The 71,727-nt window shown below is 46.2% G+C and overlaps 1 long non-coding RNA gene across 2 annotated transcripts; it reads left to right on the top strand.

The window, feature by feature from the left end:
• Positions 1-13,371: 13,371 nt before the first annotated feature.
• On the top strand, positions 13,372-51,226 carry LOC309858884. Of its 2 annotated transcripts, XR_014308416.1 has the most exons (6): positions 13,372-13,561; positions 18,112-18,252; positions 46,455-46,566; positions 47,223-47,287; positions 48,266-48,406; positions 51,090-51,226. It is a non-coding gene; the product is annotated as an uncharacterized lncRNA (long non-coding RNA). The 2 variants fall into 2 exon arrangements; XR_014308415.1 differs by lacking the exon at positions 46,455-46,566.
• Positions 51,227-71,727: the final 20,501 nt, after the last annotated feature.

Raw genomic sequence — 71,727 nt, 5'->3', positions numbered from 1 at the left:
GGACGCATCTCTCAAGGCAGGCATTGCAAGAGGTTTTGAGAAGAGATAAATGGTGATCAAACAAGCATAGCAGAAATGCCTTTTCTGAGGGTTAATGAGGTCACATTGTTTTTCATATTTTTGAAGTCTTAGAATACTTGTGGATTTTTATTCTGATGACCAAAAGCAGCTGTTTTTAGTCAACTTTTAAATGAAGTTCTTTTGTAGTTCGTCCATTTCAGAATCAGCCAACTTCTGGGCCCCCAGTGAACCTTCCCCTGTGTGAACACCAGACACTTCCATTATTTGTGGGAGTTAATCTTCAGGTTAATCTCCAAAGACAGATTTTTTTGGAATCACATGTAAGAAAATAAGAATCCCCATCTGGATCTCTGCATCTGAGGCTTGTTTTGAATTCATATATAAATTCTTTATTTCCACACAAATGTGCTATGTTAACCATCTCTGAACATGAATTACATTTTTCCACTGCTGAAATTCTCAAGTAACTCAATGAGTATTTCATTCTTTTCTCCTCCAGGGTCCTCTGGGGACCCTAGATTTGGAAGGAGTTCACTTATAAAACTGTCATCATTCACACCATCTTTTCCCCTACCTTTTATTTTTATTTTTACTGAAATATACATATAGAAAAATCCATGTGTATTAAGTACACATCTTGATCAATTCTGGCAAACTGAACCTACACCCATATAACCAGCGTGCCTCCCAAGAAACAAGACACACCAGTGCCCTGAGAAGCCCACGCTCACACTCCCATCCCATCACTGGCTCTCCCATCTCCCACTAGCTATCCGCCTAACTTATAGCAGCATAGACTTTTCCTTGTCTGTTTCTGTGCTTCATTTACATGAAATCAAACAGTACATTTGCTTAAGTGTTTAGCTTCTTTCTCTTGCCACTTTTGGTAAGAGTTATCTTATTGATACATGTAGTTAAAAATGTTTTTTTTTAAATTTATTTATTTATTCATAAGAGACAGGGAGAAAGAGGGAGAAGCAGGCTCCCTAAGGAGCAGGGAGCCTGATGTGGGGCTTGATCCCAGGACTCCAGGTTCATGACCTGAACCAAAAGCAGATGCCTAATCTACTGAGCCATCCAGGCACCCAAAACTGTTTCTTCTTACTGCTGTGCAGTATTACATCGTAGGGATCTAGCACATTTTATCCATTTCCGTTGATGGATATCTGGGCAGTTTTCTTGTTGATGCTTCTACAGATAGTGCTCGCTCCTGTGAGCATTTTTCTGGATTTCCCTTGGTGAGCAATTTGTATACATCTCTCTTGTATTTACATACATAGGAGATCATCAACGTATTTTATGTTTTCAATTTTATTGATGAAAAACATATCACTGAGAATGTCTGATCCACATAAATCAACCAGAGTGACTCTGTTGAGTTGATATAATTTTTTTTTTCTAAATCATAGAAACTCAGCATTTTAGTAAGCCTGGCTTCCTTCTTGGTTTCACTCAAGATCATTTCATTTCCACCCAGTGCACCATCTGCCTCTTGCTCAGTAGACCTACTCGTGCTCACTGTACTAACGCTTACTCCTCCCTCTTTGCTTGTACTTCTTAGTCATCATACTTCTAGTGATAAATAACAACAGCAACTGTGTATTGAGCACTAACCATGTGAAAAAAGTTGTGATACTTTTTACTTTATTTTATTTGACCCTCACATTATTCTCATGTTATGCAAATATTATTGTCCCAATTGATCTGTAACTTTAAAATTATGATTATTATGATACAAATCTACAAAACCAGGACCGAGAATGATGTAGTTAACCTTCATGGACTCAACCCTCAGATTAAATTTATGTAGAAAGTCTGACAATTTTGCTTCAATTTTTTCCTGTCCTGAAGATTTAGAATGAGACAACTTTCTCAAGTCATGCTACCACTAAGGGAAAGAGCTGATATTAGAGCCCAGAAGATAAAAGACTCTTTATTAGTGTCCCTGTAAACTCTATCCTCCCGCTCATACTTGGTATTATTTCAAGGTCATACCTCCTTCAGATGGCTCTTCCTTGAATGACTCTATCCTGTTTTAGCTTTTCTTTTTCCAAGAATACCAGCCGGTGTTTATTCATTTAGCCAACAAATATTCATTTAGCCAACAAACTTTTTTAGGTACCAGGAACTATGCTAGTTAGAATCTTTCCATGTCATTTGTAATTCTTACTACAGCCTGTGGGGGAGCTCAGCTGAACCAAGGGGAAACCACAGTTTAGAGCCTAAATCCCTTTCTAGTGCTCTATCTAGATCTAGGAGTCCCCCAAGCCAGCACCCATCTCAAGTGCATCTGCTTCTAAAACCAATGCTTTTTTTTTTAAGATTTTATTTATTTGACACAGAGACAGATCACAAGTAGGCAGAGAGTCAGGCAGAGAGAGAGAGAGGGAAGTAGGCTCCCTGCTGAGCAGAAATCCCGATGCAGGGCTCCATCCCAGGACCCTGGGATCATGACCTGAGCTTAAGGCAGAGGCTTGACCCCAATAAGGCACCCAGGCATCCTAAAACCAATGCTTTTAATAACCTCTAAAACGTTCCTTGGGGAAGGAATGTTACTTTTTATTTTTTTTGGTAATGGTAGTCAGTATGCAATGCCAGCTGGGTGTGAGTCCCTCTCCCCAGTGTGTGCCATCTCCCATTACACAAGTGACAATGTCCACGTCCAGAAGGGTGTGTGATGGGTACCGGGTCGAGGGCTACTTTGGGAAGCCAGGGTTGGATTCCGTCTTCACCACACCCAGTGCAGGGCTGCTTCTCTGTAACATGACGCTGCAGGTCTCCAGGCAGGAGGGGACAAGTATGTGATCAGGTCCATTCAACAAAATAAAACCTCTGGTTAATTCTCTGATAAAAACTTTTTCTTCAAGTCCACATCCAGTGACCTCATCATCCCATGTGAACCTGTTCTCAGTCTTCACCCTCCTTCCTTCAGAGTCTCCTTCTGAGTCACCTCTTCCCCTGGCTATTCGGCACCTCAACTCTCCTTGCTTTCTTTCTAACTGCAATCATGCTCTCTCTCCTTCCTAAGTGACTCTTCCCCCTTCCTCCTAAAATACAGCCAGTACTCAAGACTTTGCCTTGAACTCTCTTCTTTTTCTGTTCTCTCTCTGTCAACAATCTCATTTACCACAGGATTTCCTGTTCAGAAGACTCCAGATCCTTTTATTTTTAGCCCTGATTTCCCCTTTGTGATTTCTTTATTTCCTTTTAATTTTTAATTATTTATTTTTATTTTTTATTATGTTATGTTAGATTTAGATCCAGTGCTGGAGGTGCCTGTGGAGTTCAACTCGTGCCAAGCAAATTTTGGCATTTGCTTTCCTCCCCAAACCTGTTCCTCCCTTTAATCCCACTGGTTGGCCATTCTCTCTGTCATGACCCCATGCCTCATTGACCTCTTGCCTGTGTTTTATAAGGGCTCTTCCTGTTCCTCGTTTCTACTTAAACCCAGCCTGGTAACCAAAACCAAAGTCCTCTTCTTAAGGGCACCATGGGTCATTTCACTGTCCCATCCAAATAAGCTTTGAGGGCTCCGTGGTGCCCACCAACTAAAATTGACCCGTCTGTGTCCCCTTTTTATCTAATTTCAACTGATCTTTCAAATCAAATAATATATTTTTTTCTCCTGACATGTCTACACTGTCCCATTTCTGAATCTTTTCCTCCTGCTTTTTCTTTCTTTTAAACCAGGGATAATGGACAGTAGAGGATATGTCCCATCAAAGGAAATCCACTTCAAATGGGGAATGGGACCCACATTTTATTCTAGACAAGAAAAAGACAGTTGATTAGGGACTTTAACTTAAAAAATGTAACTGAAAATTATGTTATAAACATAAGTTTATTTTCATCATAATTAATAAAATTTAGGTTATAAATGGAATTATGTCCTAATTCTTGGAAAGTACAAAGAGCAATTATTGATCAAGTTTTGGGCATGATTTTCTGGCAATTGTAAAATAAAGTGACTCAATCATATTGATTTTGACTTTTGCAACACAAATATAAATGATTTTTTAAAAATTTCAGAAACTTAGTTTTATTTAGAGCACCTTTTAAATTAACTTGATTTTACAAGGACCACATCAGTCCTTTAATTACTTGGGTTCTCTGTACTAGATCCTCATTTATGAGTGTCTTTGCATGCAATTTGAGTGGTTCTTCCCTATCTCTCCTTTCATCGAACTGTATGCAACTCTGCAGAGTTTCCAGTATCTACACTTAGCACTAGGTTACTGTTGATGTTGTAATCATTAAACAATTTGTAAGACTTCCTGTGATGACCTGACACTTTTCCCTTAGGTCTTCTATGGTGTTTACCATGGTCTGAGTGTTTGAGTACACATCTGTTCTACTAGGTTTTCAGTTTCTTGCAGGGCAAGAATAGTGCTTTGTTCTTTTCTGTACCTTTGTCAGATCCATGGAAATGTCTTGTACATAGTAAAAATTTAATAAGTATTTGTTGAATTCTGTTTTCTATTGGTTCCCCAGTAGAACCAAGCTTTGCCTTTTGCTAGATCTCATCATTGGACACAATGCCATCTAGTTTATGGAAAAATGGGCCATTGTATTTTTTTCTATAAATGTACTGTACTAATGAGGAGTTCCATTCCAAATCAAAGAGTCAACATCAGATATAACCAATAGTGATATAGCCAATAGTGTTTCATAAAAAAGAATAACTAAAATATTCTATGATAGCAAGTAAGATGTGTATTCCAAATCTTGTAAAATATTTATTGGTACATGATGTGTAATGGTTATTTTTGCTAAAATATATACATAAAATTAAAAGATATAAATTAGGCTATTTAACATAAGTGTAAAAGTTATCACAAAATCAGTTAAGATTCTAATTGACAACATTCTCTTCTCTGTCCTAGACTTAGAAGGGGCTTTGGAAGATGATTTTAATAACCCAATTCATTTTCAGACCCCTGGGTGGATCAGTTAGTTAAGGGTCTGCCTTCAGCTCAGGTCATGATCCCAAAGTCCTGGAATTGAGCCCTGCATTGGAGTGGGGGGATGTCCCTGTTCAGCAGGGAGCCTGCTTCTCCCTCTTTCACTCTCCCTTCCTTGTGCGTGCTCTCTCTCTCTTTCTCTCTTTTTGCCAAATAAATAAATAAAATCCTTTTCTTAAAAGATTTAAATATATTTTAATATAATAAAATTTTTAATTTTTTTATTTTTTATAAACATATATTTTTATCCCCAGGGGTACAGGTCTGTGAATCACCAGGTTTACACACTTCACAGCACTCACCAAAGCACATACCCTCCCCAATGTTTATAATCCCACCCCATTCTCCTAAACCCCCTCCTCCCAGCAACCCTCAGTTTGTTTTTCGAGATTAAGAGTCACTTATGGTTTGTCTCCCTCCCAATTCCATCTTGTTTCATTGATTCTTCTTCTACCCACTTAAGCCCCCATGTTGCATCACCACTTCCTCATATCAGGGAGATCATATATTAATTTTTAATAATAAAATATATTTTTATTTAAAAATAACTGTATTCTTTTAAAAAATCTTCACTCAAGGAGTACCTGGGTGGCTCAGTTGATTAAGTGTGTACCTTTGGCTCAGGTCATGATCTCAGGGTCCTGGGATCAAGTCTCATGTTGAGCTCCCAGGTCTGCAGGGAGACTGCCTCTCCCTCTGCCCCTAGCCCCTGCTTGTGTTCTCTCTCTCTCGCTCTCTCAAATAAATAAAATGTTTAAAAATTAATTAATTAATTAATTAATCAATCAATTAATTAATTAACTAATTTTTTAAAAAATCTCACTGGAGTATGCCTTAAGCAAATTACTTTACTCCTAAGTAAGTAGAGATTGAGTTTGGGAGAAGCTGACAATTCTGTCAACCTTAGATTTGCCTCATCTTATTTTAGGGGTTATGCAGTACCTCTTTGGGGAAAAGATAATAATTTTGTTTCTACCACTAAGAGCTGAGCTAACATTTTCCCCAGTCACCCTTTTCTTACTCAAAGTGGTTCAGTCAGAGAACAAATAAATTCTACACAACAGCAAAAAGTAGTCATGTCATTCTCTTTGATATTTAGTCACGAGAATACTTCACATACCATTGGAAAACCATTCAAACTATTACCAGGTCACTGGAATGGGCATTTTAAAAGGAATTTCTGGCAGAAGACAATGCCCAGACTTAGCATTTACTGTTATATCAAAATCAATGAATGAATAAGGGTGGCAAAATCTAAGAGTAGTAGGAAATATGTGGCTGTGATTGAGAAGCATTGTGATCTATGAAGTGGGTTGAGATGGTGACCACCAACATTGCTAACATCTAACTAGGAAAAAAAAAATTCCTCCATAACTTGAACAACCTTGCTCTCTCATACAAAGCTTTTATTCCTAAGTAGCAGTGTAGTGTACCTGACCTAATGTGGGTTTTTTCCATATGTTCTGATAAATATACTTTGGGGTCAAACTAAAATAGATAATGTATGCAAAAATGAGTTTTTATACCATTTTTTATACTTCTCTTTCTTTTCAGTATCCAAATCTATCCTTCTGACTTAGAGTTTCTCTTTGTTGCCCTAGCAATGCCTATTAACTCGCAGTCTCCTTAATAAAGAAGGCTGCCTTGTGATGTATTTCTCAATGCCCCCATATAATTCTGACAGCTGGAATTAGATGCTGTTCTCTGTTCCTCTCCAGTCGTAATGTGCTATTTCCTAACCTTTAGCTGGGTCAGGTATTAAAACCTATGACTTCAGGACCATTTATCAAGAAACAGTTGCTCAGTTCAACTCCTATTAAATAATACTTCATTCAGACTTCTTTGGTCTTACCATGAAACTTTTTTCCAACATTTCTTGCCCTGCAAATTCTCATTTGAAACAGTTTATTAGAGAGTGAAGCAACATGCATTTCTGGAAACCATATGTTATCGTATCAGGCTTCTTGGATGACCCTGCCTTTGTGCCCCACCATGGACTCACCCATTCATTTATTTTGTCATCAGCACATTCTTATTATAAGAAAATTTTCGCTACACATGCCTTATATTCATCCAGAATGAATGCCATCCTTTTTGAGAAAAAGAATAAATTTTCAGTCATCCAAAGGCTAAAGGATAATTATTATTTACATACCATCACTATGAGAATTATTAAAGGATGTACTTAAGCAGGAAGAAAAGCATGACCAAAGGAAAAAAATAAGACATACAGGAAGCAATAGTGAGCACAGAGTTTCATCAATGGATTTGTACCTATAACTAACTGTCACCTGCAAACAAATAGCTATTTTTTCGCATTTTTTTAAACATTAAACCAAGATGCTAGACAGCACCAAGGAGATTATATGTGCATATGTTCAATGGGTGATTAAATTTGTGATTCCAGAAAAAAATAACTAGATAAAATATAGCTTCTAAACTGGCAGAGGGAGGTGCCTGGGTGGTTAAATTGGTTAATAGACTGCCTTCAGCTCAGGTCATGATCCTGGAGTATGGGGATCAAGTCCCACACTGGGGTCCCAGCTCCTTGGGGGGTCTGCTTCTCCCTCTGATTTCTCCTTGCTCTTGCTCTCTCGCTCTCTCTCAAATAAATAAATAGATAAATAAATGTTTAAACTGGAAGAGGGAAGAACATGGAATTGAGGAAAAGGTCCATTCAATAAATGTTAGGAAAAGAAAGAAAATGAACAAAGGGAAGAGAAAATACAGAAGAAGATGACAGAAGTAAGCTCAGAGTGTTGGTAGTCAACCTCAGGTCAACACGTCAGTCCCACCGAGAAGGAAGACTCAGTGCAGGTGCTCTGGTGTGTGCCAGGTGTGGCTCTGAGTTCTCTATCCAGAGCAGCTCGTGGACTCTTAAATGACAGACCATGAAGGGGGGACATTTCTTACCCCCATTCTGTAAATGAGGATACTGAAGGGTAGGGAGAGTAGATCTCATGCCAGGTTCAAGGTTGGAGCCAGGATTTGATTCAGGTCAAGTGTTCTTGGGCCTAATACTCTCCACCGGCGTCACTGTTTAATCGGTAATGTTGCCTGGGAAACACAAACTGCAGAATTGTATATTCAGTATGATGCCACTTGTTAAAATGCGAAAATCCGTAAAACAGTGGTCTATACATATGTATAGACCATAAAAATATGTTCTATACATAAATGTATGTTAAAAGTATTGGGAAAACACATTCATCAAAATTCTAGAATGATGCCAGTTTCAAAATAGTGGTTATCTTTGAAGAGAGAAGAGAAGTAGTATATGATCTCAAAGGGCTTCAACTATATCTGTTATGTATTTGTTTCTTGTTTTTGTTTTTTTGTTTTTTGTTTTTGTTTTTTATTTTTTTTGAAAATTCTATTTATTTATTTGACAAAGAGAGATCACAAGTAGGCAGAGAGGCAGGCAGAGAGAAAGGGGAGGAAGCAGGTTCCCTGTGGAGCAGAGAGACCTACATGGGGTTCCATCCCAGGACTCTGGGATCATGACCTGAGCTGAAGGCAGAGGCTTTAACCCACTGAGTCACCCAGGTGCCCCTATATTTGTTTTTAATATATGGTCTGTGGGGTGCCTGTGTAGCTCAGTTGGTTAGCATCCAACTCTTGATTTTACCTCAGGTCATGATCTCAGGGTCCTGGGATTGATTCCCATGTCATTCTCCCTGAGCCTGCCACCCCTCCCCATGTTCTCCCTTCCTCTCTCTTTCTGTATCTAATAAATAAATAAATCTTTAAAAAAATAATATATGGTATGAAGCAAACATGGCAAAAATGTTACACTTTGTTATGGCTGGGTGATGATTCACAAGTGTTTTTGTAATGTGTTCTATTCTTTTTGTATGTTTGGAATATTTCACAATTAACATATTTTCTCTTAAAGCAAAGAAACAGTTCTAGGAAAGAGACTCTTCTCTCTTCTATACTCTAGGAAATTAGTCATTGAATCCTGAATTTTAAATTGTTCTTTTTACATATGGCTCATTCTGTAGAATACAGTGCTACCCACCATTGTGCATGTACAAAACTGTAACAGTGTTGCTGTTTGGGGGAGCAGTGCCTAACAGACCTTTCCTTCACTCGAATTTGGAACCAAATTGTCAAAGACAAAGAAGTCAGACAAATGCAAATCAGACTATCACCATTTGCTACTTACAAGACATCGGAAAATGTGGTAGTGTGTGTGTGGCAAAAGTGGGCTTTTAATACTGAACAGACGTATCCAGCCAAGCCGGTGGCCCTGGAGAATCGTGGACCATTGGAGAGCAGGGCCTGCCCCTGTGAGATTTATGCCAGTGAGAGGCAAGACCAGACTGGAGTTTTCCTGCAGGAGGGAGGAAGCAGCTGAGCTCTCTATACCTAGCTCCTCCCCACGGCCCCTCTGGCCTCAGTTCACGACTGTGGAAGACTGAGGCATGCAAGAGAGGCTGGAACATTCTAAAGAAAATTATCCTAGTGGAAGTCGGAAGATTCAGGAAGAAATCTTCTATAATCCTCCCAAGCCCACTCAAACAAGAGTAAATCCGTCTTCTGTGGCTTCCAGATGCTCAGGATGCTAGGAGTTTTGAGGACATGAGTCATTTATATAATTAAATAATAATCTGATTGGCACATCTGGAAACAGACTCTCAATACGTCCCATCACAGCAGATACTCTTATCAACTAATTAGTTTATGTATGTATTTTCATTCATGAGGGCTTACTCTCATAGGTACTATTCTAAGTGATCTCTATTTCACTCAATTCTAAAAACTATTCTTAAATTTAAATAGAAGCTATTCTAAAAGCAAATATTCATAATATCCTCAGAGGTGTGAAAACAGGCAGAAAAGAGGTTAAGTAGGGGCACTGGGGTGGTTCAGTCATTGAAGCTTCTGCCTTTGGCTCAGGACATAATCCCAGGTTCCTGGGATTGAACCCAAGGTCAGGCTCTCTGCTCAGTGGGGAGTCGTCTTCTCCCTCTCCCTCTGTCCCTTCCCTTGCTTATGTCCCCCTCTGCTTATGCCCCCCTGACTCTCAAATAAATAATTACATTAAAAAGGTAAGGTACTTGCTCAGTGTCATGATAAATGTTAGAACCAGATATAGTCCTGAGTGTGTGACCCTGAAGAATGTGTTCTTTACTTCTTACATTTACCAAAACATACCTAGCCCTCAAAATACCACAGATTAAATTAGTTTCCCCTTTCTCCATACATTGAGTATCAGAAGGTGCTACAATTCCAGGACCCTGGCTGCCTGGGTTGGTGGAGTGTCTGACTCTTGATCTCCAGGTTATGAGTTTAAGCCATGTTGCGGGTACAGATTACTTAATTGGAAAAAAAAAAAAAAGATGCTATATTTGGGCTTGTTTTCTTTTTCCTTTTGACCCCTTCACCCATTTCTCCCACCTCCAACCACAAACTTCTGCCACCCCCCCATCTGTTCTGTCTGTGAGCTCATATTTTTGTTTTTGTTTTGTTTAAGGTTCTACATGTGATTACTAGTATTTGTCTTTGTCTGGCCTGTTTTTCTTAGCATAATGACTTCAAGGGCCACCATGTTGTAAATTGAAAGATTTCATCCTTTATTAGGGCTGAGTAGAATTCCACTGTGTTTATCGACCACAGTTTCCTTATTCATTCATCCACTGATGGCATTTAGGTTGTTTCTTTATTTTCACTGTTGTAAATAATCCCGCAGTGTACACAGGGGTGAATCTACCTTTGTGAGTTAGAGTTTTTATTTCCTTCAGATAAATACTCAGAAAAGGAATTGCTGGCTCCTTTGGTAGTTCTGTTTCTCATTTTTTGGAGGAACTTCTGTACTGTTTTCCATAGTGGCCGCAGCCTTTTATACTCCTAGTAATGTTGCATTAGAGTTTTCCTCTACTCCACATCTTCACCAAAACTTGCTATTTCTTGTGTTTTTGATAATGACCCTTATGACAGGTGTGAAGTTGTGCCTCATTCTGGTTTGATTTGCATTTCCCTGATGATTAATGATGTTCAGCATCTTTTCGTGTCCGTGTAGACCATCTGTATTTCTTCTTCAGGAAAATGTCTATTTGGATCTGCTGCTGTTACATTAGATTACTTGTGGAGTTTTTGGTTCTTTTGTGTGTTTTATTTTGTTTTGCTGTTGAGTTGCATGAGTTCTTTATATTTTAAACATTAACCACTTACTAGATATGTAATTTACAAATATTTTACCTTAGGTTACCATTTTATTTTTTTGATGGTTTCCTTTGTTGTTTGGACGTTTTATAGTTTGATGTAGGCCCACACTTTGCTTCTTTGTTTGTTTTTACTTGGTATCAGCTTAAAAGCACCACTACCAAGACCTATGTGAAAGACCTTTCCAAACCCTGTGTTTTATGCTACAAGTTTTATAGTTCCAGGACTTATATTCAAGTATTTGACCCATTTTGAGTTAAACTTTGGGTATGGTATAAGAGAATGGTGCAGATTCTTTGTTTTGCCTGTGGCTCTCCAATGTTCCCACCACCATTGATGATAGAGACTGTTTCTTCCCCCTTGTTTATTCTTGGCTCTTTTGTCATAAAGGTCCCAGGCCATAGATTTGTGTGTTTATTTCTGGGCTCTCTCCTGTCTTCTGGTGATGTGTGTGTCTGTTTTTATGACAATGACAGATTATTTTGATTCTCAAGCTTTGTCATTAGTCTGAAATGAGCAAGCGCAATGCCTTTAGTGTGTTTCTTCTTTCTCTAGATTGCTCTGGTATTCAGAGTCTTTTGTGGCATCATACAAATTTTTAGATCCTTTTGTTCTCTTTATGTGAAAAATGTCCTTAGAATTTTGATAGAAATTACAACATAGATGGTTTAGGGAAGTATGGACATTTTACCACTATTATTTCTTCTCACCAATGAATATGTGATATGTTTTGGTTTATGTGTGTTGCCTTCAGTTTCTTTTCTTACTGTCTTGTAGTTTTCATTATACAAGATTTTACCTCTTGGTGAAGTGTATTCCTGGTTATTTTATTCTTTTTGATGCAGCTTCAGGTGGGATGATCTTCCTAATTTATTTTCTGATGATTCGTTATTAGTGTATAGAAATGCAGCAGGTTTTGGGGTAGTGATATTGTACCCTGTCCCTTTACTGAATTTAGTCATAGTTTGATTTTTTTTTATAGTTTGAACAATTTTTCACTGGCTTCTTTGAGGTTTTTCTGTATCATCTGCAAATAGTGACCATTTTACTTCTTTCTTTCCAGTTTTGATGCCTTCTGATTATCTTCTTGCATAATTGTTCTGCCTTGGATTTTTAATTATTGTGTTCAGTAAAAGTGGCAAGGAAAGTGAGGTAGTGTTTCTAACTTCAGCGGTCTTAGCGGAAATAGTAGGAGCTAAAACTTTTCAGTATCTGTGTGGTTATCTGTGTGGTTGTCACATATGGCCTTTTTTTTTTTAAAGATTTTATTTATTTATTTGAGAGAGAGAGAGATCACAAGTAGGCAGAGAGGCAGAGAGAGGGGGAAGCATTCTCCCTGCTGAGCAGAGATCCCAATGCGGGGTTTGATCCCAGGATCCTGGGATAATGACCTGAGCTTAAGGCAGAGGCTTTAACCCACTGAGCCACCCAGGTGGCCCATATATGGCCCTTTTGGTTTTGAGGTATGTTACTGGTCTATGTGCTCTGTTAAGAATTTTGATTGCAAACGGATATTAAAGTTTGTCGAATGCTTCCCTGCTTCCCAAGATGATCACATCATTTTTATTCTTTATTTTGTTAATGTGCTATATCACTTTGATCGATGTGCTCCTGTAAACCATCGTTGCATTCCTGCAAGATCCCACTTGATCATAGTATATGATTATCTCAGCATATTGGTGAACTTGGGTTTTTAGTATTTTGTTGAACATTTTTGCATCTATAGTTATCAGGGAAATTGGACTGTAAGATTCTTTTCTTGGGGTATCCTCGTTTATTTTTGTATCAGGGTAATGTTGGCCTCAGCAAGTGGGTTTAGAAGCTTTCTCTTCTGTTTTTTGGAAAAGCGGGCAAAACACTGGTATGAATCCTTCCCTGAATGGTAGAATTTACCATGAAAGGCATTTGATTCTGGAACTTGGTTTTTGGGGAGGTTTTAAATGGCTGATATGATGAGTACTGGTGTTTTATGTAAGTATTCAATCACTAAAGATGAAACTGTTTCCATATCTTGGTGGTGGGATGGATGAAGGGGAACAAGAGTCATGGGGGCCCAGCACTCAGAGGCTCCATTTGCCACTATGGCTGTGCCATTCCTCTCAGATCCTGGCAGAGGAGGAAGGACATGGTGGAAACACGGCACAGTGGTGGTGGCTGGAAGGTGGGGTCTGAGCAGGGTGATGAGACTGATGCATGGCCCTCCTGTCCCACCCATAGGGTATCAGAGCACCTACTGCCTGGCCAACAACAACTCCAGCACTTTCACCACAGTGGAGATGGGAGCTATGGTGAGGCAATTCATGGCCACCGAGCTGGACCCAGAGTCAGCGTACATCTTCAGGCTGATGATCAAGATGAGGCAGGGCTGGGAAAGCCCCTAGAGGCCACCATCATCACCACTGAGAAGCGAGGTAAGGCCAGAGGCCCAGGTCCATTGTCCTGGTGATGTGGGAAGACAGCTGGGCCCAAGGCTTCCTGGGGCAGGGCTTGCAGGGTAGTGAGTCTACATAGCCCGATATTTACCAGAGAGGCATGAATGTCCCTTGAGAGGAGGTTGTGTAACTGGATCAGGGTAGCTCTGAGTCACCATGTTGAAAGGGAGGCTCCCTTAGGCCTGGTATTTTTTTCTCTGATGTTCAAGACCACATGATCAGCTGAGCCAGGGGTTCCAAAACAGGTTTCCTACCAAGCAATCATAGGGAGATGTGTCTTCATGGATGGCGCTTCTGTTCCAAGACTGGTGAGGTGCTTATTGTTCATTGTCTTTGTTAATCTCAACCAAATTCTTGGGGACAAAGTGCTATGAGGCCCAGTTTTATAGAAAACATGGGGCACAGACAGATTCAGTCACTTGCCAGGGATACAGCTGTTGAAGCAGTGATGTGGACTCCCTCCACAGACACTGGGCTCCCTGTTCCCACAGCAATGTGCTGTGGGTTCCCATCTCAGAGAGCCCCTGATATGCCATCCAACCTCATCCTGGTATCTTCCTCAGGGGGTTTCCCTTCCCAGGGCCACCCCTACTCTAGGCCCTTTTTATGCCACCTGAACTTGGAGGGACCACAAGGGTTCCAGCTTAGGTCTGAGTCAGGACAGAGCAGCGACAATCTGGAATGCAGAGCAGGCACTGAACCCCTACTCTGAGGCTGCCAGGAGCCTGCATGGCTTTTAGGGCAGTGTAGTGCCAGCCAGTTTCTGTGCTACCACCAGCCCACATGCATAGTTCCCTTAGAGTTCTGGCTTCAGAATGTGTGTCTCAGGGACTGTATCCCTGTTCTCTCCACATCCAGGGATCAGGCTGTGCTTTGGCCCTGCTGAGGCCACAGGGTAGCATACGCGTGGTAGCTTGACTTGGCCTGTTCCAGGAGTGGTGTTGAGGGGAACGTATGGCTCATTTACTGCCTGTGCTCTTGAACGGAGACCCCCATCCATGCCCCTGGACTATCTTCCTGGACTATGGAACAAAATCTTCCTGGACTTTGGAACAAAATCAAAACAACAAAATGAAAGGATCCAGTTTACATTTGGGCCCATTTACCTGCAGAGGTACTCTTGGTCTGTGGCTTGCTCATCAATGTCAGAGCAGGGCTCTTACTGGAGCACAGGTAGGCTGACAACCAGGCCTGCTGCAGGGTATCTGGAAATGTTGCCGCTCTGGGAGAAACACATTTGCTCACTAATCAAGCGTTATTTGTGCTGTTATGCTGAATCCTGCTCTGACCCACCTGCGTACCATGAGAGGCTGAGTGAAATGCAGTACCTGGAGTGTAGATTATGTTGTCTTCTCTATACATCTGTCCCTAGGGGTTATTCAGCTGGTGGGGAGGGGGTTAGGGAGCAGGTATTTAGGGCTGACATGTCTTGCTTCCGAGGAGCCCCCTGCATTTGAGCAGGAAGGCAGGGGGCTGCAGTCTGATCTGGCACCTGGGCCCATGTTGGTTACCACAGTGGTTGGGTTGAGGGGAGCACAGGGTCTGCCAGCTGGAGTCTGTGGTTCCTCAACTGCCTGTTGACAGCCTGCACCCAGGGCTTGGGGCACTGGAGCAGAGCCAGAGATCCAGGGCCCAGGCAGATGCTCATAGGAAAGGACTGGAGCCAGGGAGGGAAGGAGGCAGGCATGCCCAGCCAGGTCACTGGGGGCTGAAGCCCGGCTCTGTGCTCTGTGCTGCATTGGAGGGTTGGCATGTCGCAGGGCAAAAAGCACACAGTGGCAAGTCTGCCATCACCACAACCTTGAAGTAGAAGGTGTAGTGTGGTGTGCACTCAGGCACCTGGGTGCGATGAGTGTGTCTCCTCTTCCAGTCTCCTTTCAGATTCCTAGGTCAACATCTGGGCGTTAGACAGAGAGCAGCTAGCTAGGGTGTGGGAGTTCTTTCTGAGGAGGCTGGCAGGTGGAATGCTGCTCCGTGACTGAGGTGGGTGGTGGGGCTAGAGACCAAAATAGCCTGCTAAGCACCAAAGCTCGGGTGCTGTGCAAGGGGATTCTTGGAGGCGCCACAAAAGAAGAACCCCATATTCATGCCCCTGCAGAAACCTTGGTTGAGTGCAAGGAGGGAGAAAGTGTAGGAAGGAGTATATTTGCTCTTTCCACCACTATGGGGTCACCTTCTTCCAAAGAGATCCATTGAGGACATGGGACACAGAGGCCGAGCGACCTGGTGGACACCAGGAGAGGGTGTGCTGTGCAACTGGGGGAGAAAGGGCTAGACCTGCCTGACCATGGTGGATGAAAAGGGAGCACTGAACAGGTTTTGCCTTGGGCAAAGCGGTGAGCTGCAGGGCCTCATCATTATCCAGGAAGCCTCCTTAAACACTGTTGCAAATCCTTTACAACCCCGCTGGTTTTCTCCTTGGGAGAAAATTCTAGAAGCAGAAACCTTAGCTCAGAAGACATGAGTGTATTTGGCTTGGAGATACGGAAACTCATGGACACGCCATGCCCTGGCGACCAGGATGCAGGTCTTGTGGCCTCTCTGCTTCCATGTTGATGTCTTGCCTTCTATGTTAGGTGAAAATATATCTCATTAAGTGTGTGTCCACAGGCCTTTTATCCCTAATTTGCCATTAAATGCCTGTGACTATACACAGTAATGTGTCTTGTGGGGTCTTAGTGTCCAATCGTGAAAATTCTCAAACTCAACTGGGCATGGATTTTAATAACTCATGGAAAAGCTGCATTCAAGCCAAGCAAGCATTAGTAAAGGGGGACTGAGTGAGTTGAGGAGCATGAGCCTACCTTTGTGACTCTTGTTTGAAACGTTGCTGGTTCATTAATATTTCTTCTCCCAGATTAGGGAAGCTGTATCTGAAAATATCCATGATCTACAGAAATGTGATGAAGTATTTTTATGTGAACAAATGGGAAAATTTAATTTCTCTCCCTTCCTGAACTCTCCATCATTCAGAAACTCTCAGGGAGAATTCTTTCTTCCAAGGTACTTAGAATTATTGGCGTAAGTTCAGCACAAGTGCCTTTTTCTTGTTAACAGAATACCGCTGGAAACCTTGGTTATTTTACCAAGGGATTGAGTGAAATATCCAATTTGACAGTAATGTGTATAGACTCAGATAATGAACAGACAATTTTCAGGAATTAAGGGTAACTTTGTGGAGCCCCTTGACAATAGTGGCGTCACACCTCAATGACACAGTGCTCAGGAGCCTTGCCACATGAGTAGGGAATGTTACCTGTTGGTAGGTATAGGAACCTCAAGATATTTGGGGGAGAGGAATCGAGAAGAGGAATCCACCCAAATTGACAGGTATTGCAGTCAAGTTTGATGGGAGTATTGCGCTTGGCTTTGGCCTGGACACACTCCTAAAAGTTCACTCTAGAGATTCCTCATGAGAAGTTCCAGCACAGCAGGGTTTCAAAATCTGTATGGAATGGTCCGTCACTATGCCTGGCAGGCTTAGTTAGAATAGATGCTAAGAAACCAAGTGTGCTTGTGGCTGCCTCCTTGCATCTAAGAAACCATCCCAAATCTGTTGAACTGAAATCATTCAGCCATGGGGACTGGCACACGCTGCCACCACTGCCAGGCGTTTCTGTGCCTCACAATGGGTCTCATAAAGCTCTGAATCTGTTTAGTTCACAATCAGGTTTGGGGACCTCACTTTGTAGGGTGGCAGTATTTTTTGATTGGGAAAATCCTATCAGAACTATACCCAAAATCGTCCCAGAATCCTCTAGAATCTGGTTGTTGGAGGGCTTGCCCTTTAGGTAAGTAGCATAGTCTCTGGATAGGAGTGAAGCAACTTCGATCTTCAAGGTATAGGTTACATTCATAGTGGGTGGTGATTAGTTGTTGGTTCTTTTATTTCTTTGAGTTCCAGGGTCCATGAGAGGCATGTCTTAGAAAGGAAAGACCAGAGGCTCATTTCAGCCAAAAAGAGTTGTGAGGAAAGTAAGGAAGCAAGACTAGCAGAGTCACTCACATAGAGTAGAAAAGACATTGAGGAGGCAGAGTATATGCATATCTCCAATAGGAGTTCCGTGTCATTGAAGTTACAGGGTAGAGGAATGAGAATGCATGTCAAAGATGAACGAAGATTCAAGGAGAAGTAAGCAACCCTAGGATGGTCATGCAAAATGAAGTTGAAATAGGGTTTATGCAGATCTTCTGTTCGGTTTATGGGAGCAGCAGAAACTTTATTTAGACTCCTGTCACTAGTTGCATATGGTGATTGACCTCTGGGCCATTTCCTGGCCCACATCCTCCTGCTTGGGTCTGGCAAAGATATCATGGAACTCCTGTTAGCCAGTTGACTGTGCATGTATCATTTGAAGGTCTGCAGCAGCAATGCTAAATCTTTAAATTTCGGGATTCTGTGGTTTTGGCCTTTTTGAGCATGAGCTCTATGCTGGAAGGGAGGGGCATGCTTTCAGTTTTGTGTGACATTGTGTCTTCCTGAGTGCAGGTCCTGAGATCTAAACTAAATGCTCTCCCTGTTTTTACAGGTGGTGTTTCGAACCTCAGGTGACTTGACCTCATTGGCAGCATCCAACACATCTGGCCTCTGTCTCTTCAGTGCAGATTCAAATGCCAAATATACAGGAATGTGACCTCTGTCATCTCCCTGGTGGATGTATATCACAGTCGTAAGTTGTCATGTTTCTCCTGCCAGGGTTGAGGTTCAGGCCTTGACTTGGGTATCTTTTTTGCCAGCATCTGTCCTTCTTCTGAAGGGAAAAATACCCTCTTCTTTTCGATTAACTTGGAGATATACCCTTAACCAGAATGTTTAGAGTTTGCTGCTTGGGGAAGATGACTTAGTGGCACATATGGAGAAGGTTCTGCAAGTCCCTGACCCACACAAAACTTCTGAACTCCAGGTTGCCACTGGTAGCAGAATCCTGAGTTATTGCAGCCTGACCTTGTATAGACATTCTCTCGACGATTGACATTTTGCCCACAGTTGCTTTGTTGGGCCATTCATCTAGAGCAAAGAATCCCGGGCATCTTTACAAATGGATGTCTGAGTGGACTTCCACACACATTTTCTCTCTCTCTCTCTCTCTATCTCTATGTTTCTTTTTGTGGGCAGAGTCGGAGTTGCAGAGGATGAGAGAGACCCTTCAGCAGGCTCCCCATGCCTTCCATAGCCTGACTCAGGGCTCAATCCCATAACCCTGACATCATAACCTGAGCCAAAGCCAGACGTTGGTCCCTTAACTGAGAGAACCTTGCAGGCATTCCTGGACAGGCTTTGTCTTTATGGAAGGGAGTGTAAGAACACCCTTCTGTTCTAAAATCTTCTGAATCGGGGAGTATTTCCACGTCTGCAGTGGTCGTACACCCTCTAAGGCCCAGAGATACATAGCTGTTCTTGGTGGTGGAGAAAAGCCCTTGGCTCCCACGTTCTCATAGACGGGGAGGAAGCCTCACTGCCTGATGCTGACCTGTAGAGGTTTTCCTGCCTGGTCCCAACATGTCTTCCAAAGAACACCCTTGTAGAAGATGAAATTAATTTGCAAGCCCCCAGGTGGCACAATTGGGTAGGCATCTGCCTTTGGCTGAGGTCAGGATCCCTGGATCCTGGGAGATCCTCACTGCCCGATCCCGTCTGTTTTTACTCCCTCGCTAGCTCTGTCACTCTCCAATCAGTGAAGTAAATAGAGATATTTCTAAGTGTGTCATTAATTTGTAAATCCTTTGCACTTTGAGAGGACAATATTAGTAGAATTAAGGACACATGAGAGGTAGATCACAAACCATGTGTTTGTTGAATCTTGTGGCCATTCATCATTGTGATCTACCTACATGGATAGGTTCCTGTTTTCATGAACATCCATCGATCGCCTTGTGTTCTGAGATTCTGAGTTCACCCTCGACTTGATGTTCTCATGGATCCAGGCAGTGTTATTTCCTGTGACCCCACTTGCCTGTTCGGTGAGACTGGCCTTCATGCAAGTACTGCTGGATCAGAGCAGATGTGCTTGATTTCTAGCTATTGGTTACTGGAATAGCGCATTCCACATCCCTCAGAATGGGGCCCTGCTATATGTGTTGGCAGTGTCTGAGTTTGTATCTCAGTGTGACCCCGAGGAATTCCTTGGGAGGTATTTGCCCAGTGATTCTCTGATGGGAGTGTCCGGGGAAGAATTTCCCCCCATTGCATTGGGATCAGTGATTCCTCGGTGTGAGGGTGTCATTGCTGGCTAGAGAAGAAGGGATACCTGAGCCCATTCCTTTGCTCATCAGACCGGGAGGATTTTCCTGTGTGTGAATCCTCCCAGATCCTTCCTGTGTTGGCTCCGTGAGGAATGGGATTCCCATATGTCCTCGGCATTCAGCCACAGCGATGATGCAGGGGGTCCCAGGGGTGCCTGCACCTTTGTTCCCGTGTCAGGGATGAAGCACACTCTGAGATGGTAGCAGGAGCCTCAGGCCTGAGCCCCACCTGAAGCTTCTCCCACCAGGATACTATGCTAGTGGCTCTCCCCGTGTGAGTTCTCTGGTGTTGGGAAAGGGCCCACTTCTGGCTGAAGGCTCTGCCTCAGTGACGGGAGACAAGGGGTTTGTACTGTGTGATTTCTGTGGCAGTGAGCAAGGTGGGCGCTCTGGGTACAGGCGGGGCCCCAGTGATGACACAGATGTCGCTGCTCTGAGTTGTCTGGTGTCTCCAAATGTGAGTTATATCTAACGGCTCTTCCATGTTGACTGCATTTGTTGGGGTTGCCGCCACTGTGGATCCTCGGATGCTGGCTAAGGGTGTGGCTGGACTAAATGCTTTCCCCTGAAGATGACATTCAACTGGTTTCATTCTGTGGGAACGTGCCCATGACCTCAAAGGGATGCATGTTGCTGCGAGCTCTTGTGCAGCAATCCCAGAACATGGCTTCTACCCCGTGTGAGGTCCTGGACATGAAGAAGAGCAGAGCGCTCTGAAGGAAGGGTCTCCTACCTTCGTTCTATCACTGAGGTGCGTCTCCAGTGGTCTTACGGTGTAGAGAGGTGAGCATTGCCCTGGAGTTGTTCCCCCCATGTGTGTCATGTCTCCTTTTCTTGGAAGGGTGAGTTCTCTCGTGTCTCCCAAGGTTAGTGCCCCGACTAAAGGCTCTCCCACATTGGGAAATGGGTGTGCTGCAATCCAGGATGAACGGGCTCTGATGACCCTGGCACCAGGGACACATGGCTGAAAGCTCTTCCACATTATTAGCAAATACAAGGCTTATCTTCCCAGGACACAGCACACCCAGAGTGAGGTAAGGGACGCGAGACCTCTCCGTGCTGTGCTCCAGCATTGGCCAGGTTTCTGTGCAGTGTGAACCCTCTGCTAATGGCCAAAACAGAAGGGGTTGTGGCAGGACTGCACACTCATGTTCCTCCCTTCCTGACTCAATGCACACGTTTCAGCCCCTTCCTTCAGGAATGGTTGCTGCATCTACCCCTGCAAGCCACTTGTAGTCGGGTGCCGTGTTCCTTTCTGGAATTCAGATAGATCTTTCTACATGTCAGACTCACCCCCACATCAACTGCTGATTAAATTTTCGATGTCTCCGTTTCAAAGACTATATACCCGTGAGTCGTGCTGAAGCCAGTGACTTTTCCAGACACTCGGGTGGTGGCTTGACTTGAGGCCCCTTTCAGCCGAGAAATGAAACTCTTCATGTTTCTTGTGGGACAGTCCATATGCTCAGGGTCTTGGATGACAGGGGATTGTGGGGAATGCTTAGCGTAGCCCATGTCCAGCTCTAGTGTGGAAGGCCAGGGTTCATGACCCTGAAGCTTCCCGTTGACTTGCAGAGAAGCAGACCTTTGAGATGCCCCCGTGTGGGTCTCCCTTCATCCTTTATAATAGGGAACGTATTGCCGTGAGCTCCTGGGTCTTGTTCACCAGAAAGAGTCCCGGAACACTAGGTGAAAAAGTACTGAAGTGCTGTGTGGGACTAACAGAACAGAAGGAGAAAAGGAAAGAGGGGGAAGGAGGAAGGAATACAAAGAATGAAAAGATCATGCAGGGAAGGGAGGGAGGGAGGGAGGAAGGGAGGGCGGGCGGCTTGAAAAAGGGAGAAGAGAAACTAGTAGAGAGGCATTAGAAGAAAGAAGGATTTTGAAAGTTGTGAGACAAAGATTTGAGTTAAGAGTTAAGATTTGAGCTTGATGACAAAGGAAAGGGATGGAGTCCTCTACTCAGGAGCAGAAGCTGGTTATAGGGTGTTGGTGATGAGAATCTATGGACCAGATAAACCTGTGCGAGACAAAGAAAGTGAGGGTGGGATGCTGGGGAATTTCAGAAGGGCAACATCAACCACGTCAAGGACTGAAAGAGGGGCCATGTGAGGGTTTGGGTGCAAGAATCACAGAAGGGTCCTGTCCTTGGAGGACACAGAATGTGCAGTGGCTGAGGTGGTTGGAGTTGGAAGAGTTGACAGAAATGGGCCCGTGTTGCAGGGTTGTTTCCACAGGAGCCCTACAAGAGACAGGGCTGATGTAGGAAAGACATTGGCATTCAAGGCCGATGTTCAAGAAAGAAGTCTTGAGACAGCTTTGCTGGCAGGAGGTGATTTTTATTAAAGCACAGGGATACGACCCTTGGATAGAAAGGGCTGCTTGCTGGGATCGTGATGGGAGGCTGACTTTCTGGGATGGCATTGGGGGAGGTCAGGCAAAAGGGAGGTTTTGCAAGAACGTGGCAGGTGGACAGAGGACACCCAGGATACAGTTGGCATTCTTCTTGTGAAGGGAAGGTGATTTTTCCTTCTAGAAAGGCATGAATTGAAAGATGGTGCAGAGCTTCCTGGAGGAATGTTACCTTCCTCCTCTCACAGGTCCTTCTCAAGGGACTTCAGGTTTGAAAAGAAACTCTGTCCTATGGACATTTCCTTCAGCCTCAGCCTCCCTCAGTGTCATGGAGGGGGGGGAGATGTCAGGGCTTCAGGAAACGGAGATCCGGGCCTCTGGTAGGTCGCTAGCCTCTCATTAAGTGAGCCTCTTCCTGCAGAATCATGAGGTCTTTTACAAACTGAAGGAGCCTATGGTCTTGCCGGGTTTTGATCTCCATCTTCTGTGATGAATCTGTTTTTTCCTTTCCTCAGCTTCAGGGCAGTCAGAGCACCTGAGGGATGTTCCCCATATCACATGTTGGGGGGTAGTGTGGTGTGCCAGCTCCTGCTTGGTGCTCAGCTAGCCTTCTCCTCTCTCCTCCTGTTCCCCTGACCACTGCAGAGCGTTGTGTGGTTAAGGTTGTTGAAGGAAGACGGTCTCTTCTTCTGTAACTTCTTCCTGCTTAATAGGGGCGCAGAGCTGTCCCTCCGTGTGGGTCGTTGCTGGTCAGGTACGGGAAGCCCATCTGGGGGAGGCCTCTGCTGTCAGAGTTGTAAAAGGAAGAGGCTGCTGAGTGCAGGGGAGAACTTGTGACTGGATCTTACTGAGCGGAAAGGACCATCTGTCCTCTGGAATTTACTGCAGTGAAGGGTTCCTGGCACCACCTTCAGAGATGTGGCAGGGGGTGGGAGACAACACAAAAGGGTTAGAAGAAGAAAGAGAAGGAGAATCCCCATGAAGAGTCCTCTGATAGTGGGTGAGAACCCTCCCCCAGGCAAAGAGTTGAGCCAGTCCTTAAGGAGAGGGATCCTTAGAAGTGGGGATTTGAGCAGTGGCATCTGGTAGGAACCCAGAGTTCTCTTTGAGATCATGGGGAATGTATGCACAGCATTGTGTCTTTCGATGGGCACAGGCTTCACCTTGTGCAGCAGTTACCACCTCTGAAGCCTTTGTGTTCCGTAGAACTGCTTTGTGCATTGGGATCATTCCCGTATTTCACTGAGAAATCCTGTTTGGGGTGACACGGTGGGCCTTGACTGTGTACTCAGTAAGGACTTCCCCATGCCCCACAACATCCTCCATTCCAAAAGAGGGGCAACAATGGATGCTAGGTGGCCACGTCAGTGGAACGGAGCACCCATGCACTGTTGCATGAAGTGGGGATGGTCGGTGATGGTTTTCATGATGTGCCCAGCCCAAATGTCCAGTGGCCTCTGGTGCTTGGGGAAGCCATGGGCCCAGGTTAGAGCTTCATGGCCACTGCGTCCCAGCTAGGGGCCCTTATCGAATCCCGAGTCTCCTTGAACTGCAGTCAGGCTTTTAAGGGCTCCTTGGGTTTGGAGGGCCATTCTTGGAAGTGCAAGCATTTCAGGTCCATATCAGGTTGGCAGGTCCAGGCTTGGGAAGAAGAGACTTTTCTGTCAATTGCTTCATGGGTGACGAGGACGAGTAAGGCCTGTCAGAGTCCGGATAAATGCTTGTATGATTTGTTGCCAATGAGAACCAACAGGTGGGCACTAGGATCTCTGCTTTGGGGCAGACATGTTTGCTGACAGGCTTTGGCCTCAGCAGTCTGAGTTCGACTGATGACAGCACACCTGGTTCTTCTTACCACCTTTCCCTGAAACTATTGCTGTTGCTAAAGCACCTGTCCTCCTCATTTTCATAGGGGCATCTTCATTCTAGTGGACTTCAGAGCCTTTCCAGAGTTAGGAGCCATGGATGTAGAGTGGTCAGGTCCAGGCCTAAGGGTCACTGTGTTTCCAGTTGGGCTGGTTTTGGGTGTTAGTTCAGGCGTATCTGGAAGCATAAGGTGGTACTTGGTAATATCATGGGCCTGCTGTCATGGTTTGGTGGCCTTTGTTCTCTGGGACGCTCTGGAGCTGATGCCAAGTCCTTAGAGTCAGGGGCCATCCCCGTATGAATTGGGTGGTTGCTTTTCCCAGGAGGGCATTTGGATGCTTAGCTAAAGCCTTTGTTTGCCAGTGTACCTGAATAGGGGCCACCCCTATTGATCTTGGATCAGTAGGACTGGGAGAGAAGAAACCATTGCAAGAAGCCCTTTTGATTGGAGGTCCCGCTGGAAGATCCTTATTAGTAGGAGTCCCAGGTGAGTGGGAGAAAACTAGTCTGGGAGATAAGGGCACCCCAAGTGTACCCTCCACTCTAGGTAGAGAGCAGCGTCCTTCATTGTCCCCAAAAGTCCCTGGAGAACCCTGTGGAGTGGTGTGTGTTCTCTGGCTTTGAGGGGAAAGAGTTCCTCATCCCAGCTGCATCCAGCTGGTCAAGGTGCTTGTTGAGTTCCACAGTCGTGGGGGAATCAATTGCATGGTCCAGTTGCTGAATGAACCCTGAGCCCATAGGGTCCCGGTGTTATGCCCACAGAATAAGGAGCAAGGGGACTGCCTGCCCACGAGCTAATGTGGCCATGTTTCTGAGGGTGAACTCAAGTTGTCTAGCTTAGGTAAGCAACACATTTGGAAAGGCCACCAGAGTTACACTTGAACGTGCACAAAGGTGAGTTCTTGAAACCAACTTTTCCTCTTCAAAAGAACACTCCTTTCCAGAGATAGCCAACTTAGGACTAATGTTCCTTGGAAAGCAAGCCCCGCTTTAACCCACGTGGCCCCCTTATCGACTTAAGCTCAGCAAGACTTGTGATCAATCCAGAGTGATCGCTTAGAATCTGCATCACTGGGCCTTTCCCAAGGAATCTCTAAACGTTGTCTCTTGAGGCCAGAAGCCAAGGAAAGGGCTGGCCTGTGATACCTGTGTATTTGGGTAGGTTCCTTTTCCTGAGGTGCCTGATAGATCCTGGGGTTCCCACTCCTGCCAAGAAGTGACACTCTTTCTTCTCCTGGTGAGGCGGTGGGTAGTCTGGAGGCCAAGGGGTAAGGCCAGCATTCCCAAGAGGCTTTCTGGCCACTGGCTTCCTGAAAGTCAGCTTCAGTCCCTTAAAGCCCTTTGGTCCCATCTGGGTCTCGGCCTAGCTGTCTCTGTAGGACAGTCCACCCAAGCCTTGTTCAGATCAGCCATGTTTCCAGTGATGGCCCCGTTCCAAGGTGAAGAGATTCTCATGGAACATCAGGAGATGCTGAGGGTTGCCATGGGAGAGGAAATGCTTCCTGAGACCTTTTGACTTGGAGGCCTCAGGCAGAGTCCAAAGCGCCATGCTTTCACATGCTTCCAAAGGAATGTTGGGTCCCATTTTGGTACGTCCTAGATGTCTAGCACTGCTGTCCTTGAGGCCCAAGTTTTCCCCGAGGTGCAGCATGGTGCTTGGGGCCCCAGTTCCTCTGGCGTGGTGTCTGGGTGCTCCCGAGTGGGAGCTCAGATGAGGGACAGCCTGTCCTCGCTACACCTCTTGCTGCTGCCAAGCACACAGGCTGAGCCGGGCCCGTTTTGTGGGTCCGCTGCCAGTGTTGAACCCAGCATTGGTCACGGTCCCGTGCGTGGAAGCGACAGGGGAGGTCCCAGGGTGGCACCCTTGGGGAATCCAGCAGGGGTAGGGTTGCTGCCCCTCGAGTCGATCCCAGGGTGGTCAAGGGGCCCTGGCAGTGCCGCTTTGTCCTGCATGTGTCATGCTGTGCAGGGTTTCTGGGGACTGCAGGGGACAGCGGGAGGAGGAGCAGCACCTGCAGCAGACAGGGGAGACGACGGGAAGGCTGCTATCCTGCCCAGTCCCAGGTGGGCCCAGTCTCACCAGACAACGGACTGTTGTGGGCCCAGATGTTTGCCTCGTGCTCCAAGTGTCCATCATTGGCAGGGCCCAGGCAACCAACTCTGGGTGTGGCTGCTGACTCAGAGGGTCCTCTCATCTCATCCTCGGGGCTCCAGTGCCGTCCTCTGGTGGGCTGTCCAGAAGTCGTCTCTTTGGCCTATGGAGGTCAGGCGGAAGAGAGCCATTCCTACAGGCGTGTTTCCCTGTGTGTTCACGCCGAATCCTCCTCTGGGCCCAAATTGGAGTCACAAGTGAGTCCCCAGGGCCGCCCTGGCTCCCTTTGTCGGAGCACCCCAGGAGCCTCTGGTGCCCCGGGGTCATGGGCACACTGTCCTGTGTTGCAGCTGTGGAGACAACGGATGGAGTGGTGTGAGATAGCGAGTGGCATGTGGCATGGGCCAGGTCTTACCAGAGGCCTGTGGGGTTTTACGGGACGTGTCTTCTGAGGTGTTGAGGTGGAGGTTTCCCTGCAGGACCCATGGATGACCTGAAGAAAGGGGAATTTCCTGTGGGCCCCCTGGGGCTGAATGAAGGCTACACTGCCAGTGTCCCTCAGGCCCCTTCCCTGAGCGTCCTCCTCCATGATGACGGGGGTCCTCCTCCTGCAGTGCTGTCCCTACCCAGCCTCTCTGAGAGCCCTGGACGTGCCCTTCTCTATGGGGGGAGCCTTTGCCCACACGAGTGTTGCAGGTGGTGTGGCAGAGACGACGTGCTCCCGACTCCCACGGGAAGTGAGTTTGCACAGTCCACAGGCTGTGGGCAGGTGTTGGGTGAGGTGGGAGCAGGCAGGGTGGCCTTTCCCTGGTGGGTCTCCCCTGCAGACTGAGGGATTGAGGAGAGTCTCTAGAGTATGAAACTCACAAAGCTAAATGGTGCCACGAGGGAATCCATCACCTCCCACGAGGCATTTTGGAGGCTTGGGGGACTGGAGATGTTGGTCAGATCATATGGGAGTGGCCGGCGGACAGGACTCAGCTGGAGAAGGGGCCCGACTCTGTGCCCACAGGGATGCAGCGCTGGTAGGGGTGAGCTGTCCTGCTCCTGTGAGCCCAGGGGCCTGTCTTATTTGCTCATTTGTCACATGCCCGAAGTGGGAGATGAGGCCACCCCACCACTGTCTCTTCCTGACGAGTGTTGTCCAGGAGCAGGCCGTCTGCTGACTTTTGCAGGGTGGGAGGGCAAGGCTTGGGTTGTGCAGAGGGTGGGGCTCCATGGGGAGCGTGGAGCCCTTTGCCAGAAAAGAACCGTGCCTAGGCTGCCTGGGGTCCAGTCCCTCCAGGAAGCCAGGGCCCTCCCTCCAAGATCAGCAGCTCCTGGACTACAGCGCCCAACCACCACAGGGAGTTGCACGGATCAGGTGGAGGTACCCGGTGGGATGTTCTCAGGGCTTCCTAGTGCCTGCAGGGACTGAGACCTTCCTCTCCTCTCCTCTTTGTGGTCAGAGGCTAGGGCAGCACTCGGGTCTTGTGCGGTTTCCCAAGGTACCCACAACAAGAACGGGGCAAAGAGGGAGAGCGTGTGTCGGCCCCTTTTCCTGCCCGACTCACCCTGTTCCTGAGTCCTCCTCTTCTTCTGCTTCCCTTGTTGTTTGTGTGAATTCTACCAAAGGGAAGCTTCTTGAGAGCTTAGAGCAAGAGCAGAACTGGGCATGAGCGCAGACTCCCCGTCAGCAGAGAACCCAGTGGGAACACCCAGGCCCAGCCTCCCTTCCCAAGGCCCCTCCAGCTGGGTGAGCCATGCCCTGTAGACTCCCAGCCCTCCTCCCTGCTCTGCGGTCCAGGGCTGCTTCCCAGAGTCCGCGGTGAGAGGTGAGGGTGATGGGAGAAAAGAGGTGAGGAGGGCTGCCTGGGGATTTCATGCAGCAGTTCCGATGCAAAGCCTGAGTGCCTGCCGGAGACGAGGGCCTCCAGGGTGGGCGTCGTCAAAGCAGGGAAAGGGGAAGAGCTGGGAGGAGGTGCTTATGGACAGAGGAGAGAGGAAGCCCAAGAGATGGAGGTGGAAGTGAATTACAGGCACAGGGTGGCTCCTTCCGTCGGAATCATCGTCTTCCGTGGAATTCTTGTCTAGGTCAGAGAGCAGGGAGGATGCTGGGGTGGCTGTGAGAGAGGACAGAGGGGAGTTAGTGCAGCTGACATCCCATGGCCTGCCGCTCTGGGGATGCTGGGCTCTGCCCTCAGTGGGGTGTGACCCTAGCTCTGAGTCCTCCCTGGCCTTGGTCGCTTGATCTCCGCAGGGTACAGGGGGGTCTCTGGTTGCCCACCTGCTCTTCCCACCTCCGATTCTCTCCAAGACCCGGAAGCCCAGCTGTGTGATCCTTTCCCCCCTCGAGGCCGTCACTGTCCCTAAGACTGCCTCTGCGGGACTTTGTCTTCCTCCGTCCTTGCTTCTGTCCCTCCCTGCTCTCCTTCATCCTCCTCCTCCTCCTCCACCTCCTTGCCTAGAGATGCTCCATCTCTTTCCCCCTGCCAAGCTCCACCAGTCCTATTGTTGTCCAGGAGGGGACAACCAAGTAAAGAGAGGAGATATCCTGGGTCCCCCAGAGTCAATCCCCCGATCCCTCTCTGCTGGGAGCAGCTGTCATGGGTCTGGGATTGCTGGGGAAGTGCAGGGAGAGATGGCCCACCACCTCTCCACAGCCCATGTCTGCCCAGGGACTGAGATGACCTTCCCTGGGACATGTTTCAGGGAATGCAATGCCCTGTGTTTCCTTAAGAGTTACGGAGGTTGCATGGAGACGGGAGCACGGGATACTGTGCAGGTGCCCTCAGCTGTTCAGGGCAGCCCTGGAAAATGTCCTGCAGTGCAGTCACTGAAAAACAGGATTCCTGCCAGTGCTCCTGCTGAGGCTTGCCGGAAATGGATGGGGTAGCGGTGTGTGTAGGGCCCTGGGCAGGCCTGAGGAACATTTGCCATTTGGGCATGCCTAGGGAGTGGAGAGCATGGCCAGGGCTGTGTGCTGGCGAGGTGGGTTTGTGAGAGGAACCGTGACTCCCTGGCCCTGCTCCCAAGAGGCTCTGTGCTATGCCTCGACGCCAGCTGGTGAGAGGTAGAGTGGACCTCTACCTCTAGTAGAGGTCCACAGCAAGTGTGTGAAGCAGGTCCAGTAGCCCCTTCACACAGGCCCAGGGGACCGTGGCCCATGACAGGTAGTCTCCAGGGTAGCTGCATGGGGGCGTCCTGCCCTTGGGAACACGTCCACAGGTCAGACTCGGCTGGAGTGTGAAGGCTGGCAGAAGCTACGATTTATGGGCATCTGTGTAGTGAACTCAGGGGAAGTACGCTTTGGGTACTGCAGCTTTGGGTGTCCCCTTGAAGATACAGCACCTTGGAGAGAACCGGGATGGTTTGGTAGTGGAGGTTATGAGGGAGAGAATTTAGACCTGTCTTCCACCTCCTGGCTCAGACCAGAACGTAGTGTCATGGTTCACTTGCCCAGAAGAGTGCGGTTGGGGCCGCAAAGCCTGAGCATGACCATGTCTGGGCCCGTGCCAAGCAAGATGCAGAATCTCTTGTGTACCATTCCCAAGAGGCCATGAGCAGAGAGACCAAGCTTTGACATGTGGCAGCAGCCAAGGGAGGCATGAGCAGCTTTGATGGGAAAGATCCTTCAAGGAGCTGCACAAGGAGTCGAGAGGTGATGACAAACCCAGCCTACCTAAAGGCCCATGGACACCTCATCTGTTCTTTTCATCCCCAAACCGTGAAATGAGCAAATCATGCCTGTGCCAGATCATCCCTTTTCTTGGTGGTTTTTGACCCACCTTCTTCATTCTCTGGAGTGGCAGGGGCAACCTCATGTTCCCGGGAGCCCTGTCCCAGCGTTCCCCTCCTCAGTGCCATTCCCTACCTGAAGAGACTTCGTCCTCAATGGTGGAGTCGTCGATGCTCTCTACAAGTAGATCTGTAGGAATTGAAAGAGGAGCAAAGCCGTTAGGAGAGAAACCCCCTCACCCCTTCATCCCAGGTACATTGAGATGTCTCTGGGCCATGCAGCATCTGCCTGACCCTTTTGCTGTGCTGTCAGACGTTCACAGGGCTGGCGGAGCTGGAGCCCTTGGAGGAGACAGGGATTGGAGTTTCATGCCTTTTAATGAGGCCAGGATGCTGCAGCAGTCACCTCAGTGTCAGTTCTGCATTCCCATGACCGCTGTCCCCTCCCAGTGCAACCATCAGAAACTCCAGTCTTTATGGGACTCTTCACGTGTGGCTAGTGGGAGTGAGCAACTGGATGTTTTCGTCCCTTGATGATTTCCATATACTGCACTGAGATAAGAAATGACTGTACGATGGATACTAGACAGACTCTTTCCTGGATCTCTCAGCACTCGAAACCAACCAGGCGCGAGAGACAGGCCTGCTCTCCTGCATATTGCTTGGGCAACCGTGGCTGGCCTGACAGGGACATTGATCAAGGAAAGACGTTCCTGGGATCACACACACCCAGCAGGCACTGCTGGAAGTCTTTGGACCCGAAGAGATTAAGGTGAAGCTCCAGTTCCTAGAATAAATGGGGAACAGACTCCGTGCAGCACTGAGAAAAAGCATACAATGTGATGTTCTTGGGACAGAGGAGCTGGGAACCACAAAGGAGCACAACGAGCCACGACATTTCTGAATATGAAGAAGTCGGTGGTGGGTCTCTAGAAGCTGACCTTCCAATACCATGGATGACTCCCCTGAGCCAACAGGAGGGTGCTGGCATACAAAGAGGCAGGGACACCTGGGAGTGGAAGAGAAATGCCCATGGAAATGCGCTCATCTTGGCATCACGATGCTTGACAAGAGGACTGCCCAGAAAAAGCATCCTCTTCTGAAACAGCAAACAGAGTGAAAAGGCAGCCCACAGATTGGAGACACCCTTGGAAATCCTTACTTTAGAAGAGGTGTGTTCACTGGCAAAAAGGAAAAATAAGAAAGAAAGCCAACCAAACAAAAGAAGACTGGGATTTCACCAAATAAAAGAATTGAGAAAAAGACTGGAATAGTCTGTGCTGCAAAGGGAATAAATGACTCGGCCAGTCAAACAGCCATCGTCGGAAAAGATGCTCAACATAAGGCATTGTGAGGGCAATGCAAATCCAAAGGACGCTGAACTGTGGCATTGTCAGTTAGGGTAGTGAGGACCCAAACCAGGAATTTAAACCAAGGACCCATGTTGGAAGGAGGCAGAAAATTGGAGACTTTGTATGCAATTCGTGGAATGCAGACTGGTGCAATTACCTTAGAAAAGCCCGTTGAGTGTCCTTGGAGAGCAGTGAAAGCTACTCCCGTGGATCCTGCACGTGCGAGTGAGGAAAAGAGATGTCGGAAAATCAGATTCTGTTCCAATAGGCGTTTCTCATGAGAGAAAGTCCTGTTGGCTGCCAAAGAACCCTGAAACCCTGATTTGGCTCTGTTTCCATTCCCAGGCACTGAACTCCCTTGAGTTGTCTATTGGCCCAAACCTTCAGAATCTAACAGGGCCCTCTTGCACGGACAGATGGCCAGTGAAATGGGCAGTGATTGTCCTGTCACACCTGTTGAGGTTTGAGGTTCTGTTTGGCCACCCTGCAATGCACAGACCACCCTTCGTTCCTGCATGGACGGGGCTCAGGTGCCCCCAGTGATGCTCAGTCCCTGAAGACGACCTTATTCCCCCTTGGATAGGACATCTTTTGGGCCCACCTCCGAGAGCCCCAGCGAGGACCAGTGGTGGGTGTGGGATTTCCCTGGGAGAAGGCCAGTTGCATTCCTAGACACAGTATCTGCAGGGAAATGGTAGATTTCCATGGAGAAACACGGAGTGAATTGGCCCCATCTGTTCCCTGGCCACTGCCCCTTTGTGCGGGTCGTCCCCAAATGGGCTGTTGCATGCGGCTGCCCCAGAAGGTGCCTGCAGAAGGGAGGAAGTGTGCCCTAGCACGCAGTGCTTCCGATGAGGTTGGGAAGACGCATCATGGGGCCTCTGATGCAGAGATGTGTGTGTGTGAGTGCAGTGTCAAGAGGGAGGTGATGTGACCATTCTTGCCCGAGACCTACCTTGGCGGGAGAGCCCCATGGACACTGACTCAGTAACAGGGACACACTTGTGTCTTTGAGGCACAGTCTAGCCCTTCCTAGTTAGTGACGGGATTTGTTTTCTGGGGGAATTGACGTGTATTGGCAAGGAAAGAACACCTCTTTCAATTGTAGGTGTTGAAGAGTTTTCCCATGAATGGACGTTCATGACGTGACAGTGATGGGAAATGTCCCTGAAAACGTGGACACCATTAATCGCCATTTTGAGGGGACAAGACACGTTCGAGAACACAGGATTCACCCACCTGACACACACACCGACCCTGAGAATCACAGCACATGGATTCTCATGGAAACAGACCTCGTGCCCAGCACCTGATCCTACAGCACCCAAGAGCAGCATGGTAGCATCCGGGGGCAGGGTTACGAGGCCTCGGGTCTCGGTCCAGAACATGACCCTTAGTCTCATTGCAATAGGATCTGGATTCTGGGTGGCTCTCAAGATGGAGCCTGCAAGGAATCCCCACCTTGCCCATTGTCCAGGTTGCTCCAAAGCAATGAGTGACTCTAGAGGACAGCATACTTAACACTCTCCCTTTCCTGCAGGGCCACCTGCAACTTCAGAAAAGAAAATATGATGAACATCAAGTCCTGCCTCGTCCTGTGTGCACAGCTCTTTTGTTCTTTTAGTGATGGGCAGGGTCATGGGCAGTGATATGGAATCCACCTAGAGTTCTCATGCCCTGGGCCCATTGGGTGGTATGGTGGTGTCAGTGGCACACGTGAAAAAGCTCATGACCCTGTGGACTGTAACTGAACCTGCTGTTTCCTGCAGGGTTTTTGGAATGGGATTTCCCTGACTAAGGGTCGTTCCGTCAAGAATCTGCCCACCAAGGACATTGTATGTGATGAGGTGTTCGGATCTGATTGTGAGTATCAGAGAAACAAGGGGTGCTGGACCTCACCTGAAGAAAAGCTAACTTACCACCTTGGTGAACGATGGGGCCTCTCCCTCTGTGCTGTCCACATCAAAGGCCATCGTGCAGGCTAGCCAGGGGATCTAGGTGGATACACACAGAGAGTGTCGGGACCACAATAAAAATCTTCGGGAATCGCTCTGGGAGCTTTGCTTGGGGTGCACGTGTGGACAAGTGTGTGGAGGTGGGGAGCTCATCACTATGGACTGAGCTGCAGTGGGCCCTTCCTGGATGGAGGATGAAAGGTCCTAGAGAGGGGCAGGGACGTGAATAGAAACCCTGCCTCCTGTTGGAGCTACAAGGCCTAGAGTAGCTGTGAAATAGTCCATCTCCAAGGCACACCTACTGCCTGCCCCCAAACCTGCACCACCCAAAGAGCAGCGCAGTAGTTTCCGGGGACAGGGCCATGAGACCACGGGTCTTTCTCCAGAAAATCTCTTTCTGTTACTCTGACCCTTCTTCTCAGTCCCGCCAGACCTGAAATCAGGGTGGTTCTCATCATGGAGCCTGCGAGGAAGCCCCCAGCTTTGCCCTTTTCCAGGTTGTTGTAAACAAGGGAGTGACTCTAGAGTACAGATTACTTACAGCCATCCCCTTCCAGCAGGGACACCTGTAATTTCAGAAAAGAAAACAGTATGAACATCAAATCAGGCTTTGTCCTGTTTGCATGGCTCTTTTGTTCTCTGGGGGATGGGAGGAAGCCAGATGGGGAAGTGTGCTAGAGGCCCGTGAGCCCAAAAGTATGACGAGAGCAAAATGAGTCCTCCACAGATGCTCCCAGTCTTCCTAGAGGTCCCACGTTCCTGGTCCCACTGGACACAATGGGTGGTGAGGATAAATAGCTGCTACCCATACCAAAGCTCCCTGCCCTCCAGATGGTAGGTGATCCTGCTGTGGTTCTCCCTGCACCCCTGCAATGCCTTCCAGGTTAGGTAGCATTTGGTAACAGATTCTCCCTCAAACTTTTCCCTACCCTGTCAATTGTGCATGCTGAGATTTGTTTTTTTAATGTGACCTTGATTAAAAAAGCCAGAAGACTTTTGTGTCTCCCCCAAAGAAAGGCTAACGTACCACTCTGGTGAAAAATGGGGCGTCTTCCTCTGTCATTCCTGCCGAAAGTTCCCCCGCCTGTATATCCAGCCAAGCTAGGGAGAGATCCACAGAACGGTCAGTCCACTGGTGGGGCTTGGCAGGAAGAGCTCAGGGAGTGTTGCTTGGAGTGGGCGTGCCCAGGAGAGTATGGCGACGTTGGGTTGCGTGGGTATGGACTGAGCAAGCTGCTGCTGCATCAAGAGAGGTCAGGGCAAGGAGCAAGAATGGAGGGAAAAATATTGACTCTGAACTTGAGCTACAGGGAATGGAATCAGGGTGACCTCTTCAAGCCAAAAGAGGATGAACACTAAGAGACACGGTCTGTTGTACTGACAGGCAAGTTCCTCCAGCCAGTGACTGTGTTGTGGTCATTGTCACGACCGCTTCTTGGCCGCTCCCACCTATCTCTCACCTCTTCTAGGAGATTGTATTTCTGCAGAAGAACACTGTGTGGCAGGGTTGCTTTCAATGCAAGCACAAGTACCCTAGAGGTTTCTATTTGTCCCTGAGTCACGCGGGGTCTGGAAAACCAAAGACCTAGGATTTCTACGTACTGACATATGACCCTTCCAACAGAGTTCCCATCCACAAAGTGCCGATTCTTCCCAGTCTTCCTTTCCTGTGGCATGTGGGTGTGTCCTTGGAGTGTGCAGGATACAGTTTCCCAGGACCCAGCTCCCCCAGTCAGAAACTGGCAAGTTCACGAGTGAGAGGAGGAAAGGCAAGGGAAGGGCACTCTCTAACCTGGCCATGAAGCAGATTGTCAGGAAGTCGGATCAGGCCCCAAGCTAATGATGAAGCTTTCCTGGCCATTGACATTTGCCAGTGAGCATTCAAGGTGGGAGCGTTTTTGTAAGGCTGGTGGTGATGTTTGGGTTGACTAAAGTAGCTTCTGATTCCTTTGTGTTTTGACCCTGTCTGAGAAACGTCCCAAGCTAGAACAGATGTGGGCCCAGATGTGGGCCCCTTCCTTTCTCCCCATCCGTGTCTGAAGAAAGGGAATCCTGAGCAGTCCTCCAGGTGGAGCTGTGGTCAGCGAGGAATGTGGTGTCCTCCAGGCGGGGGGGGGGGGGGGGTGCGCAGCGGGGATGAAGGAAGTTTGGCTTTGAATCTTTGACCCGTGCCCTCAAGTCCATTTAGTGGGATATGTCTTCTGATGAAATGCACGCACTCCACACACCCACATGCCTGGTCCCATCACATCGACCCACACGAAAACAAGCCCCAACCCTCCAACGCACCAAGCACACCGCCCGAATGACCTACTGGTTTGCAGGGACTGTAGCACAGGGTCCTGGTTTTCTGCAGGACACTCTGTTTGTTCAGTCCGCCACAGCCTCCATTCCGGGAGGAACTCAGAATGGGGGAAGCTCTCCAGACCAAAGGAGGAGAGAAAGCCCTACCTTGCTCTTCAACTAGATCTGTCCCCCTAAAGGGAGTGATGGGGGAATACCCATATGGGACATATCCGGTCGCCGCCTCCTGTAGTTGGAGAAAGGGAAACCCAGTGAGGATCCCAGCACCCTGTGCACACCGTGTGCACACATCTCTGTGCCCTTGGTGTGTGTCGTAAGCAAGATAGATGGGATGCGGTCATTGCGTCTATGATCCAGAGGAGGAGGAAATGACCTCCTGAAAAGGCTCTGGCTTGTTATGTCAAAACTCCCCCGTCCATTTTCTTCAGCAACTCATTCCAAAGCCATTTTCCATAGACAGAATGACCTGGTGGAAAATGCTCATGATCATCCATTGCCTAAGCAATGGTGGTGATGTTTTCTCAGTGCCCGTCTTGATCCAGTGTCCATTAATGGTATAAACTCACAGCAGGCTCTCAGCACCAAGGATATTGTCTCTCCCCTCTGGCATGTCCATGCTCAGATGTTCATGGAAAGAGAAATCAAACACTGGTTGTTCCTCAGAAGCACAAAATGACTTTACTGAGGTGACTGAACGGCTCAGACATTGAAGTTTCTTTCTTCAGCTCAGGATCTGATCCTAGGGTCCTGGGATGGAGGCCCACATTGGGCACCCTGCTCGAAAGGGGTGCCTGCTTCTTCCTCTGCCTCTGCTACTCCCCCTGCTTGCGCTCTCATGCGCTCTCTGTCTCTCTATGTCTCTCTTTCCTTCTCTGTCTTTCTGTCTTTCAAATAAAATCTTGAGGAACAATGAATTTTCCTGTGGGAGAGTTGGAGTTTCTTCCTCGGCCCTCAAAATGGGTAGCTCTTCCATCAGGTCCTTGCAGGGAGCTAGGAGGTTACAGAGGTACCGTGAGGACACTGGTGAGGCTCCTCAGGAAGTAGGCAGGGAGTTTGGATGGATGAGGACAGGAGGCGAGTGTGTGCGTGCGGGCACGTAGGAGGCCATACTGCTGCCGGGCCTTGTCCTTGGTGCAGAGGGGAAGGGACGGGAGAGGAGCAGGTAGGAAACTTGAAGAGGGTTTTTGTCTTTCTAGCTAAAGCGAGCCCAATCAAAGCCAAATAGCCAGTCCAATACATGTGAAGCCTAACCTGGCTTCTGTGTGAGGACCAAGTCCCATAACCTCTCCTGACTGACGTGCCACTAAGGGGTCCCACACTGCTTCTTTGGACATCAGCCCTGGGACCAAGATCCCCATCTGCTGCGACTATATGCATCACGTCTCTGTAAGATTTGGCATGGCATAAAAAGCAGCCTTGCTTGCTGGGCTTCATTCAACCGTCAGGAAAGGAGCCTAGTAGTTTGCTTCACTCATCCTTTCTTTGTCTTCAGAAAATCCTATGTGTGACGCTGGAGAGCACGGACATCGTAGCTTCCGTAAACAGCCAGCACCGTTGATGAGTGTGATAGATTCCTTCCACTATTCTTGAGCTGTCCCGTGTGTGTGTGTGTGTGTGTGTGTGTGTGTGTGTGTGTGTGTGTGTGTGTTTCCCCTGAAGACAGTGGCTGTCCGAACCCTCCCAGGTGTTCTGACCGGTGGGAAGTTGTTTACATAGAGGAGTCTTGGAGTGTGTGCTGATAGGCTGTAGGCCTGCTTTGCAGGAGATTTGCCCCAGGGGTGTTGGGTCCAAAGCTTCCACCGAAGCTTGACCTTGATTTCCTATTGACCAGTGGTGTGTGAGTGTGTGCTTTGAGAATTTGATCCTTCCTGAGGTGTAGGGAAATCTTACCAAGTACAGTCAGTTCCCTCCGTGATGCTTTTCTGCCATTGGTCGATCGTGTGTACACACTGAGACCAACTATGACTGATGTTGCCCTGTTCTGCCCTCCATGGGTCCACACGCTTTCCAGCCATGTGGGCTTGAGCATGAGGATATGGCTTTTCTCTGTGCACTTGACTCCAGGGACCAGGCTGTAATCTTTAACGTGGGCTTCTAAGCTTGCCCTGGCTTCTGTGTCCATGGAAGACAGTGTGTCCTGTTGGGTCCTGTCAGGGACCATCATAGAATCTAGGTATTTGTCTGTGTGCATGGATGCTGGTGGCCCTCTGCTAGCTAGCACCCATGGTACATCATGACCCCCTGGTTGAGGGACTAACACAGGTGCATAGACCAGAGCAACTTTCAGATTGGAACCTGTGCTTTAATCCTGGCTTTCCAAGTAGGAGGTCAAGGGTTTGGATCCTTCCTCTCCGTACCATGCCCATATCAGGAAAGCAAAGGGAAACGTCCTCCAGGTACAGCTGTGGTTAGTAGGGGAAGGAGTATGTAAAGTGTGCCAGGGTTATGAGAATGTTTTGGAAGGGTGACACTGTGATTGTGATGGAAGTGTGAGAAAGATCTCCTGGGAAGGGCACACAATCGTGTTCACAAGCATACAGCATGGGGACACACACACACACACACACGCAAACACCCACACACCCACGCACACAGGGCCTTCATCCCACGTGCACACAGATCACCCATTCCCTATGTACGAGTTCTTCCAGGCCTTGTTGAACGTGGTGACCGTGCCTCACTGGACAGTCTCGGTCAGTATCCCCCAACCCCTGTTCCTTGTTGGAACCCAGAATCAGGGGGCAGGCTTCTTTGTACTCTAGATTTCCTCCCAGAGCCCAATGCTCTTGAATATGTACAGCTGTCATTGCTCCCAGCGTCTATCTGCAGTTGGGGAAACGGAAACACAGTGAGGATCCCAGCATCCTGTCCGCTGTTGGGCCAGCTCTTTGGTTTGGGGAGGACTTCAGGCAGTTCATTGGATGAGGTCCCGTGGTTGAGTCCATGTGCCCCCACCCAAGTTCAAGAGGACCGTTTGAATGATGCTGGAGCATCATTCAATCTCCGAAGTCCATTCTGATCAACAGACAGAACGTTCTCTTTCAATGAGAAACCTTTTCTGCTGAAGAAGATGTTTGATCCCATGGAGTTTGTAACTGAGGCTGTCCTGTGTCATCACCCTTTTTGGGTCCACTGAGCGTTAAGAGGTCAGACCCAGCATTCCTCCACGAGAGGAGACTGCTGCCCCCTTGCCCTGGGAGGTAAAGTGCCAGATGTTCCTCAAACTCCATTGATGGAAGAAATCAAGGAAGCACCATTTCTGTCTCTGAGAGAGGTGAGCTTACCTCAGGGAGAGTTGGAGGACCTTCCTCTGTCCAGCCCCTAGGAAGGTCCTTGGACTGGCCCTCCACAGGGTCTAGGAGAACAGAGAGGAGCTGTCAGGACATTGGCTGTGCTACTCAGGAATGACTCGGGGAATTAAATCTGCTGGATGTGGATGCGGGGCCAGAGGGAATGGACATGAAGGGTGACCAAGCAAGGCCTGACTTTCCAGTGGGCCAACAGTGGCATACACAGTGTTGGACACGGTACGCAGTGGTGGACACAGAAACACAGAGGAGGGGAGCAGGATGGAAAAGGAAAACGGGGCCTTGGCTTTCCAACGGAGGGGACATCATCAGTGGGAACTCATCAGCGTCTGTCTGGGAAACACTCAAGGCACCCTGGGTTTCAGGGCGCAGTCCCCTGAGCCCTCCTGCCCACTGTGAAGCCAAGCCAGCTTGCCACTTCTTCAGCTGGTCATGGGGCCTGTTCAGCTGTCTTCTGTGCACCTCTGCTGTGTGACCCTATTGGTCCTCTATCGTGCCTTGGAGAAGTGGGTTTTTTGGTGATGGAATCTAAATACTGGGGATGGTTGTACTTGTTAGTACGTGTCGGTTCAGTGACACTGCTGACATCCGTGATGCTTTGTAGACTGCACTGCCATCTTCAGGGAAAACATTGCCATCCTATCTCATGGCACCTCTGTAGCCATGACAACATGACCGGCCCTCCCATGCAATGTCCCTTCCACTTTCTTGGTCTAAGAATGTCCCTACTCGAGTGTCTTCAAAGCCTGGGATTGTGTAGTGTACCTCTTTTTTTGTGTGCTTGCTTTCAAAATGTGTGTTAGGTTTCCAGGGTCCATCTGTTTCATAAAATATTGGAAACCTTTGTTTCTTCTTACACCTGAATTGCACTCCATGATGTGTATGGATGCCATGGAATGTGTTCTTTCCTCCCATGATAAATTTGGGGGCAGTGTCTTTCTGGGGCTATTGGGAACCCAGCTGTGTGAGACAATAGTGCACAGATTTCTGTCTGTTTCCAGAATGAGAAGACATCACTGAATGCATTGGCCCCATTTGTAGAATGGTAACCACATGGAATGTGCTGGGTACTTGAGTTCCCCAAATGCGGTGAGGTCATTTTGTTTCCTTGAAGGTGTGTAGCACACCCGTGTTAAGATGTGGCTAATGGGTGGAAGTGGAGAGGGGACATCGTAAAACCTCCTGTCGTATTCTGGTCCATTTTTCTTTTCAGCGTTCCTGGCGGAAAACATAGTCTCTTCCTACCTACACATCTAAGAACCATGTTTCCTGGAAAGACCGATAGGGACCTGTGTGTTCCAGAAAGACCTAAGATCCATCCCTTCAGCTAGTAGACACTTTTTTCCTGTGTCCCTTGGATCCAGTTTAAAGGAGAATCTCATCGTGTCTTGTGAACTTAAAAGGGGATGGACGGACAGCATAGAGGGAAATGGCTACCAGTGAAATCAGAGGACAAGGTGTCTCAGCAGTTTTCAAAGCTTCAGTTATGTCTGTGCTACTGAATGAAATAATGCATCTCCAGTCAACTTAATGAGTCAATCCCCAAGGTACCTTCCTCGGTGTCCTTGATGGTGTACACTTCATAGGGGGATTGGACATCCTTTCCTTCTAGTCCATCTGTCAGCTGCCTCTACTCACCAGCTACCCAGCAGGCATTCCTCCCTCCAGGTGGTACTTAGGAAGAGGTCGCCGTGTGCCGTGCTCTGAATTCTGCCCCCTCCCTCACCCACAGGTTCTCTGGGCAATGGCTTATATTGAAGAGAGACAGGACAGAAACACAACAGAGCGCCGTGAGCACACCTGAGGGCCTGGGTTCACATCCCATTGAGCAGCCACACCTACCTGAGAGTGTTCCCCAGAACCCTCTGTGCCCCCTGTCCCTGCCCTTTGGCCTAGACGTTAGTGTGCCATCACGGTGTCCCAAGTGATTGAGTCCAAGGAGTGCCTGGGCCCTAGGGGAGGATGGGATGCTTCCCAGCCGCTTGGCAGGTGTTGAGAAACAGACTGCCTACAGACTCAGCTAGATGGCTGGCTGTGGGTGAAGCCGCACAAGGGACTTGGGATGGCTCCACTGCAGGGGAGGATGGAAGCCCCCTCATTATCCTTTCCATGAGAATGATGCTTGACAGCCAACAGAGAATCTGTGTGCCTTTGTCCGGTCCTCCCCACAGCAGCACCGATAGGAGTAGCGACAGGCTGGCAACCCCACTGGACAGTGGAGGGCCCTGAAATGTAGGGTGGTGAAAGGACCGTCCAGAGTTGCCACTGTGATGAGGGATGGATCTGAGACAGGAATGTCATCGTTTCCCTGTTGCTGGAGATCCCCGAGCCCCTGACACCAACCCACGGCCCCTGAGCAAACACCCTGAAGCCCTAAACCAAGAGCTTCCCTCACAATCTCAAATCCCTCTGTGCCAGTGTTTCTGTAGGGGGAGCAAGGGCCATGAGACTAGCCTCAGTCCTCACTCACCTCTGTGTTTGGGACCCTGACATCAACTATATGGCGGATTCTGCCCAGTGGAGCCCTAGTGAAGGACAAGGAATGTGTAGCATGGGCCATGTTCCCTCACCTCTCTTCAAGGTCAGCACAGTCGCCCAAGGCCGTCCTGAAGGACAGTTGCAGCCCACGGCTCCTGGGGTTCTGCTTGGCTCCCAAGCTGATTCAGACTCCCAACGGTCACATAGGACCTAGCCGAGAACTCGCTTGCCTTCCACTCCCAAAGGTCACACTTTGATCCCGCCGAGAACGCGCTTGCCTTGAGCTCACCAATGCCGAGGAGCAGTCGATGGTACGAACGGACATGGAGATGGCCATGTGGGCTGGGGGTGGTTGGTTTCAGGAAGGAGACGGATGATGCTGAGTGACCCGCTCTTGCCCTGCAGACTGCTCTGAGGAGCCTGGATGGAAGTGAGGCTACCCTGGCTGCTGTGAGTCCCTCCCTACTCTCTCATTTTTTCCAGCATCCTCTGTCTACTCTCAGGTCTCTTGATTCCCTCTGGAGACTTTAGGTTTAGAAGACAGTCTCCTGTCTCCCTCCCTAGGCTGATACTGGAGAACCCAGCCCAGGATTACCTTTGAGACCAGCAGACAGTCCACCATGCAGCTGCCATGTGTTCTGTCCACCCACCCGGTGGCACAGCCCGTTCCTGTCCACTCCCAAGCATCAAGCAGACGGCCCGTGAAACCCTTCACATCAACCCATGAGACCACCCCGCTATCTTCCAGTATATCTCCTTCTAAAAACAGCTGTATTTTGACCGCTGACCGTTCCCCTCCGATTTTGTCATGTCCATCGGGAAGACATGACCGGCAATTCATTCCCCTCAAGTGTGGTGCCTGTGTCGCACCAAGATTCTCCTGATCCAGGGACAGCAGTGTGGCGTGTGACCTGTGTGTTGTCCCTGTAGGACTGTGTCCGAAATGGGTATTCAGAAAGAATATGGTTTTCTGAACGTAGAAGTGCTTTAAGGATGGCAGCTTCCCCACGAAATCCCAATGAAATCACCCAGACAAACGAACAAACACAGGCATCGAACCGGGAGGAGGAATCAGAGGGTGGAGAGGAAAAGCCAAAGAGAAGAAGCCTGTCTCTGTAAAAGGGAGGCAGCCAGGTTGAGAAGAGAATTGAGAAAATCGATAGGCACATACCTGTACAACAGCAGTTAAGATTCCCCATCGTGGGGACCTCTACAGCTGTTCACCAAACCGTCACGGCCTCGGCTCACAGAGTGACAGTTGAAACAGAAGGTTGGATGCATGTCATTGGGTCACCGTGGCAATGGCTCATGACAGAGCTCTCAGGGTGAAGGCATCCCTGCACACTGTGGGGTCATGGAGGGAAGTAGGTTGGTGAGGGGTCGGTCTATAGATGATGGGCATTGAGGAAGGTACTTGCTATGGTCAGCACTGAGTGGTGGAGAGAAGTGATGAGTCCCTGAGTTGTACTGCAGAATGCAATACTGCGCTGTACGTTAACTACCTGCATTTTTGGACATTCAAAAAAGGATACTCCTGAGGGCACCTAGGAGACTGAAATGTTCATTTTACTATCTGCTACTCTGGAAAACTCCTCTATTTATACGAGATTGTTTCACAAAGTCTCTCCAGGAGTTCTTGGGTGGCTCAGTGGGTTAAGTATTGGCCATCGGCTCAGATCCTGCTCTTGGAGTCCGGGATCAAACCTAGCATCTGGCAGAGTGCTGCTCCCTCTGCCCTTCCCCCAAGTCCTGCCTGCTGTGTCGAATAAGAATCCTGCGTTTGCACTACTTGGTATTTACCCCATAGACACAGATGGAGTGAAAAGAAAATTTACCCTGTAGACACAATGTTTATAGCAACCGTGGCCACAGTCGCCAAACTGTGGAAAGAACCAGGATGCTCCCTTTCAACAGACAAATGGATAAGGAAGATGTGGTTCATATATACTATGGAGTGGGATGCCTCCATCAGAAAGGATTTCTACCCAACTTTTGTAGCAACATGGACGGGAATGGAAGGGGTTATGCTGAGTGAAATAAGTCAAGCAGAGGTAATCCATTATCACAGGGTTTCACTTCTTTGTGGAGCATATCAAATAACATGGAGGACATGGGGAGATGGAGAGGAAAAGGGAGTTGAGGGAAATTGGAAGGGGGGTGAACCATGAGAGACTATGGACTCTGAAAAACAACCTGAGGGTTTTGAAGGGGCGGGTGGTGGGAGGTTGGGGGAGCCAGGTGGTGGGTATTAAGGAGGGCACATATTGCATGGAGCACCGGGTGTGGTGCAAAAACAATGAATACTGTTTCGCTGAAAAGAGAAAATAGGTAAATACTTTAAAAGATAGGAAAATACGTAAAGGGCTTCCTGAGGGGCTCCCCTCCCCAGGAAGGCCCTGTGTGCCTTCTAGGATCCCCTGGGAGCCAAGGGTGACAGTTTCTAGTATTGTCTTTGGGGCGTACTGCCTGAGCCATGAGCTAAGGGTACAAACACATGTCTGTCATTTTTCAGTGAGCTTCATTAATGTGGATTGCAAGGTGCCCTTTTTGCAGGGGACAGAGAGATACCCTTTGAAAACCCTGGATTTTCCGTGCACATTCGATTTCAGAGGCTCTTAGTGCATGGACCTCCTTTTTGCCTGCCCCTTATCCTCCATTTCCGGTCTGCTGGGAAGATCACCCTTTGTGGACAGCGGGTCGTCTCCAGCACCAGATGGCATCTCCGGGGCCTGCATACATGGCATGCACATGTGGTGTCCCTGCATGGACACAGGGGATGAGGCAGCTGACAGCTGGGTAGGACCCTCTTGTCTGCCAAGGTCAGTCTGTGCACCCTGGAGTGTTTGGACCCCAAACCTCTCTGCTGGTTTCACCCCTTGAAATCGGGAGCTGGGCATGCAGGGGGCCACATCCACTGTAAGTCCCTGCGGGCCTGGTCACTGCCGTGTGGTCTCTTGGAAAGTGACCATCAAGAACTCCTTGGCAATGACCCAGGGGATGTAGGCATTTACAGGCCACAAATAGAATGTGATTTCTTTACAACAGCTTCTACCTGGGGCACCTGGGTTTCTCAGTCGCTTCAGCAGTTGCCTTCACCTCAGGTCCAGGCCCTGGGATCCAGCCCGAGTTGAGCTCCCTGCTCAGGGAAGAAGCGCCTGCTTCTCCCTCTGCCTCGGCCTGTGGCTCGGCCTGCTTGGGAGCGTGCTCTCTCTCTGCCAAAGAAGTGAGTAACATCGTTACAATATAAATCAACAAGTTAATAGAAATGATACATAAATGAATATATTTTATGAGTTCTACAACATAGTACAATGGGAGGGGGAACAAAACCAAACTAGTAACAGCATGTATTTACACAGGACAATACAATCGTCATGCTACTTCAGGTAACACAATTATACCCTTTGACCCAATTGATATCTAAATAGATCATTTTTCTGGCACAGTTTTGGAAACCTTTCTTAAGGATGTTATGAAAATATGTACTTTTAAGAAGTTAAGTTTTGAGTAATACCCAGTCATCTCTGTCCTTCTGGCAAATGTCAGATAACAATTAATTGGAGTTTACGACTTGGTGAGGGTTTCCTTGGTGGTGGTGGTGTGAAGACAAGTCTAGCTATTTAGAGTATCTTAGAGACTACGATGGAGGAAATTGGATGGATTTATGATGTTCTGTCAAAATAGACTTTTTTTTAAGGATTTTACTTATTTATTTGACAGAAATCACAAGTAAGCAGAGGCAGGCAGAGAGAGAGGAGGAAGCAGGGTCTCTGCACAGCAGAGAGCCCAATGTGGGGCTCAGTCCCAAGACCCTGGGATCATGACCTGAACTGAAGGCAGAGGCTTTCACCCACTGAGCCACCCAGGCACCCCCAAAACATACATTTTATTTCCGACAGCCAGGGATGGTTCTTTGGAGAGAAATTTTCCAAAAAGACTGAATAGGAAACCCATCGATTTCCGGAATCTGAACTAAGGTGAGGTGAACTTTGGCCTTTGAATGTTTTCTCTGATGTTTGCCATCACCTGACGATGTGTAAATAGCCTACCGTGGCCCTTTGCCTTGGTACATCTTTGTGTCAGTCAAGTAGTGGGTGCTGGAAAAGAAAAGAAACAAAATGGGACACTTCTGTTTTGGATAATTAGGGACGGTCCTCTGGGAGACAGATTGGAGGGAAATTAGGTGTGCTCCCGATTTGGAGCAGGGAGTACAGGTTCATGAGTGAAAAGCACAGGCACGTGTTTTGCAAGGACGACGATGAGTGCTGGCAGCTAACAGGCGCTGCGTTGTTCTCTTTCAGTCCAGAGTAGAGGTGTGTGTACCAGGTGGTGGGGGATCTGCCACTGAGCAGGTCCATGGGCCGGACGTCAAAAGTTCACGGTGCTTGGACCTTTGACACAGGAGATATGCCCAGGGTTTTTTTCCTGATTGTCCTTCACACTCTAGTTTCAGTGTGGCTCTCTTAGCAAAGCTTCCATCATCACGAATCTTCCTTGAGAATTCTCGTCCATCTCTTTTCTGCCATCCTTTTACCAGGAAAACATCAATGATCCGAGTGTTATTTCCTACCATCCCTTCTCACTGTCTGGGTGGCTGGCATCCTGCTTCAGGTCCCTTCTGCCCCTGGAAGGTGGCAGTTTCCTAGTTCCTGAATCATCCAAGCTAGTTGAGTCTTCAGATTGCATCTCACTAAGAAGGCTTGAGGATGACCCATCTCGATGGGACTTAGGGTCTCATGTCTGGGTAGTCCTGATGGCTGACTTCCATTCTTGGAGGAACACTGATCTTGACATTTTCAGTAATACTGCCAGGAGAAACACAAGGTAGAAGCCACTGGACAAGGACAATTTAAAATACTCAAGAGTCCAAACAGTGCATTTCTTGCTCCAATGCTGGGGTGCTTCCCCATCTGTTCTCACAGAGAGATTCTAGAGGAATGGCAAGACCCATGCCATTGTGTTCTGGCGCCTGTGTTCTTCCTCTGGAAGAGAGCCTGCTGTCCCCCTTGACCCTCAGCGCAGAGGGGCCGGGTGGGTCTGCTGCTGTGTTGGGTGGATGAAAGTCCCCGGTCAGGGAAGGAGGAGGATGCCGCTCCACACACACCCTCTGGGGATGCCCGTGGCTTTGCCTGCAGAAGCTCAGTGCGGTTCCAAGAGAGGGGGGTGGTTCCCGACCCCCTGATCCCTGTCTTTTTCCATCTGTAGGTGTGAAGAAATACCGGCCCTTTGGGGTCATCCTGGCGGCCTCCAAGAGCATCGGTCTGAGCCCATCTAGCGCACCGTGGAGGTGTTTGTGAGGGAGACCGGTGTGCTCTAGGTGCCCCTGCCCTCTGGGAGTCCTGGCCTGCCTATCTCAGGGGCCGAGCAGCATGTCCCTGTTGAGGAGCCTGGTTCTGGGGAACCGTGGGAAGGGGAGACTGTGGGTTCCAGGTCCCTTCGGGGAGCGAGGAGATCTGTGGAGGGCTGGGCCAACCCAACAGACAGAGAGATGCTTCCAGTCTTGCCCTCAGAACTGAGGAATTATCACCCCTGGAGGCATCCTCCTGCTTCCCAGGATGTGATGCTGGAGAGAGGCAGGGAAGGCTTCCTGGGGAATCCAGGCATGTGTGGACCTTGGCCTCTGCCGTGAAGTCTGTGCTTGGTGGCCCATGGTGCCAGGAGGGCCCGTCGTGACCCGATATCCACGTCAGCCTGACTTGCTGGTCACAGCCCCTTCTCAGGTCTGAGAAAGCCCCGTGGCTCACTGTTTATAGCCCTTTGTGATACGATGAAGCCCCTGAGTTTGTTGTCCAAGCTGCCCCTTCTTTGGCAGCTCCCAGAGGGATGTCACATCCCATGGAGCACCATGTGGGCTCGTCTCTGAGCCAAGGGCTTGTCCCTTCTCCCCTCCTCTGCTGGGGCTCCTGCTCTGGTCAGCTGGGGCAGTTAGAGTGTCATGCCTCTGGCCAGCCATGGTGGGCATTCCCTCTGCAGGCAGAGTCCCAGGTTGGCAGGAGAAGTGGGCGTGGTTGCTGGGACAGCCCTCCAAAATGGGTCAGGTGAGCTTTCAGACTCTGGGGCGGTGAAGGGTTCCTAACATCACAGTAGCAAGCGGGCCAGACCGTAGGCGGGTTTTTCTGGACTCATCAGACAACCTGTGCAAGACGTGAGGAGTGAAATGCGCTGCCTGGAGTGGAGGTTGTATTGGCGTCTGGGACTTCTGTCCCCAAGGGATATTCAGGCCAGTGGGGTGGGGGCCAAGGGGCAGCTTATTTGGGGCCAATGTGCCTTGCTTCCAAGGAACTCCCTGTGTTTGAGCAGGAAGGTGGGCTCCACAGTTGGATCTGGCACCTGGGCCCACGTTGGTCACCATGGTGGTTGGGTTGAGAGGAGCACAGGGCCGGCCAACTGGAGTCTGCAGCCCCTCAACTGCCTTTTGACAGCCTGCACCCAGGGCCTGGGGCACCTGGGGCAGAGCCAGAGTCCCAGGGCCCAGGCAGATGCTTATAGGAAAGGACTGGAGCTAGGGAAGGACGGAGGGAGGCAGGCAGGGCCAGGCAGCCACGGCAGCAAGCCAGGTCACCGGGGTGCCCAAGCCTGGCTTCATGCTCTGTGCTATATTGAAGGGTTTGCATTTATCAGGGCAAAATGTGCACAGCGTGAAGTCTGCCATAGACACGACCCTGAAGTGGAAGGGTGTTGGGGAAGGGGAAGGTAGTTGTTATTGTTGTTGGTTTTTTTTTTTTTTTCTTTTTGAGTTCCAGTGTCCACAAGAGGCACGTCTTAGCAAGGAAAGACAAGAGGCCCATTTCAGCCCCATGGAACTCCTGACAGCCTAATCTCTAAGCATGTATTAGGGGAAAGTCTTCCAGCAGCTATGCTAAAACTTTGACAGATGGCGGGCCCTCTGGTTTGGGCCTCCTTGAGCCTTCACTCCCTACTGGGAGGGATAGGCCTACTTTCGGTCCTGGGTGACTCCGTGTCTCCCTACGTGTGGGTCCTGAGACCTCGACTGAATGCTCTCCTTGTTTTTACAGGTGGTGCTTCGAGGCTCAGGGGACGTGGCCTCCTGGGCAGCATCCAAAGCGTCTGGCCTCCGTCTCTTCAGTGCCAATGGAAGTGCAGCACATCCAAGATTGTGACCGCTGTCATCTCCCTGGTGCACATGCATCGCAGTGGTAAGTTGTCTTGGTTCTGAACCTCTCCCTTGGGTTGAGGTTCAGGCCTTGAACTGGATGTCTTTCTTGCCGGCTTCTGTCTTTCTTCCAGAGGAAAAGATAGCCTCTTATTGTTGATTAACTTAGAGATATACCCTTAACCAGAATGTCTAGAGTTGGCTGCGGGGGGAAATTACTTCTTGGCACATATGGAGAATGTTCTGCAAATCTCTGCCTTATATAAAACTTCTGAACTCCAGGCTACCCCTGGTAGCAGAGTCCCGAGCCCTTTTGATTGGAGGTCCCGCCGGAAGATCCTCATTAGTAGGAGTCGCTGGTGAGTGGGAGAAAACTTGTCCGGGAGATAAGGGCACCCCAAGTGCACCCTCCACTCCAGGTGGAGAGCAGAGTCCTTCAGGGTCCCCATAAGACCCCAGAGAACACTGTGGAGTGGTGTGTTTTCTCTGGCTTTGAGGGAAAGAGTTTCTCATCCCAGCCCCATCCAGCTGGTCAAGGTGCTCGTTGAGTTCCACAGCTGTGGGGGAATCAATCACATGGTCCAGTTGCTGAATGAAACCTGAGCCCATGGGGTCCCGGGTATATGCCCGCAGAATAAGGAGCAAGGGGACTGCCCGCGCACGAGCTAATGTGGCCATGTTTCTGAGTGTGACCTTTAGTTGTCTAGCTTAGGTAAGCAACACATTTGGAAAGGCCACCAGAGTTAGACGTGAACGTCCACAAAGGTGGGTTCTTGAAACCAACTCTTCCTCTTCAAAAGAGCACTTCCTTCCAGAGATAGCACTCGGGGCTCATGTTCCTTGGAAAGCACCCTGGGATTGACTCAAGGGGCAGCAATCCTACCCCTGCTGGACTCCCCAAGGGTGCTGCCCCGAAACCGCCCCTGTCGCTTTCACGCACAGGACCGTGCCCAATGCTGGGCTCAACACTGGCAACAGCCCCAGAAAATGGGCCCCGCTCAGCCTGTGTGTTTGGCAGCAGCAAGAGGTATAGCGAGGAGAGGCTGTCCCTCATCTGAGCTCTGACTCGGGAGCACCCAGACACCACGCCAGAGGAACTGGGGCCCCAAGCACCATGCTGCACCTCGGGGAAAACTTGGGCCTCAAGGACAGCAATGCTAGACATCTAGGACGTACCAAAATGGGACCCAACATTCCTTCGGAAGCATGTGAAAGCATGGCACGTTTGACTCTGCCTGAGCCCTCCAAGTCAAAAGGTCTCAGGAAGCATTTCCTGAGCCCTGATAGTCGACATGATTATTCTGAGCACTCACATTTTGTTAGCTGCTATTGTATTTTTTGTGTTTGTAATAACGTGTGGCTGGAGCTTTGACAATTCTCTAGGGCCTTCATTGCTCAGTTAACTCATTTGGGCAATGGAAGAGGGAAGAGGCTGTACTAGCTAGCCACCAAGGCCCTTTCCTGGCTCTGACATTCCCCATGTCCCCAGTTATTATTTATTATGTATTCATTTGTTATTTGTTACGTATAAGCATGACAGTATCCTGAAGGCATCGAAGGCTATGTGATGGTGGAAGGTCTGGGACAAAATAAGAAGAGTGAGGTGAGCTGGAGCTGAGAGGAGTGGGCACGCAGGATACACAGGAAATGTCACCCCTTTGGAGAGTTTGTGAGGGAATGGTCTGGAATGAAAGGCTCACCAGCCATAATGAAGGAAATTCTGTCATCACCCCTCCCTGAACACCCCCTCCTCCCCTCATTTTCCATTCCCCATTTGCCATTGTTGTTGGCATCTATGAAGATGAAGAGGTTCCTGCTCTCTTCCTGGCCTTATAGACCTACAGGATGGTAGTGCAGGAAAGAGGTTTTCTGTTTTGGCCTTATTTGAAAAATGAAAAAAAAAAAAAACTTTGAGTCTGAGAATGTGACTGACAAAGATCATGCAGTTTGTTGGTGGTAGAACCATGGTTAAAAGTCAGGTGTGCAGGGGTGCCTGGGTGGCTCAGTGGGTTAAGCCTCTGCCTTCGGCTCAGGTCACAATCTCAGGGTCCTTGGATCGAGTCCTGCATCGGCCTCTCTGTTCAGCAGAGAGCCTGCTCCCTCTTTCTCTGCCTGCCTCTCTGCCTAGCTGTGATCCCTCTCTCTGTCAAATAAAGAAATAAAATATTAAAAAAAAAAAAGGTCAGGTGTGCAAATTCCCAGGCCAGGGCTCATTTTGTCACTATTAATTGAGTCAAAGATAGTTTCTTATTAAAAGACCTTTTGAAAGTTGTAAGAAACAAACATTAAACATTTATTTTTTATTTTGCCTTCAACACCCCATCTCTTTTTTCCAGGGGTTTCTTGGATTTTCTGACCTCAGGGGATTAATAGTGTTCACAGGAAAACAGATTAACAATGTGGCTTGAGATTTTTAATTTTAAATTTTTCCCACATCAGTTCTGAAAAAGCCAGAGTGTTTCCTCCTTTAGGTTACTGTTAAATGTTAAACTCATCTCATGTTTTTAATTTTTCTGTGTCACAGAACCTAAATTGGTAATAAATCAATAAGAAACAAATGTTTACATTCATTCAGTGAAAAGTATCATGTCTAAGCTCAACATCTATCGGAGCCACACATGGACACGTAAGTATCTTGTATATGGAGCTATGTAGGCAGGTAAATCCAGGAACTGCAAGGCAGGCCAAGTCTCTTCTAACTTCCTTCTTCCTTCCTTCTTCCTCAGCTCTCCCTCCTCCACTAAGAGCAGAAAATGAACACATCCCAGGTGAGCTTTTTTTTTGTTTCTTTCCACTTTGTTTTAAAATGAGTTTTCTAAAATTTGAAAGGATTCATATTTTTAAAACAAAAAAAATAGAAGGGCTCCTGAGTGGCTCAGTGGGTTAAAGCCCCTGCCTTTGGCTCAGGTCATGATCCCTGGGTCCTTGGGATCGAGCCCCACATTGGGCTCTCTGCTCAGCAGGGAGCCTGCTTCCCTCTCTCTCTGTGCCTGCCTCTCTGCCTACTTGTAATCTCAGTATGTCCAATGAATAAAAATCTTAAAATAACCCAAAAAGACAGAAATAGGCAAGAATTACTTGAAGGGAAGTATATCAAGTCTATCAAGCAAATTCAAAGAACAGTTGGTAGAATGAGAAGCAAGACCCTTAATTTCACAGGGTTGTGCAAGTTGTAAAACTTCCTTTGATTTTTCTAATAACGACACTGAAATTGCCTATAATCATTTCTGATAGACACAGCACTGTGCTAGAAGTGTATGGATGCTTTTCAGGGGACCAAACAATAAGGTTTGAGTAGACAGCTCTCTCATGGTCCTGCTTGATCCAGGAATATGACTTCAAAGATCTGGTGGAATGGAGGGACCACGTGTCCTCCAGATGACTCTCCCTAAGTGTTTGTGTCAGCTTGTTCACATCTCTAGCTTGAATAGCCGACTGTTGTGGCTTTAGTTTTTGCTTTTCTCATTCATATTTCAACTTCATGAATGCATTCTTGCTTCTTCGACATTCACCTGAGTCAGCTCTGGAAAAGGCTACCAAATTGTAGTTAAATCCAGTTTTTGTCTTTGTCTTACTTGACTATCTTGCAGCATAATCCTCAGTCTCTGTTGTCTCTGACACCTGCCTGCTAGCTTTCCTTTCTTAACTCTGATACATCCCCTTACTGTTGCTCACAAAGTTCTCTTTCCCTTTTGCCCCAGACATTGCCTCTCCTTGGGTTTGTTGCCCAACCATCCTTGGATCACTGCTTTTCTTCAGTCTGTGTTTTTTCCTGACTGGTCTCTCTCTCTTTTTAAAAAAATACTTTTGAATTAGTAATAACATGATTAAAAGGTTAAGTGATGTTCCCTCTAGTAAGGGTGACATTTTTCATCTCAACTGAGACACTTCCACTGAGAATGAAAGAGGTTCCATAAAGTTATAATGGGACAACTGGCTATAGCGGGACAGTTCCAGACAACCTGGAGTCATCCTGTTGTAGATATCTGTCTGTCTTGTTTGTCCTACCAGTGCTTCTTTCTTCAGTTAAAAGATACTCTTGTATGCCCCATACTTTTATTTTGAAGGGAATCCATCATCTTTAGGGCTTTCCAAACTTAGATGCAGCTGTACACCGCTGTCATCCTGTTAAAATGCAGATGTTGATTTAATGGATCTGGTCGGGGCCCTGAGTTTTGCATTTCTAAAAAGCTCCCAGGTGAAGCAGACTCTGCTGCTCAGGGAGCCACACTTTGAGTAAGGAGTCTATACATGATTTTCTGTTCTTTCTTTGCTTTTTTGTCACTTCTTAAAAGCCTGTCCCTGACATCTGCATCTAAACAGAACATGGATTGTTTCTTTGTTATAGCTGCACAGTAATTCAAGCATGGATGTTCCATAGTTAAACTGTTTATTATTAGTTATGCACTATTTCAAACCTTTTGCTATTACAAACCATGTTTTAGTGAATGACCTTGTACATATAGGTTTTTTCTAACCGATAAATTACTAGAAGTGCGTTGCCAGGTTAAAGGGTACATATAATTGATAACTCGATTATTCGGGATTTTGGTATCATTTTGTGTCACTCCCATCAACACCGCATGGGTGCTTGTTTGTCCACAGCTTCCCCCATAGAACACGTGGTTCAACTTCTGGAATTTTGGCAGTGGAAAGATAAACATGGAATTTTATGAAGTTTATATCTGCAAGTTTCTTAACTATGAGTGAGGTTAAGTATTTTTTCATGTATCTGAAAGATGTATTTACATTTCTGTGAACCCTCTGTTCATATCTTTTGCCCATTTTGCTCTTCGTTTTGTGGCTTTTTTTGTTTTTCTTCTTCTTCAGTGTCTAGCTATTTATATAGTGCTTGACCATTTTATGGGTTGCCAACTATTATTTTATGGGATGTGATTTGTCTTTTGATAGTTGACCCTGGAGTTTTCTCCCCCATGCAGGTATTCTGTTTCAGAATACCACATTTCACTTAGTCATTTCTTTAGGCTTCCCTTGGCTGTGACAATTTCCCAGACTTCCCTTGTTTTTGATAACCTGGGCAGTTTTGAGAAGTAGAGTTAGGTGTTTTGTAGAATGTCCCTCAATTGGGAATTGTCTGCTGTTGTTTTCATGATTAGACTGAGGTTATGGGTTTCTTGGAGGAAGACCACAGAGATAAAATGTGATTTGGTCTTATCCTATCAAGGGTTAGTGCTCTGGACATGACTTATTACTTTTTCTCTCTCTTCATACTGTACTTCTTGGAAGGAAGTGGGCAATTACACTATACCACTTACACTATACCTCCTTCCTGTTGGGGTAGCTACATAATTATGTACATAAATTATCAGGAATTCTGCATAGGAGATTTTTTTGTTCTCTCCTATTTACTAATCCATTTATATCAGTATGAATTCATGGCTAGTTATTTTATATTTTGATTATCATACAATGATACATTGTTCCTTTGGTTGCTCAAGTTGTTCCAGGTTGGTTAGTAAAAGCATCTTCTAAGGGCACCTGGGTGGCTGAGTTTGTTGAGTGTCTGACTCTTGATTTCGCCTCAGGCCATGATATTGGTCCTGGAATCCAGCCCCACATTGAGCTCTTTGCGGAGTGTGGGGCCTGCTTGAAATTCTCTCTCTCGGGGTGCCTGGGTGGCTCAGTGAGTTAAAACCTCTGCCTTCGGCTCAGGTCATGATCCCGGGGTCCTGGGATTGAGCCCCACATCGGCCTCTCTGCTCAGCAGGGAGCCTGCTTCCCCCCCTCTCTCTGCCTGCTTCTCTGCCTACTTGTGATCTCTGTCAGATAAATAAAGAAAACATCTTTTAAAAAATTTCAAAAGAACAGCTGCAGAACTAAAATTTCCGAATCAAGAATTAGGGACTGGAAACCAGCAAAACACTGGTGTAAGGTGATATCTAAATGTGGTTTTAATTTGAATCTCCCTGAGGGCTAGTGATGATGAACATTTTTTCATGTGTCTGATAGCCATTTGTTTGTCTTGATTGGAGAGTGTCTATTCATATCTTTTGCCCATTTTTTGATATGATTGTCTGTTTTGTGTGTATTGAGTATGAGGAGTTCATTATAGATCCTGGATATCAACCTTTTGTCTGTACTGTCATTTGCAAATATCTTCTCCCATTTCATGGGTTGACTCTTTGTTTTCTTGACTGTTTCCTTTTCTGTACAGAAGCTTTTGACTTTGATGAAGTCCCAGTAGTTTATTTTGGCTTTTGTTTCCTTGGCCTTTTGAGACATATCTTGAAAGAAGTTGCTGTGGCTGATATTGAAGAGATTACTGCTCATCATCACTAACCATCAGGGAGATTCAAATTAAAACCACATTGAGATATCACCTTACACCAGTTAGAATAGCCAAAATTAGCAAGACATGAAACAACATGTGTTGGAAGGGATATGGAGAAAGGGGAACGCTCTTCCACTGTTGGTGAGAATGCAAGTTGGTGCAGCCTCTTTGGAGAACAGTGTGGAGATTCCTCAAGAAATTAAAAATAGAATTTCTCTATGACCCTGCAATTGCACTTCTGGGTATTTACCCCAAAGATACAGATGTAGTGAAAAGAAGGGCCATATGTACCCCAATGTTTTTAGGAGCAGTGGCCATGGTCGCCAAACTGTGGAAAGAACCAAGATGCCCTTCAATGGACGAATAGATAAGGAAGATGTGGTCCATATACACTATGGAGTAGGATGCCTCCATCAGAAAGAATTTCTATCCAACTTTTGTAGCAACGTGGATGGGACTGGAAGAGATTATGCTGAGTGAAATAAGTCAAGCAGAGAGTGTCAATTACAACTTGGTTTCACTTATTTGTGGAGCATAACAAATAACATGCTGGACATGGGGAGTTAAGAGAAAGGAGTTGGGGTAAATTGGAAGGGGAGGTGAATCATGAGAGACTATGGACTCTGAAAAACAATCGGAGGGGTTTTAAGTGGTGGAGGGGTGGGAGGTTGGGGGAACCAGGTGGTGGGTATTAGAGAGGGCCTGGATTGCATGGAGCACTGGGTCTGGTGCAAAAACAATGAATACCGTTATGCTGAAAATAAATTTAAAAATTTAAAAAATAAAATAAAAACTTAAAAATCTTCCAAATCAATTAAAAAACAAACTTGTCATTAAAATTTTAAAATTTGAGAAGATATTTTCTGAGTTAATTGTTATTGCTCTAAACAAAATATCTTCTTATCACTATTTAATTTTGGCTGGGAATGTATACTAGTAATTGACTTTTTGTCGCCATCTAAGAAATCACATTGACTTAAAATATCTATTATTCCTATTATTAAAATTTAACTGTAAACAGCTTAGGAGACTGTGGATGTAACCTTAGATATAACACAATTTAATTAGTGGGAAAATACTTTGCAAATACCAAGTAAGCCACTTGGACCAGCTCTTCTAGCTCTGGATGCCACCTATTATTATTTTTTTTTTCTTAAAGAAAGAAGGAAAATCCTTAAAGCAAAAATTTATTAATTTTTCCACAATGATGAAGAACACAATTTCAGAATTAATTTGACTTTAGGGATTGTTCTTTTTATAGGTGATGATGATGCCTTTTACTGGTTTTACTGGTATCGAAGAGCCTTTGGAATTTCCCATTAGACCATCCTCCCTTGAATGGGAAATGCAGCAGTGATGTCTGTCTGCAGTGCCCACTGCTCGTCTAGCAGGAGGCACATGGTGTACTGTTCCTGATGGAGTTATTTTAGTCCTATCCAGACAGAAAAACTTAGATGCAATCTTGATTCCAGGAAAGAAGAGAGATTATAGAAAAAGTCGGGCTGAGTGAATCCTTTTTCATCCCTCAAGGTGGGTAAATGTGTTGATTCTAACCATGTAAAAACAAGTAAGCAAACACTTGCTATTTATAAACTCAAAGTAGATGAGCTTCGCATGCTGGTAAGAAAGGTCTGATTTGGGGATAATTGAGGACCTTTGGTCTAAAGATGTGCTTCTCTTTTCAAAGCACACTCTTTAGGAACCCACATTTTATGCCAAATACTCTCCCAGGTGTCAGCACCCATTTTCTACATGTAGATAGCAGTGAGCATGTAAAACCTTCTTTTTAAAAAAGACTTTATTTATTTATTTTAGAGAGAGGCAGATAGTGACAGAGAGAGCAAGAGAGAGCACAGGCATGGAGGAGAGAAAGACACAGAGCCCTCCTGAGCAGGGAGCCAGACATGGGGTTCAATCCCAGGACCCCGAGATCATGACCTGAGCAGAAGGCACATGTTTAATCAAATGAGCCACCCAGATGCACTGAAACTATAAAATCTTGAGCTGCTATAAGTTAATAGTTAATATAAAGTGACATTTTTCCAAGTTCATTTACAGTTTCAAGAGTTTGAGCTGTCTCTTGTAGAAATCTATAAGGAAGGGATGCCTGGGTGGCTCAGTAGGCTGGGTGTCTTCCTTCAGCTCAGGTGATTATCTCAGGGGTCCTGGGATCAAGTCCTGAGTGGGGCTCTTTGCTCCGTGGGGAGGCTGCTTCTCCCTCTTCCTCTGCCTGCCCTCCCCCTCCTTCTGTGCCACACATGTGCTTTCTCTCTGTGTGTTACATAAATAAATAAAATCTTTAAAAGAAAAAAATTCCATAATGACTTTGAGAGGGACTTCATGCAACTCCTTCCCACCCATGTCTTTGAGGATATTTTGTTTGGCTAGGCCAGCACCAGTATGCCACAGACCGACTTCTTGCTTCTAACGAGGGTCTAGAGTCACCAGGTTACGCTACCTGTCTGGCCTTGAAATAATCTGAGTGTGCAAATGAGACTTGCTTCAATCTCCTTCTGTGACAGAGGAGGAATTTAAAGCCTGACTATGTCAGAGATTTGCCAAAGGTGAGGGGACCACTTTGCAACTTTCATGGGTGTCATAGTTTCTTATGGAAGCTGTTGACAAGTCCATAAACTCAGCACCTTCAAGCAGCTGAAACTGGTGGTTCTATGGTTTTGGAGGTCAGATCTCTGACATGAAATCAGGTGTCAGTGGGGCCACGTCCCTTCAAGAGACTCCAGAGCAGAAGTGACCATCTTCCTTTTCCAGCTTCTGGAGGATGCCCACCTTACTTGGCTTGTGGCCACATTCTCCACATTTAAAGCACATCACTCCAACCCCTCTTCTCTGGTTAGATCTCCCTCTCTCACACACACATTCTCTGTCCTCAGAGGACCCTGAAGATTACACTGGGTACTGCAGGATCATCCCAAAACCCTTAATGTGCAAAGTCATTTTTGTCCACTTGGAGTCACATGGACACAGGGTCTGGGGAGGAGAGTGGGGGCAATGCTCGGGCCGTTATTCTCACTGACTGAGTGAGTATATTTACTCCATGGACTATTTCCTCCATTAGAAAGTATTAAAAGTTCCATCATATGACTGTATTAGTATAAAAATCTAGTTGTTTAATATAGTCATTGTTATTTATATTCACTTTTTTTCCTCATAATTTTAAAAGAAATTCAAATGCAGCCTTTTTGTCAGCTGTACCTCATGGATAAGGAGGTCCCAGATGAAAAGGCTAAAAATTCAACTTGAGCATTAGACTTCCATTTCCTTCCTCTTCACATTCAATTTCCTAGGTCTGGCTTGGAATTTCGGATAGAACCATGCGGTTCTTCACAAGCTGCTTTGGAATGCACTACCACCAATGGCTTTCTTCGATGTGATGAAGAGTTTAGTTGGCGACCTGGCATTTTGGTTGATGCCTACTGTCATTGAGAGTGTCCTTAGACAACATACAGCATCCTCCACCCAGGGAAGACAGTCTTCACACCCACACAGTTCTTTCCTCACCAGAAAACACTCTTCCAGAGAGGTGCGCTAATCCGTTTCCCACCTCCCACACTCTTCTGCACGTTCTGGCTTATGCCAAGACCCAGGAGGAAATTAAATTTTCCTCTGAATTGAAACTTTACCTTCTCCAAACTGCTGGATCCCTCACTGGCCCGTGGCATGAGCCAGGAGTGCTGGTTTATCATATGACATTGTGGCGGTTGATGGGGGTGCACTCCCCCAGCTTAGGAACCATGATAATATGGCCCCAGGCTTCCAGCTACACTGGGTTTCCTGAGTTCCCTGATGTAAGAACCAGCCTCCAAGGGCATGAGCTGCACTCCCTACAGCAGGAGAGTATGTACTTCCTCACCCTCACGCTGGGTACAGCTTTCTGTAGCTTGTCTTGGCCTAGTTTTGAGGCTCCAACTGGAGGCCCATAAGTAACTCTACTTGAGCAGCTGGTTAGTTCCACACCCAGCCATTCCTCCTGTGTGCTGGGATCTCATGCTCTAGCCCCAGGCCAGGGGCAGGTAGCTTGGGACAGCCCCTCTGCCCGACAGCCTACTGACATGGTTCAAACTAACCAATCCCAAGCCTGCCCACCCTGCTTCACCTGTTCCATCCCATGGAAACCCCAAGATAGGTCCTTGTCCACATTTTCTCTTCATCTCCTCTGCCTCTCCACCTTAGTCAGGAGACTGACTAAGGTGGCCCTCAGTGGTGCAGACCCCCTCCTGTGGGGACCTTGGAGAATAATAAAAATCTCTTTGCAATGTAAGTCATCTTCTGATCTGTTGACCTCAATGTGAAGACACATACATGTCTCCACACCAAACACCCATTGAAATAATGAGAGTTTTCACAATCCCAAAGATTACGTACATACACGAGTCTGTGACACTGACAATGGGGTGCATGAGTTGAAAGAGAGAAACGTTAATGTGTAGAGTAAACCCCTTCGAGCGCAGAGATGATGAAGGTGTGTTTGAAGAAAGAATTGATAAACAAGATCTGATTCATAGTTCACCTGCTGGGAAGGCAGACAAATCCTCCCTTTATGGAATATGAGTCACAGAAAGCCTTTGGAAGGCCGGTCTTATTAACCCTCACCATGAACACACAAATCGAGGGCTATATCTCCTTATTAGAGACTTAGAAATGGAGGCTTAAGAAATGTAAGTAGTTTCTTTTTTTTTTTTTCAAATTCTTTTTTTTTTTTAATTTTTTATTTTTTATAAACATATATTTTTATCCCCAGGGGTACAGGTCTGTGAATCACCAGGTTTACACACTTCACAGCACTCACCAAAGCACATACCCTCCCCAATGTCCATAATCCCACCCTCTTCTCCCAAACCCCCTCCCCCCAGCAACCCTCAGTTTGTTTTGTGAGATTAAGAGTCACTTATGTTTAGTCTCCCTCCCAATCCCATCTTGTTTCAGTGATTCTTCTCCTACCCACTTAAGCCTCCATGTTGCATCACCACTTCCTCATATCAGGGAGATCATATGATAGTTGTCTTTCTCTGCTTGACTTATTTCGCTAAGCATGATTCTCTCTAGTTCCATCCATGTTGTCGCAAATGGCAAGATTTCATTTCTTTTGATGGCTGCATAGTATTCCATTGTGTATATATACCACATCTTCTTGATCCATTCATCCGTTGATGGACATCTAGGTTCTTTCCATAGTTTGGCTATTGTGGACATTGCTGCTATAAACATTCGGGTGCATGTGCCCCTTTGGATCACTACATTTGTATCTTTAGGGTAAATACCCAATAGTGCAATTGCTGGGTCATAGGGCAGTTCTATTTTCAACATTCTGAGGAACCTCCATGCTGTTTTCCAGAGTGGCTGCACCAGCTTGCATTCCCACCAACAATGTAGGAGTGTTCCCCTTTCTCCACATCCTCGCCAGCATCTGTCATTTCCTGACTTGTTGATTTTAGCCATTCTGACTGGTGTGAGGTGATATCTCATTGTGGTTTTGATTTGTATTTCCCTGATGCCGAGTGATATGGAGCACTTTTTCATGTGTCTGTTGGCCATCTGGATGTCTTCTTTGCAGAAATGTCTGTTCATGTCCTCTGCCCATTTCTTGATTGGATTATTTGTTCTTTGGGTGTTGAGTTTGCTAAGTTCTTTATAGATTCTGGACACTAGTCCTTTATCTGATATGTCGTTTGCAAATATCTTCTCCCATTCTGTCAGTTGTCTTTTGATTTTGTTAACTGTTTCCTTTGCTGTGCAAAAACTTTTGATCTTGAAGAAATCCCAATAGTTCATTTTTTCTCTTGCTTCCCTTGACTTTTGCGTTGTTCCTAGGAAGATGTTGCTGCGGCAGAGGTGGAAGAGGTTGCTGCCTGTGTTCTCCTCAAGGATTTTGATGGATTTCTTTCACACATTGAGGTCCTTCATCCATTTTGAGTCTATTTTCGTGTGTGGTGTAAGGAAATGGTCCAATTTCATTTTTCTGCATGTGGCTGTCCAATTTTCCCAGCACCATTTATTGAAGAGGCTGTCTTTTTTCCATTGGACATTCTTTCCTGCTTTGTCGAAGATGAGTTGACCATAGAGTTGAGGGTCTATTTCTGGGCTCTCTATTCTGTTCCATTGATCTATGTGTCTGTTTTTGTGCCAGTACCATGCTGTCTTGATGACAGCTTTGTAATAGAGCTTGAAGTCCGGAATTGTGATGCCACCAACGTTGGCTTTCTTTTTCAATATCTCTTTGGCTATTCGAGGTCTTTTCTGGTTCCATATAAATTTTAGCATTATTTGTTCCATTTCTTTGAAAAAGATGGATGGTACTTTGATAGGAATTGCATTAAATGTGTAGATTGCTTTAGGTAGCATAGACATTTTCACGATATTTATACTTCCAATCCAGGAGCATGGAACATTTTTCCATTTCTTTGTGTCTTCCTCAATTTCTTTCATGAGTACTTTATAGTTTTCTGAGTATAGATTCTGTGTCTCTTTGGTTAGGTTTATTCCTAGGTATCTTATGGTTTTGGATGCAATTGTAAATGGGATTGACTCCTTAATATCTCTTTCTTCTGTCTTGCTGTTGGTGTAGAGAAATGCAACTGATTTCTGTGCATTGATTTTATATCCTGACACTTTACTGAATTCCTGTACAAGTTCTAGCAGTTTTGGAGTGGAGTCTTTTGGGTTTTCCACATATAGTATCATATCATCTGCAAAGAGTGATAATTTGACTTCTTCTTTGCCGATTTGGATGCCTTTAATTTCCTTTTGTTGTCTGATTGCTGAGGCTAGGACCTCTAGTACTATGTTGAATAGCAGTGGTGATAATGGACATCCCTGCCGTGTTCCTGACCTTAGTGGAAAAGCTTTCAGTTTTTCTCTATTGAGAATGATATTTGCGGTGGGTTTTTCATAGATGGCTTTGATGATATTGAGGTATGTGCCCTCTATCCCTACACTTTGAAGAGTTTTGATCAGGAAGGGATGCTGTACTTTGTCAAATGCTTTTTCAGCATCTATTGAGAGTATCATATGGTTCTTGTTCTTACTTTTATTGATGTGTTGTATCACATTGACTGATTTGCGGATGTTGAACCAACCTTGCAGCCCTGGAATAAATCCCACTTGGTCGTGGTGAATAATCTTTTTAATGTACTGTTGAATCCTATTGGCTAGTATTTTGTTGAGTATTTTCGCATCTGTGTTCATCAAGGATATTGGTCTATAGCTCTCGTTTTTGGTGGGATCCTTGCCTGGTTTGGGGATCAAGGTGATGCTGGCCTCATAAAATGAGTTTGGAAGTTTTTCTTCCATTTCTATTTTTTGGAACAGTTTCAGGAGAATAGGAATTAGTTCTTCTTTAAATGTTTGGTAGAATTCCCCCGGGAAGCCGTCTGGCCCTGGGCTTTTGTTTGTTTGGAGATTTTTTAATGACTGTTTCAATCTCCTTACTGCTTATGGATCTGTTCGGGCTTTCTATTTCTTCCTGGTTCAGTTGTGGTAGTTTATATGTTTCTAGGAATGCATCCATTTCTTCCAGATTGTCAAATTTATTGCCGTAGAGTTGCTCATAGTATGTTCTGATAATTGTTTGTATTTCTTTGGTGTTAGTTGTGATCTCTCCTCTTTCATTCATGATTTTATTTATTTGGGTCCTTTCTCTTTTCTTTTTGATAAGTTGGGCCAGGGGTTTATCAATTTTATTAATTCTTTCAAAGAACCAGCTCCTACTTTCGTTGATTTGTCCTATTGTTTTTTGGTTTCTATTTCATTGATTTCTGCTCTGATCTTCATGATTTCTCTTCTCCTGCTAGGATTAGGGTTTCTTCCTTGTTCTTTTTCCAGCTCCTTTAGGTGTAGGGTTAGATTGTGTACCTGAGACCTTTCTTGTTTCTTGAGAAAGGCTTGTACCGCTATATATTTTCCTCTCAGGACTGCCTTTGTTGTGTCCCACAGATTTTGAACCGTTGTATTTTCATTATCATTTGTTTCCATGATTTTTTTCAATTCTTCTTTAATTTCCCGGTTGACCCATTCATTCTTTAGAAGGATGCTGTTTAGTCTCCATGTATTTTGGTTCTTTTCAAACTTCCTTTTGTGGTTGAGTTCTAGCTTTAGAGCATTGTGGTCTGAAAATATGCAGGGAATGATCCCAATCTTTTGATACCGGTTGAGTCCTGATTTAGGACCGAGGATGTGATCTATTCTGGAGAATGTTCCATGTGCACTAGAGAAGAATGTGTATTCTGTTGCTTTGGGATGAAATGTTCTGAATATATCTGTGATGTCCATCTGGTCCAGTGTGTCGTTTAAGGCCTTTATTTCCTTGCTGATCTTTTGCTTGGATGATCTGTCCATTTCAGTGAGGGGAGTGTTAATGTCCCCTACTATTATTGTATTATTGTTGATGTGTTTCTTTGATTTTGTTATTAATTGGTTTATATAGTTGGCTGCTCCCACGTTGGGGGCATAGATATTTAAAATTGTTAAATCTTCTTGTTGGACAGACCCTTTGAGTATGATATAGTGTCCTTCCTCATCTCTTATTATAGTTTTTGGCTTAAAATCTAATTGATCTGATATAAGGATTGCCACTCCTGCTTTCTTCTGATGTCCATTAGCATGGTAAATTCTTTTCCACCCCCTCACTTTAAATCTGGAGGTGTCTTCGGGCTTAAAATGTGTTTCTTGGAGGCAACATATAGATGGTTTTTTTTTTTTTTATCCATTCTGATACCCTGTGTCTTTTGACAGGGGCATTTAGCCCATTCACATTCAGGGTAACTATTGAGAGATATGAATTTAGGGCCATTGTATTGCCTGTAAGGTGGCTGTTACTATATATGGTCTCTGTTCCTTTCTGATCTACCACTTGTAGGATCTCTCTTTGTTTAGAGGACCCCTTTCAAGATTTCCTGTAGAGCTGGTTTGGTGTTTGCAAATTCTTTCAGTTGTTGTTTGTCCTGGAAGCTTTTAATCTCTCCTTCTATTTTCAATGATAGCCTAGCTGGATATAGTATTCTGGGCTGCATGTTTTTCTCATTTAGTGCTCTGAAAATATCATGCCAGCTCTTTCTGGCCTGCCAGGTCTCTGTGGATAAGTCAGCTGCCAATCTAATATTTTTACCATTGTATGTTACAGACTTCTTTTCCCGGGCTGCTTTCAGAATTTTCTCTTTGTCACTGAGACTTGTAAATTTTACTATTAGGTGATGGGGTGTGGGCCTATTCTTATTGATTTTGAGGGGCGTTCTCTGAACCTCCTGAATTTTGATGCTCGTTCCCTTTGCCATATTGGGGAAATTCTCCCCAATAATTCTCTCCAGTATACCTTCTGCTCCCCTCTCTCTTTCTTCTTCTTCTGGAATCCCAATTATTCTAATGTTGTTTCATCTTATGGTGTCACTTATCTCTCGAATTCTCCCCTCGTGGTCCAGCAGCTGTTTGTCCCTCTTTTGCTCAGCTTCTTTATTCTCTGTCATTTGGTCTTCTATATCACTAATTCTTTCTTCTGCCTCATTTATCCTATCAGTGAGAGCCTCCATTTTTTATTGCACCTCATTATTAGCTTTTTTGTTTTCAACTTGGTTAGATTTTAGTTCTTTTATTTCTCCAGAAAGGGCTTTTATATCTCTCGAGAGGGTTTCTCTAATATCTTCCATGCCTTTTTCGAGCCCAGCTAGAACCTTGAGAATTGTCATTCTGAACTCTAGATCTGAAATATTACCAATGTCTGTATTGATTAGGTCCCTAGCCTTCAGTACTGCCTCTTGTTCTTTTTTTTGTGTTGAATTTTTACGTCTTGTCATTTTGGCCAGATAAGAGTAAATGAAGGGGCAAGTAAAATACTAAAAGGGTGGCAACAACCCCAGGAAAATACGCTTTAACCAAATTAGAAGAGATCCAAAATCGTGAGTGGGGAGAAAGGGGATAAAAAGAGGTTCAAAAAGAAAGAAAGAAGAAAGAAAAGAAAAAAGAAAAGAAAAGAAAAAAAATTTTTAAAAAAAGAAAACACCTGAGAAAAATGTAAAAACGAAAAAATATATATATTAGATAAACTAGTAAAAAATCGTTAAAAAAGAAAAAGGTAACAGTTAAAAAAAAAATTTTTTACCCGAAGGCGAGAAGAAAAAAAAAAAAATGAAAAAGAAAAAATTAAATTAACTGAAAGACTAAAAAAAATCACAGGAAAAAGCCATGAGTTCCGTGCTTGGCTTTCTCCTCCTCTGGAATTCTGCTGCTCTCCTTGGTATTGAAACCGCACTCCTTGGTAGGTGAACTTGGTCTCGGCTGGATTTCTTGTTGATCTTCTGGGGGAGGGGCCTGTTGTAGTGATTCTCAAGTGTCTTTGCCCCAGGCGGAATTACACCTCCCTTACTCGGGGCCGGGGTGAGTAATCCGCTCGGGTTTGCTTTCAGGAGCTTTTGTTCCCTGAGCGCTTTCCGTAGAGTTCCGGAGGACGGGAATACAAATGGCGGCCTCCTGGTCTCCGGCCCGGAGGAGCCGAGAGCCCAGGGCCCCACTCCTCAGTGCGCCCTCAGAGAACAGCGCCCAGTTACTCCCGTCTGCCTGACCTCCGGCCGCGCTCTGAGCTCACCGAGCCTGCGAGCAGTTCAAGGTAACACCGAGCTGTGAGCTTACTGTCGACTCTGTCTCTGCAGCCGGCTTTCCCGTTCCAATACCCGCAAGCTCTGCGACACTCAGACACCCCCGATCCTTCTGTGACCCTACGGGTCCTGAGGCCACGCTGACCCCGCGTGGGCTTCGCCCCAGTTTAGCCTCTGGAGCGATGTCCCTCAGCGGAACAGACTTTTAAAAGTCCTGATTTTGTGCGCGGTTGCTCCGCAGCTTGCCGGGAGCCGGCCCCTCCCCCCGGGGTCTATCTTCCCGTCGCTTTGGATTCACTTCTCCGTGGGTCCTACCTTTCAGAAAGTGGTTGTTTTTCTGTTTCCAGAATTGCTGTTCTTCTTCTCTTCGATCTGCTGATGGATTTTCAGGTGTTTGCAATCTTTAGATAAGCTATCTAGCTGATCTCCGGCTAGCTGAAGCAGTCTCAGCTTGCTACTTCTCCGCCATCTTGACTCCTCCCCCCAACATCTAGAATTTCTGAAATCTATGTTGACATATTTGTTTCAGATATATTTCTCTTTGATCAAACAGGTATTAGAAACAATTCAGTCTTTAAATTTCTTTTCTAAAATGTAATCTTAGAAGGCAGCTCTTATAGATATCCTACTAAAGCTGGGTATGGAGTCAAAGTTTTATGCCCAGCCCAGCCATTTACTAGTTTCCTATTCTTGATCAAGTCTGTTTCCTTATCTGGAGCGAGGACCAGAAGATGGTGCCAGTCTCCGTCCCCACTGCTCTCCCCGCGTGGACCTGTGCAAGACACACACGTATTCTTGCTGCCTCTGCTCTTGGAGGGGCAGCCCCTTGGGGCGCTGAGCCCCCCTCTCAGTTGAGCACCACCCTGGGGGGCTGGCCCGGGGTGCAGCCTCAAGTTGCCGCTGCTAAGTGCTGCTGCCGCCGCCACCGCCGCCACTGCAGAAGGAGGAGGTGGAAAGACACCGAGGGCAGTACTCGGTCTAGAGCATCCCCACACTGCAGCTTCTCCAGGAATCTATAGAAGATTTCTTCCTGACTCTTCTGACTTCCACTAGGATAATTTTCTTTAGAAAGTTCCAGCCTCTCTTGCATGCCTCAGTCTTCCACAGTCGTGAACTGAGGCCAGAGGGGCCGTGGGGAGGAGCTAGGTATAGAGAGCTCAGCTGCTTCCTCCCTCCTGCAGGAAAACTCCAGTCTGGTCTTGCCTCTCACTGGCATAAATCTCACAGGGGCAGGCCCTGCCCTCCAATGGTCCACGATTCTCCAGGGCCACCGGCTTGGCTGGATACGTCTGTTCAGTATTAAAAGCCCACTTTTGCCACACACACACTACCACATTTTCCGATGTCTTGTAAGTAGCAAATGGTGATAGTCTGATTTGCATTTGTCTGACTTCTTTGTCTTTGACAATTTGGTTCCAAATTCGAGTGAAGGAAAGGTCTGTTAGGCACTGCTCCCCCAAACAGCAACACTGTTACAGTTTTGTACATGCACAATGGTGGGTAGCACTGTATTCTACAGAATGAGCCATATGTAAAAAGAACAATTTAAAATTCAGGATTCAATGACTAATTTCCTAGAGTATAGAAGAGAGAAAAGTCTCCTTCCTAGGACTGTTTCTTTGCTTTAAGAGAAAATATGTTAATTGTGAAATATTCCAAACATACCAAGAGAATAGAAAATATTACAAAAACACTTGTGAATCACCACCCAGCCATAACAAAGTGTAACATTTTTGCCATGTTTGCTTCATACCATATATTATTTTTTTAAGATTTATTTATTTATTAGACACAGAAAGAGAGAGGAAGGGAGAACATGGGGAGGGGTGGCAGGGTCAGGGAGAATGACATGGGAATCAATCCCAGGACCCTGAAATCATGACCTGAGGTAAAATCAAGAGTTGGATGCTTAACCAACTGAGCTACACAGGCACCCCACAAACCATATATTAAAAACAAATACAGGGGCACCTGGTTGGCTCAGTGGGTTAAAGCTATATTTTATCTAGTTATTTTTTTCTGGAATCACAAATTTAATCACCCATTGAACATATGCACATATAATCTCCTTGGTGCTGTCTAGCATCTTGGTTTAATGTTTAAAAAAATGCGAAAAAATAATTATTTGTTTGCAGGTGATAGTTAGTTACAGGTACAAATCCATTGATGAAACTCTGTGCTCACTATTGCTTCCTGTATGTCTTTTTTTTTTTTTTTTTTGCATTTCTTAATTTATTTTTTTTATTTTCAGCATAACAGTATTCATTATTTTTCACCACACCCAGTGCTCCATGCAATTCGTGCCCTTTATAATACCCACCACCTAGTACCCCCAACTCCCACCCCCCACCCCTTCAAAATCCTCAGATTGTTTTTCAGAGTCCATAGTCTCTCATGGTTCACCTCCCCTTCCAATTTCCCCCAACTCCCTTCTCCTCTCTAACTCCCCATGTCCTCCATGCTATTTGTTATGCTCCACAAATAAGTGAAACCATATGATAATTGACTCTCTCTGCTTGACTTATTTCACTCAGCATAATAATCTCTTCCAGTCCTGTCCATGCTGCTACAAAAGTTGAGTATTTGTCCTTTCTTTTTTTTTTTTTTTTTTTTTATAAACATATATTTTTATCCCCAGGGGTACAGGTCTGTGAATCACCAGGTTTACACACTTCACAGCACTCACCAAAGCACATACCCTCCCCAATGTCCATAATCCCACCCCCTTCTCCCAAACCCCCTCCCCCCAGCAGCCCTCAGTTTGTTTTGTGAGATTAAGAGTCACTTATGGTTTGTCTCCCTCCCAATCCCATCTTGTTTTATTGATTCTTCTCCTACCCACTTAAGCCTCCATGTTGCATCACCACTTCCTCATATCAGGGAGATCATATGATAGTTGTCTTTCTCTGCTTGACTTATTTCGCTAAGCATGATACGCTCTAGTTCCATCCATGTTGTCGCAAATGGCAAGATTTCATTTCTTTTGATGGCTGCATAGTATTCCATTGTGTATATATACCACATCTTCTTGATCCATTCATCCGTTGATGGACATCTAGGTTCTTTCCATAGTTTGGCTATTGTGGACATTGCTGCTATAAACATTCGGGTGCATGTGCCCCTTTGGATCACTACATTTGTATCTTTAGGGTAAATACCCAATAGTGCAATTGCTGGGTCATAGGGCAGTTCTATTTTCAACATTCTGAGGAACCTCCATGCTGTTTTCCAGAGTGGCTGCACCAGCTTGCATTCCCACCAACAATGTAGGAGTGTTCCCCTTTCTCCACATCCTCGCCAGCATCTGTCATTTCCTGACTTGTTGATTTTAGCCATTCTGACTGGTGTGAGGTGATATCTCATTGTGGTTTTGATTTGTATTTCCCTGATGCCGAGTGATATGGAGCACTTTTTCATGTGTCTGTTGGCCATCTGGATGTCTTCTTTGCAGAAATGTCTGTTCATGTCCTCTGCCCATTTCTTGATTGGATTATTTGTTCTTTGGGTGTTGAGTTTGCTAAGTTCTTTATAGATTCTGGACACTAGTCCTTTATCTGATATGTCGTTTGCAAATATCTTCTCCCATTCTGTCAGTTGTCTTTTGATTTTGTTAACTGTTTCCTTTGCTGTGCAAAAGCTTTTGATCTTGATGAAATCCCAATAGTTCATTTTTTCCCTTGCTTCCCTTGCCTTTTGCGTTGTTCCTAGGAAGATGTTGCTGCGGCAGAGGTGGAAGAGGTTGCTGCCTGTGTTCTCCTCAAGGATTTTGATGGATTCCTTTCGCACATTGAGGTCCTTCATCCATTTTGAGTCTATTTTTGTGTGTGGTGTAAGGAAATTGTCCAATTTCATTTTTCTGCATGTGGCTGTCCAATTTTCCCAGCACCATTTATTGAAGAGGCTGTCTTTTTTCCATTGGACATTCTTTCCTGCTTTGTCGAAGATGAGTTGACCATAGATTTGAGGGTCTATTTCTGGGCTCTCTATTCTGTTCCATTGATCTATGTGTCTGTTTTTGTGCCAGTACCATGCTGTCTTGATGATGACAGCTTTGTAATAGAGCTTGAAGTCCGGAATTGTGATGCCACCAACGTTGGCTTTCTTTTTCAATATCCCTTTGGCTATTCGAGGTCTTTTCTGGTTCCATATAAATTTTAGCATTATTTGTTCCATTTCTTTGAAAAAGATGGATGGTACTTTGATAGGAATTGCATTAAATGTGTAGATTGCTTTAGGTAGCATAGACATTTTCACAATATTTATTCTTCCAATCCAGGAGCATGGAACATTTTTCCATTTCTTTGTGTCTTCCTCAATTTCTTTCATGAGTACTTTATAGTTTTCTGAGTATAGATTCTGTGTCTCTTTGGTTAGGTTTATTCCTAGGTATCTTATGGTTTTGGATGCAATTGTAAATGGGATTGACTCCTTAATATCTCTTTCTTCTGTCTTGCTGTTGGTGTAGAGAAATGCAACTGATTTCTGTGCATTGATTTTATATCCTGACACTTTACTGAATTCCTGTATAAGTTCTAGCAGTTTTGGAGTGGAGTCTTTTGGGTTTTCCACATATAGTATCATATCATCTGCGAAGAGTGATAATTTGACTTCTTCTTTGCCAATTTGGATGCCTTTAATTTCCTTTTGTTGTCTGATTGCTGAGGCTAGGACCTCTAGTACTATGTTGAATAGCAGTGGTGATAATGGACATCCCTGCCGTGTTCCTGACCTTAGTGGAAAAGCTTTCAGTTTTTCTCCATTGAGAATGATATTTGCGGTGGGTTTTTCATAGATGGCTTTGATGATATTGAGGTATGTGCCCTCTATCCCTACACTTTGAAGAGTTTTGATCAGGAAGGGATGCTGTACTTTGTCAAATGCTTTTTCAGCATCTATTGAAAGTATCATATGGTTCTTGTTCTTTCTTTTATTGATGTGTTGTATCACATTGACTGATTTGCGGATGTTGAACCAACCTTGCAGCCCTGGAATAAATCCCACTTGGTCGTGGTGAATAATCTTTTTAATGTACTGTTGAATCCTATTGGCTAGTATTTTGTTGAGTATTTTCGCATCTGTGTTCATCAAGGATATCGGTCTATAGCTCTCTTTTTTGGTGGGATCCTTGTCTGGTTTTGGGATCAAGGTGATGCTGGCCTCATAAAATGAGTTTGGAAGTTTTTCTTCCATTTCTATTTTTTGGAACAGTTTCAGGAGAATAGGAATTAGTTCTTCTTTAAATGTTTGGTAGAATTCCCCGGGGAAGCCATCTGGCCCTGGGCTTTTGTTTGTTTGGAGATTTTTAATGACTGTTTCAATCTCCTTACTGGTTATGGGTCTGTTCAGGCTTTCTATTTCTTCCTGGTTCAGTTGTGGTAGTTTATATGTTTCTAGGAATGCATCCATTTCTTCCAGATTGCCAAATTTATTGCCGTAGAGTTGCTCATAGTATGTTCTTATAATAGTTTGTATTTCTTTGGTGTTAGTTGTGATCTCTCCTCTTTCATTCATGATTTTATTTATTTGGGTCCTTTCTCTTTTCTTTTTGATAAGTCGGGCCAGGGGTTTATCAATTTTATTAATTCTTTCAAAGAACCAGCTCCTACTTTCGTTGATTTTTTCTATTGTTTTTTTGGTTTCTATTTCATTGATTTCTGCTCTGATCTTTATGATTTCTCTTCCCCTGCTGGGCTTAGGGTTTCTTTCTTGTTCTTTCTCCAGCTCCTTTAGGTGTAGGGTTAGGTTGTGTACCTGAGACCTTTCTTGTTTCTTGAGAAAGGCTTGTACCGCTATATATTTTCCTCTCAGGACTGCCTTTATTGTGTCCCACAGATTTTGAACCGTTGTATTTTCATTATCATTTGTTTCCATGATTTTTTTCAATTCTTCTTTAATTTCCCGGTTGACCCATTCATTCTTTAGAAGGATACTGTTTAGTCTCCATGTATTTGGGTTCTTTCCAAACTTCCTTTTGTGGTTGAGTTCTAGCTTTAGAGCATTGTGGTCTGAAAATATGCAGGGAATGATCCCAATCTTTTGATACCGGTTGAGTCCTGATTTAGGACCGAGGATGTGATCTATTCTAGAGAATGTTCCATGTGCACTAGAGAAGAATGTGTATTCTGTTGCTTTGGTATGAAATGTTCTGTATATATCTGTGATGTCCATCTGGTCCAGTGTGTCGTTTAAGGCCTTTATTTCCTTGCTGATCTTTTGCTTGGATGACCTGTCCATTTCAGTGAGGGGAGTGTTAAAGTCCCCTACTATTATTGTATTGTTGTTGATGTGTTTCTTTGATTTTGTTATTAATTGGTTTATATAGTTGGCTGCTCCCACGTTGGGGGCATAGATATTTAAAATTGTTAAATCTTCTTGTTGGACAGACCCTTTGAGTATGATATAGTGTCCTTCCTCATCTCTTATTATAGTCTTTGGCTTAAAATCTAATTGATCTGATATAAGGATTGCCAC

The sequence above is a fragment of the Mustela nivalis genome (genome assembly GCF_964662115.1).
Source record: "Mustela nivalis genome assembly, chromosome: 2".
In the NCBI taxonomy this organism is placed as follows: Eukaryota; Metazoa; Chordata; class Mammalia; order Carnivora; family Mustelidae; genus Mustela; species Mustela nivalis.
Note: the sequence above shows the minus strand (reverse complement) of the source record. Positions and strands in the feature narration are given on the sequence as shown.